This window comes from Carya illinoinensis, chromosome 5, assembly GCF_018687715.1.
Source record: "Carya illinoinensis cultivar Pawnee chromosome 5, C.illinoinensisPawnee_v1, whole genome shotgun sequence".
Classification (NCBI taxonomy): domain Eukaryota; kingdom Viridiplantae; phylum Streptophyta; class Magnoliopsida; order Fagales; family Juglandaceae; genus Carya; species Carya illinoinensis.
Genome location: NC_056756.1, coordinates 33,668,989 through 33,741,077, shown reverse-complemented (window position 1 = coordinate 33,741,077; position 72,089 = coordinate 33,668,989). Strand labels below are relative to the sequence as shown.

Genomic DNA, 72,089 nt, shown 5'->3' with positions numbered 1-72,089 from the left:
ATCATGAACTTGAATTTTTTATTTAAAAGAGTGGGTAGTCAAATGTCCAATAGTGACACTCTCCCAAATTTATTGATATTGCCCTCACTTATGGCGGATAAATACCATAGAAACAAGCAAGGTTTATGGGAAAAATCAACCATGAACCGAAAAGACCAAAAACTAAATAACAAACTAAACAAGCTTATGAACCTACCTTTGCAAACAGAACATCAAGAGACCCTAAAGCAATAAAAACTACAAACACCTTAAAAAGGGAAGCCTAGAGTAGTCCAAATGGATCAAGCCTCTAAGAATCTAAGGCATGTTACAACAGTTATTGTAAATCACATCTGTGCCTGAAGCACCTTCCTTGGCTAACCAATCAACCACTTTATTACATTCTCAAAAAATATGTTGAAAACAGCAATTTATAATATTAGTCAATCTAAGAAGCTCTTCCCAAAAATCCTCCAGGTACCATATGCCACAACGCCCTTTATTCCACCAAGAAATAACCACCATCGAATCAATATCAACTATCACACTTAGAAAGTTTAAGGTTTGGCAAAGTCTCAACCCTTGAAGGAGTGCTAGAAGTTTTACTTTATTATTGGATTCGAGACCAATAGGAGAGGCAAAAGCTTGAACAAGCTGACCTTGATCATTACAAATAACACATCCAATGCCACAAGAGCCCAGATTCCCAATACTACTACCTTCCATGTTCAATTTGAACCACCCAAATGGTGGTTTATGCCATTTAACCACTTTGCAACTTTTTGATTTTGGAACCGTCGGGGTAATTTGCAAAATATCAAGTATCATGTCATCAAAACTAGACAGCTGAATGGGATTTTTAACCGTATGACATAAAGAACCAATCCACACGCATATAGATTGAACAACTTCACGAGTTTCCAATTTTCCTTCCATCCTAGCTACTCCAAAGTCACCAAGTAATAATGATAGGAGTAATCCCAACTATAATAACCACCTGGGAGGATGAATTAGCACGTTGGAACCAAATGGAGCTATTATGTTTCCAACACCTGTCGAGAGGGATTCCAAAAACGTTTCCATAAAAGGACCAAACTTTTTTAGAAAGATCACCCTCAAAGAGAACATGATTAAGATATTCATAATGGCCTGCATTGTAACAATCACATTTGGAAACAAGGGGAATGCCAATACGGTGCAGTCTATCATCTACACTCAATGTCATATGCCATGCCTTCCAAATTTTAATAGACATTTTTAAGGAAGGCTTTTATGCAAAATCCAAGAATACCAATCAAGAGAGAAACCTTCAATTCTAATACAATGCCATGCTAACTTAGTAGAAAATGAACTTGTATCCGTTTGAGTCCAAACCAGTATATCTTTACCGTAATTATGCCAGGATAAAGAAGCCAAAATATCATCAACATTTTCTTGGTCGACTAAGTTCTCAAAAAAGTCCACATCCCAACTATTCGAAAGCGTACACTCTTTAACTTTCAGAAAAGGTTAACCCACTAATTGCATATCATTAATTAATAGGCCATTATCCCTCCATTTATCATACCAAAAAAATATCTCCATCTCTAATCTTCCATTTAGAATTATTCAATAGAGTAGGAATACAATTTACCATAATTTTCCAAAATCTTGACCCCTTTGTATCATCAGTTAACATGAACTTGAATTGAACGTTTAATAACACTGCATGAAACTGAACATGAATCTGAAACTTGAAATTCACTTGACTAACATGAAAATATTGTTTTCAAGACACACTCTATGCTCAAGACATGACATGAAGTGAAAGGACAAATGACCTGACGTAAGGTAACGTGATATGTACGTGAGATGAATGATATGGCATAACATGAAACAGATAAACATTTCATGATATAGCAAAACATATAACAGATAAGGGCTGGTTTGGTTAACAAAAACCAAACTATCTCATCTCATCTCATATAATTATTATAAATTTTTTAAATTTTCACAAAAAATATAATAAACAATTCAACTTTTTCAAATCTCAAAACAAAACATTTTATTCAACTTTCGACTTTCAACAAATTTTAACTTTCAAATCTCAAAAAATTATATTATAACAATATTTTATTCAATTTTCAACAAAACATCTCATCTCATCTCATATGTACTGCGTAACCAAATGAGCTAAATATTTTGTGATATGGCATAACATGCAACAAACAAACATTTCATGACATGACATAATATGTAACAGACAAACATTTCGTGATATGACTTAACATGCAATAGACAAACATTTCGTGACATGACATACGTATAACAAATAACATAACATGACATATATGATATAACGTGTAATAGATAACATTATGTGACATGGCATAACGTGTAACAAAGAAAATTACATGACAAATATATTGTATAACAAATAAATATTGCTTGACAGAATATAATATGCGTAACAAACATACATGATGTAGCATGGCATATAGGATAACATAAGCACATTAATAGTAGTTCCCTTACCAACATACATACATAGTAATCTGATAGTAAATTATAAGCTAACTTACAGTGATTGTTGTGTTTTAAGAGAAAAAACACAAAATATGAGAAGCTGTAAGTAGGAGTTCTAAATGTTAGTAACTTTATCGCTAATAACTTAGTAACATAAAAAATGCTAATTTAGAGTAAAATTATCATTTTATCCCCTACATGTAAAAAAAGACTATATTACCCATAACTTAAGAATTTTACATCATAACTCCATAAATCACTAAAATTTACATTTCTCATGTAAATTTTGTTCTAAACTCAAATAGCAAGTTAGAAAAAATTAAAACCAAACACAACTATGAAAAACACCTTAAGGTTGAAACTTCCAAAGGCCATTTCTCTTTGATTTTTGTTGCAATTTCATCCAACTTCAACACTCATATTTAAATCAAAATATTCCAACATAAATCATCACATCCTATACTTAGAAGTATGCTTAACACAACCTACAAAATCCCACTTCACATAATCACAAAAAATTTTAGTAAAAAGATCCAAACTTTTTGAATTAAAATACAAACTCTTCAAAGTTTTGACATTTTTTAAAACATCTCCAAGAATTTTCAAAAATTCAGATATTTCTTCTAACATGCTCATAACACATTCTAAGAACAAACAAGCTTTGAATCAACATATAAAAGTAATCAAAAATCATAAAATCTCACTTGAAAGTACACGGCTCCAACTTTGATTTGATCAAACATTTGATCTGAGACATACCATAATGAGATCTTTAAACCAAAACATGATATTGTTTAAAAATGTGTCCTGAACTAGATCCAAGAATTAAACTTCAAATCACATGGCTAAAAATAAATCAAGGTATGGATCTAGCCGAAATCATCAAACTGTTTTACCTAACCGAATATTCTCTTGCATAAAAATTTATTCATTTGAAACTAACACAAAAAATATTTAAACTAGCATGCTAACATGTATATCAAAGGTTTAGAATCATCAAATAAAAATATCAAAACCATTATAATAAGACTAAACCACAAAGATCCAAACTTTCTTAAAACAGAAATTGTTTTTCTCCTTCCAATTTCTAAGTTTTTAGATTTGAGAAAATCTTGCATTAGAAGATTTTAACAAGCAACAAATCTTTAAAAAACATTTATATAAACATATTGAAAACACTCCATAAATATTCTAGACTAAGATCTGTCCATTAGCTTGGTCAAAAACTCCAAAATACAACACACTATCCAATTTATCACCCAGATTGGCCTTTCCATGGTTAAAATAAATTTTGACCAATCAAATGAGAATTAAATTAAACAAAAAATGTACCTATGGAAACTAGACTCAAATAAGAAAAACTTTCATGAAGAATCATCGTGCAAAAATACTTACAATAGTTTAAAAACGTCATGCAAAAAGGCTAAAAAAACTACCTGAGAAAAATTCTAATTGTTCTCTTAAAAAACAGAAATAAAAATGGGTGAAATGGTTGAAAGGACTTGCACACCTAATACACTTATAAAAAAATGAAGTATGGACTTGAGTGACATCTTGATAGGTGGTGATTAGGTCGTGAAAGGTACAAATAGTGAGCAATTTTCAGGCAAGAAAACTTCCAAGAGAAGGGTGGTGGTGAGGTGGCTTTTTCCTCTCACATCATCCACGAATTTGGGGCTGTCATGAGTAGTGGATGGTTAGCCTTGAGTGGGTGGAAAATTCCTCAAGAAGCTTTGCCAAGGTGGCCAAAATCTATGGGCCTTAAACCAGTGGGCTTCATTTGAGGTTTAAAAAGGGTTTGAGATGCTATCAAAGCCAAATCTAATTTTTCTTAACCAAATCAAATTTCCAAAGTTTAAAAGATTAGATTATAATGTCATAATATTAATTTTTAGGAATTAGTAGGATATAGAAGTGATTTAATCAAGTGATTAAACGCAATGCTAAAAATCGAATTAAAGAGGGTTTGGAGGCCAACTTTAGAGTTTGGAGAAACCATTTGGGGTTTTGGTTTCAACCCAACTTTTAGGATTTCAATTGGATTCCAAATATTTAGGGTTTCACTAGAGTTGAAACCCTCTTTAGTTTGGCACAAAATGGATGATTGAATGAAATAGGATTTTTGCTTAGGTGCTATGATCTCACACCTTGATTTCCTTCACATTTCCATCTCATGGTTCCTCATAGTGTTAAGAGTCCAATACTATTCACCAAGTGTTTCTAAGATCTTGCCAAGTGTCCAAATAAAACATCTCTATCCTAATTTGTACATTTCACACTTTGATTTTAAAAATACTGTAGTTGGTGCTACTATCGAGTTTACTATTCATTCTGAAAAAATAGTGTGAATACAATTTACATTGTAATATCCTAAATGTACACAATAACCTTTCTTTTTCTACCCAAGCATGATCACTTTGCAACCACTCATGCCTCTCTTCCTCACTTGAAAAAGCCTTCAAATGGTGGTAATAATGCCTTCAAAATAGACCAAGAAGAAGGGACAAGAAGGGAATCAAAATCTGGATAGTTTTGATTCAAAAACGTTGGCCTCCTTTGAGTAGTTCCCTTTTAATTTTATTTATTTATTTATTTATGACACAAATTAAGCCCACTGCACCTATGACCTTATTCTACCTCCTTTCCAAGGTTTAATCATGAAGGTTTAGGTCACTATTTAGCTGAGCAAACCATGACAAATCTGAAAATTTCCTCAAGCACTCCACCACCACACACACCAATTACAACACTTCCCTTCATCCAAAACCAATGTCCCCCTCCCCTATTGAAGCCTATAAATACCTCATCACTTCCTAATTTCTCCACACCTCTCTTCCAAGTCTTCTCTTGAGTTTTGAGAACATTTCTCCCCCTTAGTGACCAATAGAGTGAAATGGAGTGAAGTTCTTAAGAGTTCTTGAGTGTTCTTGAGTAAAGTTGTTTTTGGGAGCTTTAAGGGCAACAATTTCTGTAAGTAATCTTGCCCTATCTTTTCTTAAGTGTTATAATAACTTGTTAGGCTTTAATTTATGATATGGCAATGAGGTTTTGATCGATTTTAATTAAGGTTTAGCATGCTATTGACAAACCGGGTCAGATTTGATATTTTGATTAAATAAATTACTTTGGGTCAAATTTTTAGCCATGGCATGACTTGATATGATTTTATATGATTCACTAATGTCTTGGAATGAACTTTGAAGGTTTAATTTCGAGGTTGGATGCATGCCATAATAGGCTTTAATTCTATCTTGTGCTGATTATCTAGCATGCATCTGTTCTAATTAGTTTATGCTTAACTTATGGAAATTTTGATTATTTTACCTAAGCTTGGATAATGAGCATTTATAAAAGCCTTGTGATTGGGATAAGAATGAAAATGCATGACTTAATATGATTTTATATGATTTACTAATGTCTTGGAATGAACTTTGAAGGTTTAATTTCAAGGTTGGATGCATGTCATAATAGACTTTAATTCTATCTTGTGTATTGATTATCTAGCATGCATCTGTTTTAATTAGTTTATGCTTAACTTATGGAAATTTTGATTATTTTACCTAAGCTTGGATAATGTGCATTTATAAAAGCCTTGTGATTGGGATAAGAATGAAAATGCATGACTTAACTAAGTTTTGAAACATCTTTGGGTAAGGAAAGCTACAAACATCATGCATATACTTAATGAATGGTTTAGTGAGAATTAAGGTCTGAAGCCATACTTAAGTGTTGAGATGAATTTGTATGACCTAATGCTTAAGTTTTAATTATCCTTAAGGTTATAATTACTATTGGCAGTTGATAAATTTGAGTACACATGCATCCATAGAGGTTGAATAGTTGAAATCACATCTAGGCCGAAATGCATGCCAAAAGTTAAGTGTGATTAGCATAGTTTCACTTTGATTCCTAAAATTCTAAGGTCATATATGGATGTAGAACATAGAAAATATGGGTTTTGTAAAGTTTGATAAATTATGGGGCCCAATTGCAAATAGTAAAAGTTTAGGGCCTTAGTGAAATTTTGCTTAGTATAGAGGCAATTTGGAAATATCAATTCTTGAACCCTTTTAATTATGAACATCTTCCTTACTTATGCAATTCCTAACTTAGAACAACTCTTATTACAGCCATACCAATTTTCTAAGCAACCGACAAGTTTGTAAGTTAGCCTCTAACTTACTCTTAGATAATTTATTTATAATTTTTATATAAATGCCACATTCGTATGATAAATGTCATTTTAGCATGAAATATTATATGCTACATTGAGTATTTGATTATTTGTTTACATGACTTGTGAAATTCTCACCATTTTAGAATATTGCATATAAATATCATTTTTACATGAAAGCTGGCTACATACCCACATGTCATGAAGTACATTGTTCAAGCATAATATGAAAATGAATTTTTTCACAACCCTAGAGGCTAGGAGGGGGAATTATCCTAGTAGAACTTTTCTATTCACTCTGGAGTGAGTAAAAATAGAGTAGTAACCCTTGGGTTGACAAAGAATAGTCAATGGACTTCGAATAGATTCCTTTTAAAGAATGCCGGAGCGAAGTCATATATGGCACCTAATGTTGGTGGGTGTATATGTTATGATGAAATGTTATGATACCAATGCATTTAGAATCATGTCTGCAAACAAAAACGTAGTGTCAACATGAGTTGTGCTACGGTTACCGATAGGTACTCACGGTGCATATGAGGAACCGTGTTGCTACCATATGTTATGTTAATGATGGCTTTAATAACGATGAAATGTTATGATTTTCAAAAGTAGTGAGGTATGAAATGTTGTCTTTCAAAATGTCATGTTTTTGAAATGAGAAAGTGAAAATGTTCTCTAAAAGAGAAAGCGCATCAAAGTTTTTTTGAAAATGTTGAGGAATCTTGATGGGAGACAAATACATATTTTTTTTCTATATCATTGCATGCATCTCATGTTTATCATTAATCATGTATATCTTATCTCTATGCATATTATTTGTTGAACTTACTACGATTTCAAGTAAATCTCACCCTTGTGGACCAACTATCATTCTCCCTAAAATGATAGAAGTTGTGTTAGGACCGGTAGAAGAGAACAAGAAGGACTGCTGGATATAGATGGTTGAAGAGGTGCTAGACCTTGAGCGAAGACTAGATATAATTTTGATGCTCATAGGCATTGACTCTTCATACTTCAAAGTGTATGAAAGAGTTGATCTAACCATGGAACTTGGATTAAGTATTTTGTATTAAAGAAATGCTATCCTTAAGTTTGAACTTATGATGGTTATTAATGCTATTGGGGTGTTTTAGTTCATTCTGGCATAAGGTATAACTAATTACCCTTATTTCGCTGTGATTATTGTATACTGCTAGTTTCATTTTAGGATACATTACATATTAACTGTTATGAACGGGGATTTGAAGCCTTGTGTTGCATGTCCCGATGCTCTAAGTCTCTGTTACATCCCTAGTGGGGGTTTGGCGGCAACATATTTTCTCACCATTTTTCTCACAAAACAAACACCATATATGTACCCTTCACCTTCATCCAACCGATCTCACGAGTGAAGAAGGAAGTGCTAAATCTACCAAAGGGGAAGGAACAACCATGGTAAGAACCATATGCCCATCTTTATCCACACACAGACATGGTCACTTTGAGTGCAAATGATGATAAAAGGGTTTGGATTCGTGCTTTCTTCTGCCCATGCACATTTAGGAAAGGCTAGGGTTTCTTCTCAAGGGAAGGATCGATCCACCACTAGCATTATACACATGAAGCATGAGATTTTGAAAGGGAAGAAGGCCACAACCACCATCTTGAATTTGAACTATGATCCTTATTTCTTTCTTTTTTTCTTTCTTTTATTTTTTATTTTTTTAATTTTTTATTGTTTTATAGAATTTGGCCATATGAGTGAAATTCGAATGCATGAGGAACCTATCTAACCATGAAATCGAGTTCATGAGCCACGATGGAGTAAACCCTAGAGAGGACACACCCACACATGCATCCACTCGAATTAGGGTTTTATGTGTCTTCATCTAATATTGTTTAATATATTATCGGCTTGCTATTTGTTAACTCTTTGAATTTTCTGTAAGTAAACTCTCAACCTACCTTAAATAATGTTTGTATATGCCGTGTGAACATTGCATTTCTTATTGCTATTGTATGCACTCATTGATTGATGATATTCTCTTACCATGCTTACTTATTTATGATTTTTTGGATATGCTTGAAAATGGTGGTTTAAAGTAAAAACATTATAAGAATATAATTTTATAATATTATTTTTGTTTGAAAATTTGAATTATTTTTTATTATTTATTTAAAAGTTTGAATACGTTATAATGATTGATTTAAAAAAAAATTTTATTTGAATTATGTTTAAAAATAAGATGGGATGAGATGAAATGATAATTTTGTGTCTTATCTGAAACCCCAAACCTACACTTAATGTTATTTACTTTTGCAGAAGCAAAATCCATGTCATAGAATCTTCGTGATGAAGCACATTCCGCGTCAAATTAAAAAGGTAGTTCAACTATACTGGAGTAGAAAAAATCCACCGAAGTCATATGATTTCGAGCTTATTATCATCGGCTGAGCTGACTGGAACTATTGGAGGCTCCAACGCAGAAGACTCATCAAGGTGGAGTTGTGCAAAGTGATTGACGATCCCTGTCCTTTCCCTGTAAATGATCTCTCTTTTTTCCTCCTCGGCCTTTCCAACCTTTTCCTTGGTCATCATGGTCACATCATCAGCTGCCATTGCAACGGCATTATATGCATTTGAAACCCACGAAGCTCCGGTTAATACATAATGATTGCTCATAATTGCAGATCCTGCACTGATTGCCTTAAGTTCAGCAGTAGAAATGGCAGACTTCGTCTTCTCAGATACGTGGAACCGCTCATCGATCTCTCTCACCTTTCCATTGACTATAGCTGTTCCAATGCTTAGCTTCTCACTCAGGCCCATTTTACGATCAATGGATGCAACTGTGGCGGATGCATTTAATGTCAAGTGATGTTGTTCGTCAAAGGCTTTAGCCTTGCTAATGGCATCCTTTCCCAAGACAAAACCCTTGGCAAGCATGGTGCTCACCACATCCTCAGCCTTCTGAACAACAGAACCAGTGGCAACTGGCCTTTTGTCCTTCAACAAAGAATGCATATGAAGTTCAGGAAGAAGGAAATGCTTTAGAAATGTTTTTGTTTTTAGTTCAATTTCAAGCTCGCACTTTGTTTAAAGTATGTTTATTGTAGAAGCAAGAAATACTAACAGAAAGCAGAAGCATTTTGTGTTCTTGAAGTAAGATATTCTATGAATAGCCATTACACGCATTAAAACATCTGAAAGAACAAGCTCGCACTCTGTTAGCACTATTCCACTACATTCACATATCATGAGTAGCTCTAGAGTGAAGATCTTCCTTGATGATAAACAGATATAAAGATACAACTAAGAACAAGCTATGGGATTTACCAGTCTCAGTGATATAGCTTCAGGGGGTAGATTATAATTCTCAACGAGTGTAATAGACACGGAAAGATCAGCTATTGTAGCTCCCTGAGTCAACAAATGAGAATAATCACATACATATTAAAAGAATAAAGTCCATATCCTATCCTACAAGCATTAGTGTTAAGAAAGACATCCATGGTTGACACATCCAAGCTTTCTTTGCAATGTGGCAACCACATTCACTTAAGATGGGCAAGTTTGGGTACCGAGATGAGATGAGAAATTCTCAAAGCTTCTCACAATTTCCTTCTGAAACATCACTTAAATACAAAACACTTTTCAATTTCAGATCTTCAACTTTATCATCTAATCATTTGATTACCTAATCATTACAACTTTTACAAACTTCAAAACAATACAACTTTGTCAAACTTCAAAACAAAAATTATATTACAAAATTATATTCAAATAATTTTTTTAACTTTATAATATTTTATTCCACATTTTTCTCTCATTTTTCAAAATCCAATAAAACATGTTAACTCAAATCATTTCGTTACTATTCACAGACCATTTCACTACAATTTACAGAATTCTAAGTTACTCCAAGTATCCAAACAAGCCCTAAGTCTCACTCCTGATAAACAGAGAAGTGCCTCTATTACACTTCCTAAGCAGACAAAATAATGTCGGACTGAGAATAACACAGTACTAACACTTAAATTAGCCAATGGTATAATCTTCAGAGTTTTGGTATTTGTACTATTTGGCTTTTAACAGTAAGGGGTTGTTGAGCTCGTTATAAAATATCTCATGCCTTCCCTCACATAATTGCCTTAAAAAAATTTCTGCACAAATATAGAATTAGAAGATCAACTGCCATCATCCTGGATAAACATACCGACAGTAGTGCTGCTGTATCTGCTCCCTGTGAATCCTTGAATGTAACATAAGCAAGCCGGGTCCCATCTGTTTCCCTGGCAAAAGTACAATCAATTTTTTTGAGAAAGTCGTTGCTTGCATATAACTCTAATGTACATATAATTATATTGCACTTACCTTTGCATTTCAACATATTGAATATCACCAGAAAATGAAAAGAATTCTCTGATTTCTCTCTCAGAAACAGCTGGTGAAATGTTGCTGACCTCAACTGTTCTTATCTGTGTATGGAGTAAAGGAAGAAGTAAATTTGGTTACTTTTTCCCCAAAGGCCTACAGCACCAAAATCAAGTTTCGACTATTTACACTGTAAAACACTTGACACACTTGAGAACTGGCTTCAGGATATAACCACATACAGCCTAAGTTCTTAAAAGATAACAGTAAATAAAGGAAACAAATTCCTGAATCATTTATAACCTCAAAAGACCTTGTATGAATTTGAAGCCAATGTTACCATAATTATTCCTACTCTGTTACTGGAACTACTTCTAGCATAAGTACCATTCATGATGTTCCTGAAAATTTCTAAAAGAAAATATTTGCATTCCACAATCCAAAAAGAAAATCAAATCTTCGCTACTCATATCCAGATCAGGAACAGCAGCTCTAATGTCAAAAGCGGTAGCCAGTGCTATGCCTAAGTTTTGTTTCCTCACATCTGAAACATTGATTATCCAGTTTGGTGTCATAGCTGACTGGGGAACTGTTGCAATCCCTTGATCAGTACGGTCTGCAGGGACCTGCATGAAAAAATGATGCATAAGGTGCTTTTCAAGGTTATAGTAAAATAGAAAGCTTTAAAAGCATCAACAGGCAAGAAGCAAATAGAAATTAACACAAAGAAGTCCAAGCTAGGTACTTTGAACATAGCATAGGCATGTAGTTAAGTAAAACTCCAGTATGTGAAGCCATATTATACTGGTGCGTGCTAAAAGGCATCAACAAGCCAGGTAAGACTAAGCTGCAGTGAAGGCCCTCTTTGCTTTTAGAAGTTCAAAAAATTCACATGTTATCAACTTGAATATTTGAATGATGAAACAAAAGAAATTGGACCATACTAGACCATGGCCCAACTCTCAATGTTTAAAAATGTATCACAACTATGAGGCAAGTGTATTTTAATTGGAGCTGCAGTTTGCATGCTAAATCTACTTTGTTCCCTTGAAATGAAAACCATTTGCAAAACAAAAAACTTTTCTTGAGTTGTTTGCACGTTCTTATTAAGTTGAAGCATTTTCTCTCCATATAACTTCCTTTCCGATGGTGGTAGATTAACGACAAGTTTCCAAGCGTTGGATTATTAAGGAGTCACCATAGAGATGATCCTGGGGATATACAAGGTGAAATGGTTCACTAAAATACTGGAAACTGTTTGACGGGTGAGAAGAAGGAATTTTATGCTACTTTACTGGATGATAGTAGAAGTTTTATCGCTCAGAGATGTGCATGCTCATGATCATTACATGGCACTAGTAGAGTATGGAGATGGTGGCATGTAACATACGAACCTAGAATTTAGGTTAAGTCAGTTAGAAATTATTTAGTTATGTTATGATTATATTTATTCTTTTTATTAATTACTTATTTATTAAATTATCTCTATGGTAAGATTTTAAGTAATTAGATTGCTACGACACGTTTTCTAGAAAGATTAGTAACGTCTAGTGCCTCGTATAGGTCACGAGCTACGACGTGAGATTTCTGAAGCAGCGCTAAGAGGTAAATAGTATGATCATATAAATGTACACGTAATGTAAATATTATAATTGGGTATGATAATATGATATGGTTTTGATGGTTATCTACGTTGCGCTAAGAGCCAAGTCAAGGTTAGATTGCTTTCACGAACTTCTATGAATTACGATGATTTACATGAAAGTAAGCCTATATATACGTTATGCTTTTACGGATTGTTGATTGATGGATTGAATGTTACAAAAATCACATGGAAATCATGATATGATCATATAATAATTTAAGATAGGTATTCTATGAATTAAAATAGCCAGATCATGCATGCTTCATTCATGTAGTACTTAGACCATATATGCCATGTATTGTTCATGCAATAACTTAAGTCAAGCATGCCATGTAATAAATAGCCTAATCATGTATGACATGTTCATTAGTTCTAAGATCATGCATGCCATGAAATGTCATAAAATGATTAAATCATGTTAGGCCATGTCATGCTATACTATACCATGTACAAGAATATATCATGTTATGTCATGCCATGTACAAGAATATGCCATGCTAGAAAAGTCTAAGAAGTCCAAGAAAATTATCATGCATCAAGAAAGATAAACATTTTAAGCTAACACGGATCCAAGCGTGTTTACCACAGTTATGCTAAGACGGTACCACGGACTCAAGCGTGGTTACCACAAGTTAAGTGAAACACGGACTCAAGCGTGTTTCACTCCATGTCATGCAAGTTAAGTGAACATGGACCCAAGCATGTTTCACTTCATGTCAAACAAGATAAGTGAAACACAGACCCAAGCGTGTTTCATTCCATGTCAAGCAAGATAAGTGAAACACGGACTCAAGCGTGTTTCACTCCATGTCAAGCAAGATAAGTGAAACACGGACTCAAGCGTGTTTCACTCCATGTCAAGCAAGATAAGTGAAACACGGACCCAAGCGTGTTTCACTCCACGTCAAGCAGGATAAGTGAAATACGGACTCAAGCGTATTTCACTTCATGTTATGCAAGTTAAGTGAAACACGGACTCAAGCGTGTTTCACTACATGACAAGTTATGTGGTGCCATGGACTCAAGCGTGGTTCACCATGAAATAAGTACAATTCAAGATAAACAAGTTACTCATGCATTCACGCTTCATGTTTGCCATGATTATGAGTGTTTCCACCCATGTTAATCCATGAATGTTATATGAAAGTTATGATAAGGCTTTAAAAACCAAATTTATGCTAAGCTAGATAGTATTTTACGGTATGATGTATTATTTACTGAGTATTCGACTCATTTTTGTTGTTTGTCTTTTTGTTTTCTTCTATGTTGATTGCCACAGATGGTGATTATGATGATGCAGAGCTGGATGGCCAGGAGTAGATTTAGTATAAGGACTTAGAGATGAATAAGTGTCATTTACACAAGGATTAAGTTTCTTTTATGTCATTTCAATAATTAGTCTTGTTTAAGATTAGCTCATGTTTTGCTTTATTCAGTTTCAAGTTTCAAGACTATTTATATCCTTTCAGTTAAGTTTCTTTCAATAAATAAGGTATTTCAGAGTAATGAGTCTTTTTACCGGGCATTTTATTATGTTTGTTAGTAACGTCTCTATCCTACGGGAACGGGGTGTTACATGGCACACGAAATTTTATCTTCATACATGAAGAAATGGAGGGAATCGGGTGGAAAAAAATGGCGGTTGGATTGAGAGAAATTCGTGACAGCTCGAAGTTTGGAGGAAAAGCGGGTTATAACAGAGGGAGGTTGGGCTTTGGTTGAATGGAGGAGCCGTCTGGAGGAAGGAGGTTGGTTCTGGGGCCTCCCGTGCATGGAGCTTATATATGGGTTTGAGGAAATGCTATCGGGTTTGGGCTTTTGGGTCTTGAGTTGGGCCGTGTTTTAGTAGGTTTCTCCTTGGGTCCTTATTTGGGTTCTAATTATAGGGTTGGAGCATTTTTAGTGTCCAATTAAATTCTAAGGCTTGCTTAATATTTCAAGGGCTAAATCCCTTAACCACCCTAATGGGCTGAACTTCAATCCAAACTAGCCAAACTTATATACTTTTGAAAAAATTCCTAAAATCCTAGAGGTTCTCCATCATCTTCACAATCCTAAAAGCTTCAGCTGTTTCTTCTATCCAAATACGCCACAACAAACAAGATGGGATCATCTTCTGAAGTTTTCACTTTGAGGACAACTAAACTTCACTTTCCAGCATGTCAAAAGGTTTACCACACAACAAGGCATAACACAAACAAACAAAAGATATAATTACATAAAGCACTAGCCAATTCACAATGCAATAAAAGATGATCAATCATTTTTCAATTTCTAAGAGCCCTTCTTGAGAATTTTGGACTTTCTAGGCCCTTGGTTCCTTTTACACAAGCAAAATCAATCCATCGTTATGGTATTTCTCTTTCTTAAATTTCCAACTAACCCCTAAGGGTTGGCTCAAGCAGTAAAGGCGTTGGGCTTGGGAATATACTCTCCCCAGGTCAGAGGTTCAAATCCCCTTGGATACAAATGTAACACCCCGCTCCCCACAGTTAAATTATAAAGTCACTTTTAAAAATTCTCAGGAGCCGAAGTGCTACTACTGACCGTGACTTAAAAATTTTCTTCTTAAAGCAACGCCAGATACAAAGATTCCATATAACAAATAAAATCATTCTTTAATAAAAATACTGAGATCATAAATGAGAGTATGCGGAAGTATTTATTAAAATTTCTCAAACTTTGTTACTATCAAAATCATGACGTAAAATCTCTATGCATGATCTAGGCCTCTATTACGCCTCTCTAGACCAAGTCTCATCCTGCAGCTCTGTTTTGATAAATATTTTGACCTAGAGTGTTTTAAAAACATAAAAACAATTAAAATGAGTCGATGACTTAGTAAGAAATTCATAATAACGTAAACATACTTAACATAATGTTTTCATAAAATATTTCATGCTAAGAATTAAAATTATGATTGTTCATGTTGATGACATGCATGACTTGAAAATGTTTCTGGTATATTGACTGATCTGAATGATCTAACTTATTTGGATTAATTGACTTATCTAACTGTCCAACACACTTAACCCTGTGTGCAAGGTTATGCACCGGCCTCACATCCCTCGGCCACAAGGGGAGTCGCTGATGGTATTCTGGCATACTATGTCAGATCACACTTGAGTCTGTGTCTTGCACATTCACCCATAAATCGCATTGGTACCATGCATGAAAATGCTCATCTGATTAATTGTTCTAAGCTTATCTTACACTCAATCTTATGAAAGCTTACGCGTTTTATGCAACTTGAGATGCATGAAATACATACTACATACATAACTATAATATGCGGAATGAAATATGATGAATGAAATGCTTGCAAATATCATGACATGCGTGATACATAAACATTGGCTTCCAAAGAATTAGCTTTAATAATGATATATATAACTAGCTTACCTATGCTAATCCTAATTTATGATCAAGCTACTTACCTTGTAGTGTTGCTTCCTACAACTTCTAACACAAAATTGATTACGGTGCAATGGAGGGATGACGGTGGTTGTGATTAGGAGGGAGAAAGAGACAATGGTGGCCTTGCCATGTTTCATGGTGGAGTAAATGAGGCTACGATATGCTGAAGGTAAAAAGAGAGCTAAAAACAAAAGGTCTAGGCTTGAAAAGGTAGGTGCACGTTTAGTACATGAGAGTGACTGAGACTGTGTAGGGAACTTCAATCAGTAGTGATTTTAAATGGAAATAAATTTCTAATGGCCGATCCTTAAATTCTAAAATGAGTCTAACTCCTTCAATAAATAATAAATGAGATTTAACCTAGTTATTAAGCCTAATTAAAACTCCAATATGGCCCATTAAATATAATTTAAGCCTAATAAAAATTATCAATATTCCAACCTGAATTATAGGGCCGGGTCATTACAACAAACAATCTTTGGGGCCATCGGACTAGGAGATTTTCTTCTTAAATTACCCGAGATGCACTTGTAGAAAACTCTTTGTCGAGGACCTGTGCACCCCTGGGATTAGTTAGGACGCTGTTCTCAGACTCCCGTTGCCAATCAAAAAAAAAAAAAAAAAAATTCCAACTTGAGGATCTTTACTAAAGCAAACTATCCAAAAAAAAAGAGCACTATTGTAGGTGCCTTGTTCTACCAAATGTTCCTCCCTGAGAATGAGTCCCTATTGTAGGGGGATAAAACACTGTATAATGATCTAACTTTGAGCATCACGCCCTTTGAAGGGCCCAGCTTACCTATAGTTAGTAGCTTGTTTACTCTTGGTTTGATGTATCATCAAAACGCTTGGTTTATTTATTGAATTAGTGCATGACATGAAATGGGAATTGGCATGGTTATCCACCCTCTAAAATGGCAGAACATCTTCAAGAAACAAACACATCCCACATAAGAACACATATCCATGACTGTCTGGGATATCTCATGTTACACACGCTGGATATCTCATGTTACACACGCTTCAATTAGAAAGGTAAACTAATTCCATGGGTATGCCTGTTTGTATCTAAGTTGCTACTTAACAAGGAAAACATAATCGAAATGACAGTCTTCTTGTAAGATAAAATCTCATCATCTTGAACCCATAAAAACAGAATGTATGCCACCTTGTGTGAGAAAAGAAACAAAAACAACAACTCCGAAAAGAAAATATCACTTTCGAGGAAATATGACTTTGATGAGTCTAGCTTTGCTTGAGTAGAGGAAATTTTTCTTGAGATATAGATAAATGCACCACATTTTTTTTCTAAGCTGATCCATACACCTGTATGGAACCATACCAGAAGACGCAGAGGTTCTACACCCTCAGATAGAAATCAACACAGCCTCTCAAACACCTCTAGATCACAAACATTTTCTCAGAACCATGCAATGGAATGGAAAATTACCTCACTTCACCTTGCCGACCACCTACCTAGTTAACTATTCCCATCAAAATGGCACAAAATGTCCACCCGGATATCTGTCACTTCGGCCCCATGTTTCGAGTCTAAAGCTGATGTCGCTCAATTTATGTTCAAAATGAAAATGCAACAACTAAGCGATAGAAATCTGTATGCAGTAGGTGATAAACAAACCTCGTGAGCAGAATCTTTTAGGATTAGAAGAAAAAAAAATGAAATTGTGGTGTCTGTGCTCAATGTAGATCGAAAAGAAGCGATTTAAATAGTCAAATGGATCGGTTGAATCATTCATATTTTCCAAAACACAGAGATCTCTAACATCCAGTCATTGGCGTCGATTGAATCTATACTCGGCCATGGTAATGAGCTACGAACCGCGACGGCTCTAAGGCCCCCAAATAATTGAAAAATAATAGACAAATATATTAGTATACGTACAAATAAATAAACTCACCGACATTTCCAGATTGCCGAGGAGTTTCGAAGTAGCAACTGCGATACAGTAGACTTCCTTCAAAGGGACACAGGCAGAGAGAAAAATTTAAGAAACGTATCGGAGAGACAGAAGTGAGGGATCTGATAATCTTGCGGACATAATGGAATCAACGTAGAAAACGAACGATTGGGTGTTTTTTTTAGTTCTTCTCAGCGAGAAGTTCGCGCGCCCTCACAAAAGACTTGCTCATTGGCTGTATGGGCGTTGGTTTTGAGTCTGATCGATTCAGTTCAATTCGGTTTTCAAGAAATTTTGATACTGGACTTGCATGTACCGATTTTATATTTTTAAAAATTATTTTTGAACCGATTATTCTTCTAAATCCATCTTTCTGATTTTATAGTTGAAGTCTACTTTGGTTTTATTTTTCGATTTTAATAAAGTGTTAATATAATTATATATATTATATATTATACATAAAAATTATATATATAAAATAATTTATATAATATTAAAAATTAATTTTTTATATATATGTTTTATCAATCGATCTGGTCCAATTCGGTGTCAAAAAGTCAAGAATCGAAACTGGATTAGGTTTTTTTGATTTTTAAAATGTAAGAACTGGTCTCGGATCGGGTCGATTGGTCTGAGACCAGTTCAAAAGTGGACCAAATTGTCTGATCTGATTTGGTTCGAATCGGTTCTCCGATTTTCCGGTTCAAATTTTTACTCCTACTCATTTTCTTAATTATTTAAGAAAAATTTTATTAATCATCTCCACATACCACACACTATACTTTTTTATTTTTATTTTATTTTTTTCTCTTACCAAATGTGTGGTATATGGATTATGAGTAGAAGAATTCAATTAGTTTAAAAATAATAAAAGCAAAAATAATTTTTAAAAAAATATAAAAAAAGTGTTAGTTTGTGGTATGTGAGGATGATGAGTAGCAAAACTTGTTGTAAATATCAATTTTTTGACCCTTTTCATTATAAACACATTCCTTAGAAGCTCAAATCCTAACTTAGTATAATCTTGTTTACAGTTGCCACGATTTTCCAAACTTGGACAGTTTGTAATATAGCCCCTAACTTATACTTTTATAGTTTATTGATAATTTATTGATAAATGAAGTATTCATAATATAAATGTCATTCGAGTATGAAACATCATTTTATATGATATATTGAGTACATGACTACTTGCACACATTACATGTGCAATTTTTCATCATTTGAGCCATTTTATAGAAAATCGTCATTTTCACATAAAACATACTTATAAACGCATGTTATGAAAAATATTCTCAAGTATAGTATGAAAACTTAATTTTTTTCACATCTATAAAGGCTAGGATGATGATTTATCCTAGTGAAACTCTTCTATCGACTCTAAAGTGAATAAGAATTGAGCGGTAACCCCTGGGTTGATGAAGAAATGTCAACGAGTTTTTAATGAGTTCTTTTTAAAAAATGCTAAAGCGAAGTCAAAATTTAATAATACCTAAGGCTAGTGGTGTATATGTTATACTATTATGATGTTATGATAATGTTATATTATGTTACTAATGCATTGAGAACGAGTCTGTAGTCAACTTAATTTCAACATGAGTTGTACTACGGTCACTAGCAGGTACTCACAGTGCATATGGAGAATTGATCAAGGGAAGCAAAATGGCTTGTGATAAAAGGGAAAGGAACCCCAAGGGATCCAATGCTCGTAGAGAACAAGAATGCCTGTTGGATGAAGGACATGACTTGGTGGATGCAATTCGCCAGATGACAAAGACGATGAAACAGCAGCAATATTTTATCCTAAGGCAGAACCAGCAACAACCTATCCCAGAAAGTCAATAGAGGATGGAAAACCAATGCTACTCATATGGGAAGTTTCTAATATACAAATACCCTAGTTTCATGGGTATCGAAGGATCCATGAAAGCCGACAAGTGGCTACTCGATCTCAAAAGGACCTTTTAGATCAGCAGCTATATTGAGGAGCAGAGGGTGTAGTACAAGGGACATTTGTTGCAAGAAGAAGCTAGTATCTAGTGGGATACCAAGAGACAACTGTTGATAAGGGAATTTGGCAACATTACTGCTTTGACTTGGGATAGGTTCAAAGAAGAGTTTGATAATCGATTCTTCCCCAAATCAATGAAGTAGCAGCAGGCTCAAGTATTTGACATACACTGCAAGGAAACTATATTGTCGAACAATACACTGCAAAATTTATGGAGTTAGGAAGGTTTGCTCCACATCTGATCGCTAATGAGAAGATGCAACGTAGAAATTTGAAGGAGGACTACAACCCCAAATCCACAGTTATGTGGCCAGTTTCATCATTTAACAACTTCTAGGAATTAGTTCATGCGTTCACAATAATAGAAGTTAAGCAATGAAGCGTTGCAGCTCAGATTAGCTTGGAAAAGAAAAAGGCTTCTTCCTTCACGGTAGGAGGGAATAATGTCAAAAGAAGGATAATACAAGGAGCTTTCAAGGGCAAAGGCATCATGCTAGCCCCAACTACTACTTGCAAGAAATGCAGAAAAATGCACAGCGATGAATGTAAGTAAGTTTAGGGGTGTGCTTTCGATGCAGCCAACTAGAGCACATGATTCAGGAGTGCCCTAGAATGCACAAGGCAGGAGGAATGCTCCTAACAATCAGCCAAATCAAAGGCCGCTTGTCCAAGCTTGTGTGTACGCTATCACTCCTAGAGAGATAGACAAGGAAATTCCTAAAGATGAAGAAACAAGAGTTATCACTGGTATTCCAACCCAAACACTACCTCAAGCTGTAATAGTGTCAATTCCTGATGGAAGTATGACCCCCTCTACCCAAGTACTTAGAAACTGCTTGTTAAGCCTAAAAGGAAGAATAACGGAAGCCGATCTAATCGTATTCAGTTTATTAGGGTTCAATATTATATTAGAGATGGACTGGTTATCCAAGCACTTTGCTAGAATAGATTGCTGAAACAAGGAAATTATGTTCAATCCACTAGAAGTTGGATGGATCCGTTACACAAGAGGGACTGTCAAGGCTACCTAGGGGAGAGTATCGACCGGTCCGGACTGGCAAAACCGACTGGACCTGCCATTTTTGGATCGGACCGGATCCAATTGGATCCGGTCCGGTCCGGTCCTCATTTGGGAGGACCGAATGAGTGTGGTCCGGTCTCGGACCGAACTGGACCGGACCAAATGAAAAAATATATATATATATAATTTATATAAATAATTTTATAAATTAATTATGTAATCTAATATGGTATTAAAAAAATAATACTAATAGTCTAGTACTATAATATACTATAGTTATACTTATACTAATATAGACTATATAGTTATATTAAATACTATAAGTAATACTAATACTAATATAGTTATAGCTAAATCACTATAAGTATAACTATATATATTTAGTATGAATGTATTATTATATTCTTTAATGTATAACTATAATATATAATACTACTATATATTAATATATTAACATATTATAAGAGTTAAGTATAAATTATAATAAAGCAATTATAATATACTAAATCACTATAACAGTATAACTAATACTAATATATAGTTATACTATTAGTCTACTATTAATACTATTATATAGTTATATTTTTCACTATAATTAGTATTAATATATAGCTATACAATACTTATACAGTTGTACTAATACTGTTAGTCTATTATATAGTCTAAGGCTCTCAAGTCTAATATAGATTATATGACTATAACTAATACTAATATTATTAATACTAATAATGTAGAAAATAGTTATACTAACTGATTTATTTAACATAACTAATATTACTAATATAATATAGCTATACTAAATTACTAATAGTCTAATACAAATACTATTATATATATAGTTATACTAATCGTAAATTCATAGTAATTAAATCATTATAAGTCTATAATTATATATATTTATTATCAATGTATTATTATACTATTTAATGTATAACTATTAACTATAATATATAGTACTAGTATATATTAATATATTAACATATTATAATAGTTATAGTATAAATTATAATATATCATATATGTATAATTTATAAATTTATAATGTATTAGTATAGTTAACTTAATATGTAATATGTTAGTATTAAATCACTATAACTGCATAGATTATTAGTAATATAGTACTTAATATAACTACATAGAGTATTAATAATAAGAGTATTACTATTATTTAATATAGTATTATATAGAGTACTAATCAATGTGTGGTGTTTGAAGAGACATAGTAGTACTAGTATATTACATATAGTATTACTATTATTACATATAGTTATTAGTTATAGTATTAGTACTAGTGTATTATTAGTTATAGTAAATAAGTTAATAACTATTACTAATTTACTATATACTAATGGACTGATAGTATTAGCATATTACTAATATATATATAATAGTATACTATATATATTAAATATATCACAATATAATTACATAAGTATTAAATAAAATGTCATAAGATTAAAAAAAAAAAAAAAAGTCAATCATGGACTGAATGGACCGATCGGACAGACCGTCCCGACCCTTAGGGAGTTCGGTCCAGTCCAGGGTGGGAAAACCCTGGACCGGACCAGATCTGACCGAACTCACCCCTGAGGCTACCCACTCTCTAATATCAGCTTTGCAGGTAAGGAAGTGCATCACTAGTGCTACTACGGCTTATCTAGCATTCATAATAGAAGATTCTGATATTAATAAGTAGATTCAAGGAATACCCATAGTTAAAGAATATCTTGAGATTTTCACTAATGATCTACCAGGATTACCTCCCGATAGAGAAATGAAATTCGTTATAGAGCTGGAACTAGCTACAACTCCTATCCATAGAGCACCTTATCGCATGGCCCCATTAGAGCTAAAGGAATTGAAGGAGCAGATCAAGGAGCTACTGAAGAAGGGATTCATTCGACTTAGTTCATCACCTTGGGGTGTGCTAGTTTTGTTTGTAAAGAAGAAGTATGGATTGTTAAGGATGTACATTAATTATAGGGAATTGAACAATGTAACAATAAAGAACAAGTATCTATTACAGCATATTGATAACCTATTAGATCAATTGCAAGGAGTGTTAGTGTTATCAAAGATAGACTTGAGGTCAGGATATCATCAATTCAAGATTAGAGAATAGGATATCCTTAAGACTACATTTTGAACCAGATATAGGCACTACAAATTCCTAGTAATACCCTTTAGTTTAACTAATGCCCTTGCCCCATTGATGGATATGATCAATAGAGTATTCAGATCCTACCTGGATAGCTTTGTTGTCGTATTCATTGACAACATACTAATTTACTTTAGGAGTGAGGAGGAGCACAAGTAGGGCTGTAAATGAACTAGTCTGTTTGATAGTATGCTCAGTATTCACCCAATTAAACTTGAATCAAACTCGACTATGAAAAAAAAAAAAAGCTTGCCCTTGAAAGCGGATACCCGTTCAATTAGTAAATGACACATACTCGACAAAACTCAACTCAACTTGGCTAAGGCTTGTTAAGGCCCGCTTGTTTATGCTTGAGTTAACTTGTTAGCTCGACTTGATTAAAACTCACTCATACATTGATAAACATATAAATACACCAATGTACACACACACACACACACACACACACACACACATATATATGTATTAGCTAATAATATAAGCCTAGCACTTTTATAATTAAATATATAATATATAACCTAATTACTTATGCCTATATATTGAATATATTTCACAGTTATATTTTATAATTTATACAATAATTAGTCGATAATATTTAATAATTTTATATACTAATATGTTGGAACCATATATGAAATAGATATATCCTATCATATTATGTGTATATATTAATAATTTATTTAGGCATATAATATATTATTATTATGGATAAATATCAACTAGTTAGATATTAATTATTTATAAATTTTTAAAATCTTATAATTCAATAGAAGTTCTACTTGTTAATTATACAAACTCAATATTAAGTTTGTTATTTTTTTATTTATCTAATTTATTAATAATTAAATCTTATTCAAAAAATTTTAAAAAATAAACAACTCGACCCGAGCTCGGGCTAGGAGTTTAGCTTACCGAATCGAGCTCAAATGATTAAATAAAAACATAAAAATCTCGAGTTTGAGTTTTTTGAGTCGAGTCAAGTTCAACAAGCCAAAGACTGGCTCAATTCGGCTCAATTATAGCCTTAAGTAAAAGCAACATCTCTGTTTGGCATTAGAAAGGTTAAAAGAGCAGAAGTTATATGCCAAATTTAGCAAGTGAGAATTTTGGCTTAAGGAAGTGAAATTCTTAAGGCATGTGATCTCGAGCCAAGGAGTGGTGGTTGATCCAAACAAGATCAAAGCTATGGTAAATTGGAAGCTTCCAACTACTGTGCACGAGATCTGGAGTTTTCGGGAATTAGTTGGTTACTATTGAAGGTTCGTCGAAGGATTCTCCAAGCTATCAACCCCTCTCATTGCTCTAACCAAGAAAAATGTCAAGTATGTCTAGACAAAGAAGTGTAAGCAGACTTTCTTGGAGCTCAAGAAGAGGCTCACAATCGCACCAGTGTTAGCACTACCTGAACCACATAAGCCTTATGTCGTATATAGCAATGCATCTAAATCAAGACTTGGATGCATACTCATTCAAGAAGAATGGTTTGTTGCCTACGCTTCTCATCAATTGAAGAACCATGAGCCAAACTACCTCACCCATGACTTAGAACTAGCAGCTATAGTTTTCGCCTTGAAGATTTGGAGGTACTACTTGTATGGTGCAACTTGCAAAATCTATACTAACTACAAAAGCCTCAAGTACTTATTCAGTCAGAAGAATTGCAATATGAGTTAGATGCACTACCAATGAGAAATCAAGTATCACCTTGGGAAAGCTAACGTCGTAGCAGCTGCCCTAAGTTTTAAAATGCAAAAGGATGATCCTTTAGATTCTTCCCTAGAAATGGAGTCACTACTGCACAGTAGGAGGAGTTTATTTATTAAGGATCTCCATCCTGGTGCATCTCTTGCTATAGTACAAGAATTTATACCAAGAGAATGGAAGGAAGCAAAGAAGTGATAGATGAAAGATCCCAAATGGTTAGAAGTTAGGCAAAAGGTTGAAAAGAAGAAAGGGCCAGAAGGTTTCACCCTCGAAGAGAATGGGCTATTATACTATCAAGACTGAAAGGTGATCCCAACTGATTTAGAAATCAAAGATAAAATATTAAGAGAAGCACATTAGACAACATAAATGGCTCATCCAGGAAGTACATGGATGTGTAAAGATATGCATCAACATTTCTAGTAGGAAGGCATGAAGGAGGACGTGGCAGATATTGTAAATAAATGTTTTGTATGTAGAGCGATCAAGACAAAGCATCAGAGACCAGCTGGTGAGTTGCATCCACTTCCAATCCTAGAATGGAAATGGGAAGATATCTCAATGGACTTTATGGTCAGATTACCAAGGACCTCAAAGGGTAATAACTCTATTTGGGTTGTGGTCGATCGCTTAACAAAAAGTGCTCACATTTTGGTGGTGAAAAATACCAACCCTATCGAGAAATTAACGTAATTGTTTGTATCAGAAATAGTGCAACTACTTGGAGTTCCAAGGATGATTGTATCATATAGGGATGCATGTTTTACCTCTCATTTATGGCAAGACCTTCAGGACACAATGGGCACCAAGTTGAAATTCAGTAATGCTTATCATTCTCAAATTGGTGGGCAAACTAAACAGAATATCCAAACACTAGAAGACAGCTTGAGAGTCTATATCCTACAAGAAAAAGGTGATTGGGAAAAGCAACTGCCATTAATTGAGTTTGTTTACAATAATAGCTTCAAGGCCACCATTTAGATGGCGCCCTACGAAGCTTTGTACATAAGAAAATGCAGATCTCCCTTATACTAGGATGAAGTAGGGGAAGGAAAAATCTATAGTACAGAAATTTTACAAGAGATGAAGCAACAAATTCAATTGATAAGAGAAAGGATGATGGCTACTCAAGACAGATAGAAGAGCTACGCCGAACGTTGGAGAAGGAGCATCGAGTTCGGAGTTGGCGACTGGGTCTACCTCAAAGTATCACCAATGAAAGGAGTAGTTCGGTTTGGGAAAAAGGGGAAACTAAGCCCAAGGTATGTGGGGCCTTACGAAATATTGAAAAGAGTAGTATCAGTCGCTTATAGACTAGATCTTGCAACTGAATTTTAAGGAATTCATGAAGTATTCGATGTATCTTCCCTTAAGAAGATTTTGGAAGACAAACGCCAACAATTGTTGATGCAAAGGGTATATCATTACAACCTAACCTAACCTATGAGGAAATTCCTATTCAGGTTACTAACTAGAGGAAGAAGGAACTCAAGATTCACAAAACTCCTCTAGTTAAGGTTCTTTGGCAAAATCACGACATTGATGAAGCCACATGGGAGAAAGAAGCTGACATGAAGACCAAATGCCCATATTTGTTTGGATTGTGACTTGTGTGACATCACAACGCATCATGGAATTTGCATCCATTCATGCATGCATGGCATACATTTCTTTACACCATGTGACTTGTATTTCCCTCGTTATTTACAGCATCGCCATGGCCGATAATGGAAGAGCCACTCAACAATTCTATATGACCCCCAGTCGATTATGGAGGCTTAGAACCAAGCAATGACATAGAAGGTAGAACCGTATGGTAGACTCTTACTGGACTTAGTAGGAGATATTAGAGTGCCACTGAACACATATTCTTGATCATGACAGGAGGAGTAACATCAAGACACAGAGAGCCCTACCTCATGAGGAGTGACAACCATATGACCCCATTAGGTGGATGGGTGAGACTAGGACTTGTTGGCTTAGACACCAAACTAGCTCGATTAGTCCCATTGCACCCAATCAACCTGCATCTAGCCAAGCAGTAGAGCAACGACAGGCAATGTAGGAACAACTATACCCTACTCCTTCTTCCATCGATATGTTAGAGATATCTGACTCTTTATTGAGCCATATACACTTTCACAAGGAAAGAGATCTAGAGATTGAGAGTGATGAGATTAGGCAATGGAGGACAATTGAGGAGCGAGTCAATGCATATTATGACTCCGGAAAGGTTGCTTACTACTATAACATGCAGGACGAGTTAATAGAAGACGACACTAAAGGCCCCTCTTCAAGCCTTAAGCCTTATAGCCATTGGTAAGCTTATGATTAGCAATTGTATCTTGTGTGTTTTATTTAAGGCCCAACAAGGCCTTAGGACTTTGGCCAACCCACTAGATTGAAGTACAAAACCCTAGAAGGTTTAGGGTACATGCCCAACCCACCCAAAACCCAAGGCCTTTTGTCATACATTCAAGGCCTAATGAACCTGAACCAAATAGTGGGAAGTAGGGTGAGAGAATTAGGGTTTGGTGTAGCATAAAAGCCTTAGCACACCATCCATGACAAGAACATCAAATTTTTTTACACTTGTAATTCATGTAGAGGGAAAGGAGGATTCTTCTAGAGGAAGTAATCACAAGGCGCCTAAGGAAGACAAGGGATACTTGGCCATTGCACCCACACACGCCAACCACCCATTTTTCCTTGCCATTTGTCAAAATCATGTGAGTTCCAAGGAAAATTGCATGGGAAAAGGCGAATAGGGGAGCTCAAAGGACAAAAACCACAAACCACCAAGAGTTAGGTTTCGGCCAAGGTGAGATTCATGCCCAACCTAGAAGATCCAATAATTTCTTTGCCAAGTATCATAAATGCATTGAAGAGGGGATCTTCTAGAAAGAAGAAATAATTAGGAGTGTAAGAGGCACATTGGGACAAGGCAAAAACCTAGTTCCTAGGTTTGGCCACACACACATGCCACTCTACCACACCTACACGCCACATGTCACTCACCTAAGAAATTGTCACTACATGCCACCCAAAGATGGTAGGGAAGATAAAGAGACCTAGTGGGATAAATGAGAAGGGTGGCCAAACCACACACATATACACACAACTAGCCAAGTGGCAAGCATGCACACGCTCATCCTCCCAAGAATGATCAAGATTTTGTGTATTGACCTTTTAACCATTAAATTCATTGAACCTAGATGAGTGAAGAGGGGCACTCCTAGAAACTAGGGTTTCGGATGAAGGGTCTCACACCCCACTTGTCAATGGACTCTTAACTTTCTCAAAACAACACAATGATAAAGAAGATGAAGGGCATTTTGGCCATTGTGCCACATGGCATCCGTACATGAGTCTCTTACATTTTCAAAGTTAGAGTGTGAGAGAAGGGAAAATGTCTATAAAAGGGGAGGGGCCAACGAGTGAAGGGTCTTTTTGGAAAAATTTTGAATTCTTAAACACTTCACACTCTTGATTCTCTTCTCCTCCCACATGCCTAAGCCTTTCCTCACCATTTTCTCACCACTTTCTTGCCACCCAAACATACGTCTCCCTCACCTCTCAACTCCTCCAACCTTCAGACAAGGAAGGAAACTAAGGGTCTCACTTTGTAAGGAAGAGGGTGCACAATACAACCACACAACTTTTTTTTTCTCTCTCTCTCTCTCTCTTGAAGTTTGAGAGAAAACTAGAATCTCTTAGAGTTGGGAGGCTGAAACATTAAAGGATGATCTTCACCCCATGTCAAAGTTTTCTCGGCCATAACACATCACAAGCACCTTACATCGAGCTAAGCACACACATACCACACGTCCAAGACCTAGCTTAGGTCAAGGAAAAGGGACACGAGCATCACAACACCAAAAGCCTCTAGGCCAAGCGCTTAAAGTACCTCTATGAACAAGAAAATCCTAACACCTTCACAAGGGTACATTAGGGTTGTGTTTATTCAAATTCTAAATATTGAATAAACCATTTTTACAGCTTGGTCATGTGTATTTGTCGTGTGAACTTGCACTCACATGTTATTTCATGATCTAGTTGAATGGATGAAATCTCTTATGACACCATGCTTTGTATTCGGATCTATATGATTATGTTGCCATGTTAATTGATGATGTTACATCGAACATGTTAGAAGTTATAAGCTCATGTTAATTTTGTAAAATTGTCCTTACAAATGCTTATGTGTTTTGGTCAAGCATAGTGAATAATATTTATGAAACTATTTTACTATTTGATAACTGTTGAATACCATTGTTTATATGTGTAAAACCTAGTATTCGCATGTTTTAATATTTCCAAGCTGTAATGTGAGATGCATATTGCTTGGTGTGTGATTGTATGAATCTCGACATACATGATTACATGGTTCATGAAAAAAAGAAGCATCATAAGTCTATGTCACATGCATTTGGGTTTGTGCACTATTTTTAAAGAAAGGAGTCAATAAATGTTTTCTCAAAACTTACCTTTGGCTCTCACAAAAGCCATCTGTCCTCAGCCACGATTTTCCAATTCACAAAACCAAACCGTCACTGATTGTCCAAAGTTACTTGTTCTCACTACACGACAACTGCCCTCTACACAATTTATATAGAAAATGAAAGGGCTATTAAATTCTCAACATGAAGAGGTTACCTACTTACCTTAAAGATCACCACAGTATTCATACGCAGTTTGCTTGATCTGTTCTTTCTGAGAAATACAAATATGGAATTAGAATCAAAGCCTCATGTTAAGTTTGCGCTCCCGATCGACTCAGAAAACAAGGCCACCGAATTCAGCTTATTCTCAGTTTCAGCACCTCACATGCGAGCATTTCATCTGTCTTGGATATCCTTCTTTGCTTGTTTTGTTTCTTCTTTTGCCGCTCCACCGCTACTCCCAATCATTCGAGATAACCTCAACCTCACATCCACTGATATTGGCAATGCAGGAATTGCATCAGTCTTTGGTGCAGTCTTTGCCAGGGTTGCCATGGGGACTGCCTGCGACTTGTTTGGACCCCGCCTCGCCTCTGCATCACTCATCCTCCTCACTGCACCAGCAGTTTACTTTACTTCCCTTGCCTCCTCTCCTATATCTTTCCTCCTCGTACGCTTCTTCACGGGCTTCTCCCTTGCCACTTTTGTCTCGACTCAATTCTGGATGAGCTCTATGTTCTCTGCTCCAGTAGTTGGAACCGCCAATGGCGTTGCAGCTGGATGGGGAAACGGGAGGGATGGAACAGGAGGGAGGGAGGAGATATGAAATTAGTATTAAGGTTTCTAATTTGGAGATATGAAATTAGTATTAAGGTTTCTAATTTGGGAGGGAGGGTGAAGACGTGGACAGGAGGGAGGGAGGGAGGGAGATTTACAAAAGGATTTCATTTTTTATTTTTACTCTCAGCTAGGTCTTTTCATAATTAAAGGAACAACCACATTAGTCACGATGGAAGCCATTGGAGATTTAATTGGTGGACTTAGTATTTCTGATTATTTTTTATGTTTTGTCTAGAAGTTTGAGAGAATTGTAATAATTAAATAATGATTAGATGAAAAAATAAAAAATTTGAAATTAAAAAATATTTATATTTATAATGTTTAAATATTAATATAAAATAAAATAAGATGAGATAACATCTACTGAGATAAAATAGAATACTTTTACTAAGCCTGGTTTAAAACTCCCTTATGGAAGTTGAAATAGGTTTTTCAAAGAAAGAGTCAATTTTCTGTGCCAACAAAAGTGAATAAATTCAGCAGCAGTGCTACGTACAACAAAAGGTGCGTAACCATTGCGCACCCAATGCTGAGGTTGCGTTGTTAGATGGTCAGTGTATTAAAAAATAAAAAATAAAAAAGAGGGAGGGGGGAAATCAAAATAGAAATACACTGTACTGCTTTTCGTCTCTGGTTTCTTCTTCTGGACGCCAAACCCATTTTGCTGGTTTTTCTGGTTTCTTGTCGACGCAGAACCCATTTTACAAGTGCTGAAAGGAGCATATATATGCAAACGGATCTCGATAAAAATGTAAAATATGCAGTCCACTGATCGTTTATGGTCTGCAAGCGAAACTAGAATTCAAAATGACATAGAGAAATTATTCTAAACAGATGGGTCTGACAGAAACTGCAAAAAAAAAAAAAATTTGAAGCGTTGCATCTTCTTCCTTCCCCTTCCTCCACCCTTCCCTTTCTCCTTCTCGTTCTCCTCCCTTCTCCTTCCCCTTTCCCTTCCCTTTCATATATTTTCTTTAGATTTCTCTTCTCCTTCATCCATTCCCACACCCTTCACCTTCACCTTCATCCTTCACCTTCTCCTTCATCCATTCCGCACCATTCTCCCAAATCCCCTTCGTTGTCCAGAAGCCCCATTGGATGGTAGCTTTGCTTGCTGCATCCGAACCCAGCGCTAGATTTCATGCATTTCGTAAGTTGTTGATTTCATGGTCCATAAGGAAGGAAGAAGATGCAACGCTTCAGTTTTGATGTTTATTAAACGCACAGTTTTGATGATTAATGAATAGGTAATTTGGAGATGCTGCTTACCGCTTAGCTCAAACCGCACCGTTTCATTAAAAAAGTCAAGACTGACTTTTGACTTGCCACATCATATTGGTGCGCTGTGGTTGCGTGGGGATGGTTACAAACAGAATTTTCCTAAATTCAGTCATTTTGAAAGGAAAATGCTTGGTCATCAAGAGGCAGTCCCGAGGTAATTTTCTGATTCAATTATTTTTATTTAATAATTAAAAAAATGTTTTTTAATAATACTATAAATTTTTTTAAAATATTTAAAGTTATAAAAAAAAATATATGAAAAAAGACATACATTAATCAGGAATCGTCAGCTAAAGCTGCAGTGCTACCCAAAATAAAAAGTTGGGTCTGAAAGAAAAGTTTTGAATATGATTTGCCGTCGGTTCATGAAGTATGTCCGTCAGTGGCAGGCTCAAAGGCGATTCAGTTGGCTAACCTTGTGGGATTTGCCAAGATCGTGGGCAACTTGACAGTTCAGTTGACAACTTGACAGATTGTATGATTTTCCAAGATTGCGGGCTCTTTTCTGATCTTTATATTTGTGTTGACTGGATTATATCTTTTAACAAAAGCATCACCAACCACTCCTACAGTACATACTTTTTCGTTTTAGCATTATATATATATAGTAATGTTATATAATTGTACAATTTGCATATATTTTATAAGAAGAATAAGATTTATTATTAAAAAATTAATGTTTAATATGAATATTATATTTATTTATTTTTTTAAATAATTACATGTTATTTGTACTCCAAATATCCTTATATATATAACATTTTAGATAAAAATAAATTTAATAACTAATGTGATTTAATGTGGTATGTTAAGTAGATTTAACGAATTTCATGAAATTATATCAGTTTATAAATTTACTTTTACATAATTTTTTTGTGTCGATAATAATTATATATATACACGTATGTATATACTCAATATTTAATTATACAAATACTTTTTTATCGTATATTAATTTTGTAATTCTTAGTACACAATTAATGTGCCATTTTTAATTGTGACATCGATCATATGATTAAAATTAAGGATGAAGTAGTTAAAGTAGAATATATAAAGACGGAGTGAAGTACCCCTTATAGCTCACACCCAATAAAAATCTTGTAAACGAGAGATAGAAGTAGAAGCAATAAACGAGAGATAGATGCAGAGAGTGGTACACTGCTAAACTCAATCTGGCTGAACTCATGTGGTACGTGATGGTGATTTACCAATTACTTAATTTTTTTTTTATACGTAGTGGAATCAACAAATGTTTTAAAAATAAATAGGTTATGGTATAGTTATTTTTGTATATTATTTATAAGTTTAATTGATATTGATTGATCAAAATAATTAAAATATTAAAAAAATGGCTATTTTTAAAAACAAAACGTCTTATCATTTCTACATGCATTACAACTTTGAAAAAGAGTACAAAACAGATTCATCTTGTCTTTTTTCTCGGAAAAAGAATATTCAAAGATCTCTTACCAAGTCATATATATACAAAGCCGTACAAGAAGTCAATGCTTACAGCCTGTCCGGTAGCGATCATGGATTCATTTTCCACGGAAAGCATTGGAGTTTACTACGCTATCCACCATCCAATCAAAACAAGCCGGAGCCCACTTGTAGCCGACATCTCACTTTCTGGCTTTCACGTCTTTGAATTCTAATCCCGCTCTCTCCCCTCCAAATGATAACTATTTTAATTTTTATATTTTATGTTTAAATAGGAGTGACAATTCATGTTATAGCGTGCAATTGGGATCATGTCAAACTACATTAATAAGTTAATTTTACTCATCCTTGCTCTTGGGCAGCATCAGAACGCCAATAGAAGAATGAGACTATGCCGATATTCGCGGTGCACTTGCCTTGTCACCCTCAGAAAAGGCCATTTTCCAACCAAAACTAAATAAACGATAAAATTAGATTTTGTGTCTTTAGCAACTAATCCATCTGCCGTCAATTATACGAAATCCATATTCTCACTATACGTCAATGGCGTATCCCAGTTTTGTTAAGGGGCACCTCTACCAGTTAGTTTCCATCTTCTGTCTCTTCATCTTCTGTTCTCCAAACTGAAGAGGCAGCAGATGTAGAAAAGTTTAACCATCTTATTGATTTCTCTCCAAACTCATATAGAGACATACCTCACTTAGTAGATAAGATATGGAAGAAGAATCCCAGCCTCCTAAATTCGCCCTTCCGGTGGATTCAGAACACAAGGCCACTGAATTCCGGTTATTCTCGGTGGCAGCACCTCACATGCGAGCATTTCATCTGTCTTGGATCTCCTTCTTCGCTTGTTTTGTGTCTTCTTTTGCGGCTGCACCGCTCCTCCCAATCATCCGAGATAACCTCAACCTCACATCCACTGATATTGGCAACGCCGGGATTGCATCAGTCTCCGGAGCAGTCTTTGCCCGGATTGCCATGGGGACTGCCTGCGATTTGTTTGGACCCCGCCTTGCCTCTTCCTCGCTCATCCTCCTCACTGCACCAGCAATTTACTTCAGTTCCATTGCCTCATCTCCTACATCTTTCCTCCTCGTACGCTTTTTCACAGGCTTCTCCCTTGCTACTTTTGTCTCAACTCAATTCTGGATGAGCTCTATGTTCTCTGCTCCAGTAGTTGGTGCCGCCAATGGTTTTGCAGGTGGCTGGGGCAACCTGGGTGGTGGAGCGACGCAACTCCTCATGCCACTTGTGTTTAGTGTCATCCAAAACATAGGCGCGGTCAAATTTACAGCCTGGAGAATTGCTTTTTTCATTCCTGCTCTGTTTCAAACATTGTCCGCATTCGCGGTTTTGATCTTTGGACAGGACATGCCGGACGGGAACTTCCATCGACTGCAGAAATCAGGGGAGAAGCCAAAAGATAAATTTTCGTGGGTTTTCTACTATGGGATCACAAACTATAGAGGGTGGATTCTGGCATTGACTTACGGTTATTGCTTTGGGGTAGAACTGACTGTGGACAATATTATAGCAGAGTACTTTTATGACAGATTCAATCTAAAACTCCATACTGCAGGAATGATAGCAGCAAGTTCTGGGTTAGCAAATCTATTCTCTCGGCCAGGAGGAGGGCTTCTCTCTGATGTAATGGCAAAGAGGTATGGAATGAGAGGAAGGCTTTGGGCCTTGTGGGTAGTGCAAACCTTGGGAGGTGTTTTCTGTGTAATTCTTGGGCAGGTTGGGACTTTAAGTGCATCCATTGTTGTGCTGATTGCTTTCTCTTTGTTTGTCCAAGCTGCATGTGGGCTTACATTTGGGGTGGTTCCTTTTGTCTCTCGTAGGTATGTTTTCCAATTACTTCTTATTTTCAAAGTCCTTTGTTTTGCCTAAACAAATAGCTGTTACTCAATTCACATATGATACTGAGGGATTCTTCAGGTCACTGGGGGTCGTATCCGGCATGACTGGCGGTGGTGGAAATGTTGGGGCAGTTTTGACGCAGCTGATTTTCTTTAGAGGATCCAGATATTCAAAAGAAACAGGGATAACTCTAATGGGAATCATGATGATATGCTGCAGCCTTCCATTATTCTTAATATACTTCCCGCAGTGGGGTGGGATGTTTTGTGGCCCATCAACAAAAGCACACGCCACAGAAGAGGAGTACTACATGTCTGAATGGAAATCAAATGAGAAGGAGAATGGTTTTCATCTAGCAAGCTTGAAATTTGCCGAGAATAGCGTGAGCGAAAGAGGCGTAAAAGCAGACTCTGTAACCAGGCCCTCTGATCAAACTTCACCAGATCATGTTTAGCCACACCTCATTCATGCCTGTCTATAAAGAATTCCCTGTTCTGCCGGAAATAAGGCCCAAAGCTATGCAAGTAACATGCGTTTAGATTCTTCTTCTTCTTCTTCTTCTTTTTTTTTTTTTTTTTAATTTATTTTCAAGTCAACTTCTAAAAGCTTTTATACTTCTAGCCTACCCACCATCAATTTGTTCTTCTGGAGTTGGGATTTGGGTTTGCTGTGTAAGTTTGTTGGTTTCTTTGTTCTTGCTCGTTACTTGGATCATTGGGCGGGTGGGCCTTTTCCTATTGGACGTTCTTTGGGAACTGTACCCGGAGTAATTCTTTTTTTTTTTTTTTTACCGTTCATGCGACCATTTTCACACTCCATGAGATGGTCCGTGACCCATGTCCCTCACTCTGTGTTAGAAAACAAGACCCAGAACAATAATTGAATAGACTTGTGGGTGCCTAGTAATTGCTAGCCCATTAGGCTAACTATTTCTCAATCGGCTCACTTTCTTCTGTTTTCTTTCTTTTCCGTATTCTAGCCTAATTTCTACCCGTTTGGGCTCACGAGGGGGCACCATGCACTGACAGACAAATAAAGAACCGTATAGCCGAGAGGGGAAAAAGAAGAGGATAAATAAGCATCTATATAAACAAATTGTTTTGAATAATTGGGAAAAGGCTGCAAGCGAGGTTGTTAGTGACAGTGTGACACAGAAAGAGATCAAGTGCAACTGATTACAGGTAGACCGTAGGGAATCATAAATTAGCTTTGTCACTTTCAAGAAATTTTTAAGCCCATGCGCGTGCTGTGAAGTTGGGCGGTGCGCGCACTACTGCCTCCACCACCCCTCGTAAATAGTAAATACCTTCCACCAAACTAACTCAAAAAGCAATTGTCCAACTGAAAAAATAAAAAATATAAGGGTGAGGCTAGTATGCTGCCTCACTCTTACCGCTGGGCTAACCGTCCAGTATTAAGGTTTTTTGTTTTTTTTTTTTATTTTTTTTTTTAATTTCACATTTTTTTAATCACTTTTTTAATCATTAAGTGAAAAAAAAATTACACCAATACATTTAAAATTACTTTCTTAATTACTAAATAAAAAAAAAAAATTTTTTGCCCAACAATCAACCCGAGCGCTCGGTCAACCTCAGGCAGCAAAATAGCTTTTTCCAAAATATAAAGAGCAGGACCAACCAACGAAAAAGCCACGTTCATTTCTGAGAAATTTCAGTTTCTTTAATTTCTTGGGGCCAATGCTGCTACTGCTGCTTCTTCTTCTTTTTTAAAATGAAAAATCATTAAAGTTGCATTAGAATAAATCATACATACGAGATGAGGAGGGAGTTGATATTAAAGTCCAAATCATTGATCTAAAAGCTAGGCGGTAAGACTGTTAATATTAATTTGATTAAAATTTTAATTTTTAAAATCGTAATATTCCACCACGCTTTCGAATCTCACGTCCACGGCATGCACACTGTCAACATTGTCCACATTTTAACTCTCAAGATCGTATCAGTTGATACGTACCCAACAAATTAAAAGCCAGGCCATTAAAACGCTAGTTGTAGCGTTGAGAACGATGTACCAATAGTCTGCTGATCCCATGTTACTTGACAAAATAAAGAAGGGAGCCGCCATGTTGACAATGTGATATAGTCCAATTAAAGGATTGATCAATGATTAAGGTTGGGGAGCCCTATTATTAAAGGAACATTAATATTGCAAGTAATTACTTTATAAATACTTTTGTCAGAGATTTTCGGCGCCTCTGTTACTTTTTATGTCCTAGGGAAAAGTAAGAACATTACATAATCGCTAGATACAAATGAACACACATCTATTACACAGAGTAAAATGAATATTTGTGACCAATTATTTAGGAAGAGAATGACTATTTGTAGTGAGAATAAAGTCATGTATGCCAACGAGTGGCCGGCTAGCTCAACATGCCTGCGGAATAGGGGTACCGTGGAGTAGTGGAGGGTCAAGATCACACGCTCGGCTTGGGCGGATTCTAAACCCATATACGCTAGTCTGATGGTGATAAATAATGCTAGTGTCTTCTTGAAAACAAGTGGCTCTATATAGAGTTTAGTCGTGTGAATTCTGGATGGAGATTTTTCCTTTTTTAAATGATTTTAACAATTAATAATTTTGTCTCTTCAAGGAAAAAATAGGAACCTATGATTGCAATTTTTTGTTTATAATATAATTGAATGCAGAATAATTGTCAATTAAGTTGATCATCATCATGAGCTTGAAAAGGATAAGGATCATTATGTTCAAACTGGATAGATTGCAGAAGACGTGTTGCGGCTTGGCGTAATCTTCCTGGCTGATGTTTGGCAGTTAACATTCAAACTTGTATTTTAAATCTCTTGTAAATCTTACCTCTTGTAACAAACACACAGATCTTTCTCTTATGATCTCTTGTAACAACTTTGGTTATACATGAATGATTGAGAATACACGTACACGTCTCTGGTAAGCAAATCCAGAGTTGTTTTAATTCTTTCAGAGCTGTGCGTGATTATAAATTAATTAGTCATATATGATACTTGGAATTAGAAAGTAATTTTTGTATTTTTCTCGTATTCTTGAATCGGGATAGAGGGCATATACATATATATATATATATGCATGCAGCATGCGCGCCCTACGTACGTACCAAATTAAGTCCATTGCAAGTTATGTGGTTAAATTGTTCCATTAGTTGACCCTACAGACTACATATATGCTTGCATGCCTCATCATCTTAATTATCTCTACTGATAAACTTTTTGGCCTTGTGCGATCTCATGGAATGGAAGGAAAGGCAAAAAGCTGCAAGCCTGCATGCATGTGCTTCCCACAACCCTACGGCCTATATATAATTCCATCGGTCTCTCCACTAACCTTTAACCGGAAAATTATAAAAAAGATCAAAGATTCAAAAGAAATATTTCTTTTGTTCTTGTTTATTTTTTTCCCGTTAAGGTAAGGAATGCCCCATCCAGTACTACTGCTACTTATTTCACGAGAATAAACTCCAAAGAATTATATATATACTTAGTAAGCACACAAGCTAGAATGGCTGCCATATTAATCCCTCCTCTCAGCCTTTAGTTAGCGAAAGTAAGATCTCTAGTACTGATCTCATTATTGTGAAAACGATGGCAAGAAATAGTAAAAGTAAACAATTAATCGCACAATACAAATTTACATAGTTTGACATGTTATGAAAAACAATGACAATAAAGTAAACAAGAAATAATCAAATAATCAATCACATGACACAAATCTATTTGTTTCGGCAACATACTTAATCCACGGAACTACAGAGGATTTTATATATTATGTTGAGGAATTATAAGGTACATTTTTTGAACGATTTTCACTATACAAAATAATCATTTTTATTGGGTCACATGGCGGAAACCCTAATTTCTACTTTTCTGCAATATTTGCTCGAGTGGTGGAGTAGCTTGTCCAGTATACATCAAGCGAACTCTTTGTCTGGCCTTTGCTCGAGCCCAATGTCGAGCAATGATCTAGTGAACTCTCTGTTTAGTCTTCACTTGAGCCCACTATCGAGCGAGACTCGAACAAACTCTCTGTCTGATCTTCGCTAGAGTTGAAAATCGAGTAACTGTCGAGCAAACTCTTTATCTAAGCACTTCTTGAGTCAAAAATAGTTCCAAAAATTTTCTCACAAAAAATCCACTCAAAAACTATAACGAATCATTGTCTAGTTGGATCATCAAATCGAGCTGCCAAAAAAATAAACTAGGCTCCACAAATTCAACACAGCAACATCTACAAATTTAAACTTTCAAACTCAAACTCAATCAGACACTTAATGTATGATTAAATTTTCATGTTTTAGATCAGGCTAGAAGGGAGGACTCTTTTGTTTTTTAAATTTTTGCACTTTTTTCAATTTAATTAATTGCCTTGCAGCAATGCTTTTTTAATGTATAGGTTGTATATATCAATGTGTTGTAATTAAAAAGGAGGATCTTCTTTTTTTTTATTATTATTATTTTTTTTTTATATCTCTCTAAATAACAATCTGGAGCTACCATGTATAATGATTCATGGTGAAATTTAAAAAATGATCTCAAAATTAGTGACCCTAATAATTTCTTAGTGGGGCGGTGCAGTAACCAAAACTGCAGAAAAAGAAGCATTAACGTTTTTTTTCCTAATTTAAGCCGTCAACGTACTGATCAATTACATGATAAAATAAAAAAAATAAAAAAATAAAAAAAGGAAGCAGTAATTATAAGACAGTACCATCGCCTTATCACAGTCAAAAACCTTGAAGAAGGGAAGCAAACAACTTAAAGATCATCAGAAAAATACTTTGAAAAAAGTTACAATAACGATCACTTTAATCGATTTATGTTCACTAACATACATAATCATGTGATCTTGATATTCTTCTGACTGCATCTCCGCCACTTCCTAAGCAATAATCTATGCTCGAAGGAACAAGAGGGGCTCTTGATTTCCCATAAGAATTATTACACAAACCCTTCTGGAAACCTTGATGGCTTGGCGAGGGGTTCAGCTGAATATCAGTCAGACCGATGTCTGTGCAGGGAACGCCATTGCTGCATGCAAGATGAAATGGTTTCACTGAATATGTCCCAATTATCTGATCGTATTTAACACCAGATATTTCCACTGCCTTTGTTTGATTCTTGCAGAAACTCTTGTCACAATAAAACTGGTCTATAATTATTGGGACCTTAACATCGGAAACTCGAGCGTTTCTAAACGTTACGTTCTTGACCGATCCTCTTCCTCCCTGTAGTAGATGATAGGAATCAAATAATGACAAAAATAAACAATTAATGATGTTATTACTTGTAGCAGCTCTATAGGTTATACAATAATATATATACATATATATATACTAGTAGTTGGGCAACGTCCAAGGGACGTTCGTCCAGTGTATAGAAATATTATTTTTATTAAAGAAAAAATTTTGAATAATAATGTAATATTTTTAGAAAAAAATATATAAATTCTAACATCAAATAGTAAAATAGACTTAAATCAGTTTTAAAGCATTTAGAATTTATAAAAAAAAAAAGAATCTTGAAACAAACATGTGCAGCACAGGAGATAAACTGTTAACAGTAAAGGAACGTGCATAGCACGTTTTCTTAATTTAATAAAGCGATTATTTTTAAAAAGTAACATAATTTTTATAAAGAAATAAAATACTAAGGTTTTTATAAGATATTATTATTTGATTTTAATGTTTCATAATGAATTTAAATTGATAAATAAATAATATTTTATTAGGATAATTGTATTCATAAATGTAGTTGGTAAATATATTTAAACTTAATTATTTTACATTTCTCTTTGTTTATATAAGGAATGAATAAAAATTTTAAATCACATAAATAAATTGATATATAAATTATAATTTATATAAAAGATCATATATATATAATAGAATATAGAATATATATTTATATAATTTATATAGATATATATAATAGAATATATATATATATATATAGATATCTAATATACCTCATAAATAAATGATCATCAATGCATAGGTTACAGGATTATGCATGCTGCATGAATTTTAATAATTATGAATTTATTCATAAGTGATTGGGGAGAGAGAGATTAAAAAATTAAGAACTTTTAAGAAGAGAGAGTCACTTTAATTTATTCATGTAACTAACGGCGTTAATTTTAACGGTAAAACAACAAAAACCGTTAAACCAATAAAATTCCGTTAGATAGCCACTTTATATATATAAAGATATATATTATTATGGTACCTGCCAGGTTTTGATCCTCACTCCTGACAGGGTGTTTTGAACTGAGATATTCTCGACTACAATATTGGAGACGCATGCAATAGTCTCGTCCTTTCCAAGTCCTCCTAAACTGCAATTGCGGGAACAAAATTAATGTTCTTTGATATCTTTCGTGACAGATGCAGTATTCAGTTAATATAGTACTATATATTTACCTTATGCCATGTCCAGGACCACAATTAATATGATGAACATGGACATTGGTGCAACCAGCTTGTATGGATATACAATCATCCCCTGCGAAAAGAGAATGGCCCAGAATTAGAATTATAATTATTGGATATAGTAATGTGCTAATGCGCGCTGTATTTATTACTTAATTATACTGATCAGTGGCCCATAGGATAGTAAAAGTTAAAGTTAGTTGTGTCAGTTGTTTTTGTTCCTGCATATTTCAAAAGTTAGTTTGGTGCATGGCAGTTTACCGTTGTAAGAGTCGCCCGACCAATCGTTCTTTCTCAAGATAGATACCTACCTAATTTGTAGATCGAATATGCTTCTAAGATTAACTAATATTGGAGAGTGAGTCGACGACTAAAGGAAGAATAAAATTAATAAATAAATAAAAAGAGCACCTTTGGGTTGTACACTTCTGAAAAACCATAGTGCAAGATTTAGGTAATGTCCAAACATACTGCCTCGTCTGAATTTCAAAAGTAAGATACAGGGTGTTGTGGGGGCTTTACTATATATATATATGGGTGTGTGTGTGTGTATTTTATTGAGAGAGAAAAAATCAAGTTCAAATTTGTGAATCTTACCGCACCCAATATTAGAGTGCTGAATTTGTACGTCTTGGGTGTTTTGCAGGTGAATCCCGTCGGTGTTTGGGCTATCCGCAGGCGAAGAAATGGTTATATTGCTAATTTTGACACCACCAGAGCTGTCAAATTTTAGGTGGCACTGCGGGCTGTCTATGATTTTGATGTCGCGAACATTGACATCATAGCTTGAATAGAATCTCAAAGCCTGTACTTATCCGAGCAACATAATTGGTCAAGGAGAACAACGTGAGAGTCTGCTACAATGTTGTACAAAGAGGAGATCGAGTTTTGGGGTTGAAACTTGAAAGTATATATATTTGGCCCTAATATATATTAAGAAATTAAGTGAATCTTACTGTGGGTTTGATATCTGGAATGTGCTTTGATTTCTTTTGCCAAGCGTACATACATCACAGAGAGGTTAGCTGCAACATATGCTTCTGTAATATTTTGATGAAAAAGTTCTAAATAAATTAGAATGATGTATGCTGACCTTAATATGCTTGCTTTGAGAAGCAGCAGAAGTACTACTCCACCAGTTAGAGCCTTGGCCGTCAACAGTACCAGAGCCTTGAATGGTAAAGTTATGGAGCCATTTGAAATTTATCCACTGAAAAAGGCTGGATTTTGGCCACGAACCAACTTTTGAAGGAGCTAAGACAGTTCCATCTATCTGTACTTGGAATTTCCTGCTCGCGTTAATTAGCTTTCTATTCTATGCGAAGCATGCGATCGTTGAGAATATAAAATGTCACAACTTGAAAAAAGGAAATATACTTGTCGGTTTTTTTTTAAATATTAATTACTAATGCTAGCTGCTTGAGAGTCGGTAAAAGAAGAGAAAGTTGAGACCTGAAGAACAAGGTGAGGCATGCAAGGACCCTGAAGAGTTATGGGATTGATCAGGAACTTGAATTCTGAGGGGATTTCTACTGTAGCCCCAGGAATCTTGCAGGCAGCTTTCCATGCTGCTAGGAGTGCCTGCTTGGTTAACATGCTCAACAAGATTAGAACATTAGCTAGTAGCCGTTAATATATACTCTCTCTGTCTCTCTTTCTCACGCAGAGGAACAAAACAATTTCCCTTATCTTTTACCTTAGAATCATCTGAAACTCCGTCACCCTTGGCTCCAAAGAACAAAACATCGAAAATGCTGGACTGGGTGGGAACAGGACCATAATCTGCAGGAGGGGCAGGTGCAGGACCAGGAAAACTTGAGCCGCCATTCTCACCCTTATCTTTCGGATGCTTATGAGGTTTGGTTTTCTTACTGTGATGCTTTCTTGCATCAACTGAAACAGTACTGGAGGACGCGATGAAGAGGATGGACAGCAAGAGTACAAGGGAAACAATAGATAGATTCTTGTTTCTCTTCATTTCCTGCACCTCTTCTTTTATCGGAAAGATCTTACAAGAGAGGGGAGAACTCTAGCGTGAAGAGCTTATGATATGTGCAGTATGCTATACCAGAAAGAAGGATCGAAGAGGCGAGCGACGTAGTTATATAGACAGTTTATCAGTGCGGCGTCATTTACTAGGTTGTCCTTCGTTTACTGGATAAATTTCAGAAAAGTAAACTGATTTGCGCAAGTGCAAATCTTTCCGAAAAGAAAAAGGCAGAAGTACCCACCTAAAAATTATTTTTTTATAGTAAGTTTGACATTTTTTTTAAGAATTTATTGGAGGCTTAAGCATCATAAATTTATGAGTAGGGTTACACGGATGCATAATTATACTTACAATATTATATATACTATATATACCATAGAGTGAGTTAATTTGTCACTGTTATGCAATGCAATGGTCGGTCCTCAAGAAGAATTTGTGCCCTTTGTAGTAAGGCCTTCAAGGGTGGGCTTCTGTTAAGTTTGTTTGTAAGAACATTTATGTGATAATTGAGTGTACTGATGATTGTATGTGACTAATAGTGAGGTGCACATATTTCTATGCTCAGTGATCTTTTTGGTTTTTGGTGGCATCAGTAGATTTTGCCTCACTGCAATTTTTTGTTGGTGGTTTTTTGTTTTGATGTGTAGATGTAAGAGTTTGTTTGTAGTAACATGCACTTAAGTGGTGAGAGTGCCCATCAACACCCTGGATCCATCTTAGGAGGTTGCCGAGCCTGTCAACTCATTCCCAAATGACACCCACACAAGGCAGTTGTAGAGCTTAGAGGCTCCTTCTAGAAGATAACCTGCTGGCAATGTTGTAGCAAGTGGAGACACTTGACTTGTACTTGGCGGGAGGATGCCTTGATCGCGTAACTCTGACGATGTGAATGTAGCAGGAGGATACCTCGACCACATAATTCTGGTGATGCGAGTATAGCGAGAGGATGTCTAGACCACATAACTCTGGCGATGCGAATATGGCTGGAGGATGCCTCGACCGCGTGACTCTGGCAATGCAAGTGTAGCAAGAGGATGCCTTGACTGTGTAACTCTTTGTAGTCAGAGATACAGTGCAACTGCACTTTGTGGTGGGAGCTAGAGCTCGATCTTACCAACAAAAACAAACATGTTAGATTAAATAATCTAAATCACAAGTTTGAGGTTTGCAAACCTGGGCCATCTCGCTTGAGAGTGATGAAGGCTGGTGACACATAGGCAATACTCATTGGTAACCATGCTTTGGCGATGACAAGGACACATGATGCCTGTGATACCAAACGCTCTGTTCTAATGACAATAGATTAAGATAGCAAGTAATGCTTGAGAGGGGCTTTGTAGTCGGTGCTCCGTGCCACACAAGTGATTCCCAGTTAAGTACATACTCAGGGCGTATGGCCGCTAGGTTTCTCGTGGAACCTCAAGGATCTTTGTTGGGAAAATATTCCAAAAATCAAATTCATTAGTAAAAATAAAATTAAAATAGCAAGTTTGAGAAACCAGAGCAATTTAGCTATTGCTTTCGATTCTTCGTTGACTAAGATTTTTTAAGGTCTTTTTTTTTCTTGAATCGAGACTCATGGTTAACATGTGACCGAGGTGCACTGTTCATCTATTCCTCTATCTTCAATCGAATTATTTCATTTTGTACAAACGAGTTGCTCATGGTGGAGTTGAGTGTGGGGGTTTAAGTTGTGTGCTTCCTGGTGGTAATTTTGTCTTCACTAGTTGTGACTTAGGGTAGAGTTTGTTTACTTAAAGTATAGCTCGGTGGAGAGGTGCTCGCCAAGGGACATTGCCTTAAGTTGTTACTTGCCATGTGAATTGATTGATGTTGTCTCCATGGGCGAGGGAGCTTCCGTGGCTAGCATTGGCGAGGAACTGGAACTTCGGTGGCGAGGGAATTTCGATGGAGAGCACTGGTGGCAAGGAACTTCAGTGGCGACCACTGGTGGCGAGGAACTTCAATGGCAACCACTGGTAGCGAGGAACTTAGTAGCAAGCACTGAAACTTTAGTGTCGAGCACTAGTGGCGAGGAACTTCAGTGGCGAGCATTGGAACTTTGGTGGCGAGCACTAGAACTTTGGTGGCTGTCATCCGGTGACGAGAAACTGGCCGCCAACTCTTTTGTGGTCAAGGATCTCCTTTGCTGGCAATAGAAAATGCCAGCAAGGCAGGTGTTGGCTATTGGTGGTCTTGCCAGAGCACAAAACCTCACTTCTAGGCCTTAATTAGCGTGCATGGTATAATTGAGCTCGCTGACTGCTTGTGGAATGCTACGGCAGGCGAAGTTACGGGATAGAGGACCTATGCTTTGGCGATAGAGGTTGGTGGTGGTTGCTGGCTAGTGAGTTGCTAGCAGGTGAAGCCCCCCGCATTGTGCATCACACATGAATCCTTTGCCCACCTCCGTTCGTCAGATCTGGACATGCCAACAGAAAGGAAACAGCTTGACGACGACAGACAATGCTGGCAAGCCTAGTCGTGGTTGTCGGTAGCCTTAACAACCCTTGGGCAGCTAATGGGTGATCTCCTGTTAGTTGCTGGGCTCCTGGCGGTGAGATATCAGTGGGGAAACCCCCTCGGCTCTATCCTAGTTCTCGGCCTAGTGGCCGGGACTGTGCCACACCACACAATGAGGTGTTGGGCACCAAGTCCGCCATGCATAGTGGTCCTTGAAGGGGCCATACACAAGCATGTAATGTGCATGGCATACATCACCCAGTGTTTGGTGCACATTCACTGTCCACACCCTTTTCATGGGTCCCTCCTTATATATGACATATATATATATATTGATCTATTCTAACAGTACTGACGAAATAAAATAATAAGTGCATGATTGAGGAACTTATCTGATAGTTTGGTGACAATCCCACAGGTCGAGTAATCATCCTTGTCCCATTTCCAATGCAAATAATATGTTGATCCCACATATGGGAATGAATGAAAGAATTATCCCCGCCCCACAATGGTGATTTGGGCTTTGATACGATACTCTTCATGTTCATCTACAAAATAATAATAAATAAGCATATAGAAAAAAAAATAAAGAGAGACAAAGATTTACATGGTTCATCATAAAAGCTTATGTCCATGAGTTGTTTAGGGGTAAAATCTACTATGATTGGTGATTTTACAATCTCACAGACCTCACATATCACTCAATACAATGGAAGAATTTAGTCTAGGCATTGAGAAGTTGTCTAGGGCCTGTGGAGAGTCCCCTCCCTATATAAAGGTTTATTTCCTTGAAGTGATTGAGTCCAATTTGTTTTGTAAAACCTTTTCTTTTTAGAAGTATAAACCAACTTCTTTTGGTTTATCTCTTTTTTGTTGTATCTCTTCCCTGTCTTATCTCTTCCATGCCTTATTTCTTGACTTTATCTCTTCTCTTATTATTAGTGATAGGTTTTCAAAGGGCTGAACCTAGTCAATTTAGTCCCTAACATCATTAGAATACAACAAACAATAAACTTGAGTAAAAAACAAACTTACAAACTTCTTAGGGATGCGATAGAAAGATCTTGAGCCTGCATGGTAATAAATGTTCAAGTTTGATCTTTTTTTTTTTTTTTAATAGAACTTTGCTCCTGCATAAAAGTTGTAAATATTAGCAAGAAAAATTATAAACCATGACATGTAAAACAAGTTATTTATTTACTTTAAATGCAGAATCCTAAAACATATCACAAATTTTCTCTCAATCTGAAAGTTGGACATCTTGAAAAGGATTTTTCACATGCGTTGTCCTTATTCTGAAACTTATTATAATTCTCATGACATCTATCCTTATATGTTCGACACAGCCCATAGTTCTTCAAATATGCATGTTTGGTTAAGTGCATCGATAGATAACACGTCGATGCACTAACAACTCAACTACACATCTGGTGAACAACATGGGATGACTCTACTAAAATCACAATGTTGGATGTGAACAAATATAGTTGATAAGTTTGTGACAATGTTTTTACAATTTCAAACTGTCCACTTTGGACAATTCAAGAGTTATCAATCAACCGATGTGGATTGATAACTCTTGAATAGGTCTAAAGTTTATTTACATACAACATACATATATATATATATATACAAGACATGAAAATAATACACCATAACAATACAAGACCCAAGAATATATCAAACACAAGATATAAATATATGTTTAGTATTATTTTCAAATCAATGTATATATGATTTCCTTACATTTTACATCATTTTTTTAAAGTATATATTCTTAGTAAATAATTGAGGTGTTAATTATTTTACATGTTTCTTACAATTTATTATTAGGTGTTTCAAGTATTAAATCATAGATGCTAGCTAATTAATTATGATGTCCAATTGTGTATATGATTTACTTAAATCTAATTGGGTTGTTTCTTGATTTTATTATTCTTGTTTATATCAATTATACATCATTTTTTAAAAGTATATCTTTTTCTATATATGTTTCTAGGTTTTAAATTTATTTTTCTAAATTTATTAATGTAAATTTTGTTTTTTCAGCTAGGATTAGGATCCTAATTCATTATCATTTCTGATGTATGTGAAAAGTTTTATAGTTTTTAGATCTGTGCATTTCAAGATATGGCAATGGATTAATAGTTATTAATCAACGTATACAATATTGTTAGTTATTTTAAATTTAAGAAATATATCTGTTTCTAAGTTTAAAATTAATTTTTCTAAATCTATTAATGTAAATTTTGTTTTTTAGCCAATAGATGGAATGTTAATTATTATTTCTTATATATGTAGAAAGTTTTATAGTTTTTAGATCTTTGCTCATTTCATGATATGGAAATGGATTAAGAGTTAGTCATTAACGTATTGTTAAATTGTTAGTTATTTTTAATTTAATAAATATATATGTTTCTAAGTTTTAAATTTATTTTCTAAATTTATGAATACTGATTTTTGTTCAAACATATGTTCGTTGTTCGAACGGTAACAAATTCGTACCATTCAAACTTTACTATATAGCCTTCGAATGGTATATGCCCAGTTTCTAGAATTCAACACAGGTTCATGTTTTCCACCAAAAACCATTTTGGGAGCATGCAAATGTGATAGATTTTTCATAATACACATCACAAATCCAAACAACAATATATATTTCCATATTTTCACATCAAACAAAACAATAATTCACAAATAACAATAAAAAAAAAATAGGCATAGAGAGAGTACTGAAATATTTACCTTAATAGAAAATATATCTAAACAACATATTCACCACAACTCACCTACACCACAATTAGTACTAAATACTATAAAATTAATTGGATGACAAACAAAATATTACAAGAACAAATAATCAAGTGGAAGAGAACACTTCAAAAATATTACCAAACAGAAGAGAAGAAAATATTTCAAGAACCCTTTCAATAGCACCCTCTCTTTTGCTCACCTTTTGTCCCTCTATGGCTCTCACTCTCTCTTTCTCTTGCTGTCACTGTCTCTCTCAATTTTTCTCACAAGATTTTTGAAATTGCATCGCGTGAGAGAGGTATGTGTGGTTTTAGTTGTCTTATTTCTCATTTTCACATTTAAACGTGTTTAAATAACTGTTCGAAAGCGAAAATAATGTAGGCGGGGAAATTTCTCCCGCTTGGAACAATTCAGCACACAACCATTCGAACTCCACTTACAGACCATTTAAACATATATGTTTATATGTACCTCACTTGGGGGAAAATAATCCCACCCGCCACTACTTCTCAATGGGGCCAACATAATTTGAGGGGTTCGACCAATATATATGTCTATTCGAACACTAGTTGTCATTCAAACATATCATTATACTATTCAAACACTTAATTATACCGTTTGAACACCCAAGTATACTGTTCGAGCAGATGTAATCTTTATAATTTCTTATATATAGTAATCTTTATACTATATACTTATATATAGTATATATTATATTTATAGTATATAGTATTTATATATAACAGCATCATAAGTATATATAAAGTATAATCTATATAATAAGTATATATATAATACCCAATTTATGGTATACTTCTATAAGTATAGTATATAATAATATAATTATTATTAATATATAAGTATATATAAGTAGTATTAGTATTAGTATTAGTATTAGTATACTATATACTATATTAGTATAGTATAGTATTAGTATTATCATTAGCTTTAGTATTATTATTAGTATTATAAGTATATTAGTATTGTATAGTATTAGTATTTGTGTTAGTATATACACTAAGTATAGTACAGTATTATTATAGTATTAGTATAGTGTTAGTATATACACTGAGTATAGTATAGCATTAGTGTTAGTATTAGTATTAGTATAGTATATAGTATATTAAACTACTATATAGTAGTATATATGTATAGAATTATATATACTATTTATATATAGTATAGTACATGGTATATACTATATAGTATGTATATAATATATAAGTATTTATAGTATATAAATAGGTATGTATACAAATATAAATGTTTATGTACATAGTATATGTAAGTTTATATATACTATATAGTATTTAATATAATATATAGGTATATATAATATTTATATATATATAAAGATATATATTTCGTTAGTATATATATTATATATATTTTTACCTATAACTAATTAAATATTTTTGACCTATTCCAACGTGAGAAATGTACGTTCAAATAGGTAAATTATTTTGAGAAGACATTCGAAGGTAAATACATGTTCGAATGCTATTGAGGGTATAATAGGTTACAGGGTTCAAACTTGGCGCCGTTGAACATTTCCAATTTCCTCTCCATCACACCCAACAAAAGAGCTACCACACGCCACCATCAACACTAGGCCTGTACAATAGTAAGCCAAAATTGAATTTGGGTCCAACCCGACCCGCAGGAAGGATCATGCCAACGCAATCTAGCCTGACCAATAAATTTCTGATCAGGTTGAACCCGTTCCTTTCAATCCTTCACCGTTTGTGGATGCGGCATGTGACGCCCCCAAATTTCGTTTGGAATCGAGCGGACATTTGAAGCGTCGAGACATGCAATACAAGGTTACCTGCCCCCGTTCATGACATATAAGATGCAATGTTCCTAACATGCATCTAACATTATGCAATATTCGCAGCGGATAATTTTTTTCTTTAGCAATACTATACACCAAATTGAAAATATCACAAATACTTAAAACATATTTCATATATAAAGATCCATTGAATAACTAAGATCACAGCACTAGTCCAAAATAGTTATGATCCAAAAGTACTGGAGATGCAACTCCATCGTACAAGTAGTAATTTAACTACTATATTAATATTAACGACGCACCGTCGTTCAGTCGACTGTGTCTAGTTGGTCAGCTTCTGAACCTCTTTCAGGTCCTGTAACAAGATCTACCATTCAGGGGGAATGGTAATTGGGACTACCACAGTGAGATTTGATTACAAATCTCAGTAAGTTAACAAAAAACTTCCACACAAGCTAATGATGCATGGATGACAGTAAAGGTATAAATGTATAATCAAATTCATAAGTAATTAAAGCATAACTTGGCGTGCAACATAGCATAATTGACATAACTTAAATTGAAACATGAACTGAACTTGACTTGACATGAACTTGATCTGAAACTTGACTTAGCATAAACTTACTTTGAAACTTGAATTAACAGGAACATGATATGAAACTTAACTTATCATGAACTTGTTCTGAAACTTGACTTAACATGAACGTGACATGAAACTTGACTTATCATGAACTTGTTCTGAAACTTGACTTAACATGAAAAATACATACTCCACAGTTGTTGTGGCCCATGTATTCTACGTGTAAATACATACTTCACAGTTGTTGTGGCCCCATGTATTCTACACAAACTTGACTCACCACAAAGAATATGCCCTGTTCCAGCTCTTGAATCCTTCGAAATTAACTCTATAAAACGCAGCATCTGGCTTGTACTAACAATTCTAGGTTCGTCACACCTTGGACGACTTAGTTTCGTTGCAACTGCTGGAACTCAACTGATGTCCTGATTCGTTGGTTCAGCAGATGTTTTCCATCGTTTTTTACTGATGGGAAAAACAGAGGAGAGCCGCTACAACTGCCGTTAGGAGAACCGATTGTAATCGCTGCAGCTAATTGATTGGGTCGATTTACAACGTCGCAGTCCCTGCATGATGCCGCTGCAATTTATCAGGTGCATCCTCGACTGAATCTGCAATTCGCTGTAACTTGGAACGTTACGTCGGCAACCCATCCACCACAAATACTAGTTAATTCGCTGATGTTGTCTTTTCTCAACGAGTTAGAAAACTAACAGGTTTCTTCTGTACCGCCAGCAGAACATTAGTTGAACCGGCTTTGGAATATCGCTGCCATGCCTTCCTTCTCAACGGAAAGAGTTCTGACGCAACATGGAAGCTTGATTTTGTTATATATATATATATATCCTGTCTTTTTGCCCAACTAGCGTCCATATTTAATTTGCCGCCCTTATCTTGTAGCGATAGTCTCACCGATGCTATATTGGAAGTTGCCATCTGTCCTACTTAATTAATTACCTTTAATTCATCCCAGCTGTTGCATCGATTTATTTTACAACATATTAAAGGCTTTTCCAGCAGAAATATATATATGTTGCATCGATTTATTTTACAAGATATTAATGTGAATATATCTGAAATTGGGCATTTCCTGTCATTGATCTAATAAACCAATTCACCACTATTTTGTGTTTGATTGATACATTTTGTGTACTACTTTTCTCCCCACAGTTGATACAATATTACTGGTAACATGCATTTACACGTTTTTTCCTGCTACTACTTTAATTAATAAGTAGATCATAATATTAGAGTATATCATATTCATTGGCAGTAGACCATTGCATTACAAGATAATATTAGTCATTATGTTGGTAACATTTTCGATATGATCATATAAGTTTATCCAAATATTATCATAAATATACATAAAAAAGACACAGGAATCTGAACATTTTGTTCTTCATCAGGATTTATAGAACTCACAGCTTAACTTATTTATCATTGCCAATATGTCAGTAACACTGTGGTCTGGAAAAATTACATGGAAAATTAAGATCACAACAATCTTAATTTTCCCATATTTCCATAAAATAAATTTGTGCAAATGTTATTTTCACAAATAAACAAGTAGATTCATAAATTCCTAGCTAATTGCATATATAGACCACCTAAACACCCCTGTTAATGCATTCACTATGAAATTGCTATGTGGGTCTCATCCTCCTGCAATTTATAGACCAAAAATACACTTGTCTAGAATGCAGTTGTCATATATGAAATCTATAACATTGCATAACGAGAGAGCAATTGAAGGTGCATAAGAACCATCTCAAAATAAAACTGTTGCAACCCAAACATCATACAACCATACAAAATCACAGCTTCATTGATCATCAAGCTCTGAAACTAGTGACATTGTACAAACAAAAATCCCCTCTGTTGCATATCACATATTTCTTACTTCCTTACAACTGCCCAGCCCCTACTAACTAGTCCAATCCCCACATTTGCCACATGTATTTAAACTTTCAGTATCCATATATATATACACTAGTGCATTCATGTAATTCACACATAGAAAGAGAGGAGAGACTGATTTCTTACACATTATATAGTTCCTAACTGATATATTGTAATTGCATGGTACTCAATGAACCTTGTAGCTACATGCCCTCTGAACTGTCATCACACATTGCAGCATAGCCCTACACATGACAGAATCGGAGTGGGTGGAACTTCTTAATTAACATATATAGCCCTCCAACAAAACTATGAAAGTGGCTGCCCATTAATATCAAAATGATGTCACATTACGTCCAACCACCTGCATTCCAATAACCCTTTTACGTTCAATGGCTGTATACATTTCAATAAATGGCAAGTTAAGGTAAATTATTGAATGAACCTGCAAAAATCATCTATCACTTTTAATTTAACATGAATTATTACATATTCAGCAACCTGCCTAGTTGCAGTTGCTTCTGGTACTCAAAATCTACAGGGCATTAAAATCTATATAACACAATAGTTTAGGACCATTTTGATATCACTGGCCAGCAAAAAAGAATCCCATTACTACCCGCAACCTCTATTGTGTTTCTGTGTAGCCCACCCCGTATATTGATATATTGTTAGTTAAAATTTTTCCTAAGTTCAAGTGTTGTCCCATATCTATAGCTGATCAACATGCATCAGTCTGAACCCAATTCAGCATATTATTGCATATATTCATGCTAAGGATTGATAAACGGGAAAGGCAGGACTTTGACCAGTTTTGCCATCTTATATCTCTTTGGCATTTTCAAATATAGATCAAACTACAATGCAAAGCAAAATTTACCACCATTTTTTTCAAAATAAACAATTATGACATGCACAGGCCAATTTTATCAAATCCTAGCTCATAACTTTAATTATCATAATATATTGAAGCAGACATGGGATTAAGCATGAATCAACAAATCATGCTTTTGACTTATAGCAGATCCACTACAACACAGTCATCCCTCTGAACTTCATTAAATTTTGTAATTTTTCTAACCTTGTATTGTATATACCATATGGTAGCCCAAAATACTGAAGCTTTAACATACCTTGAAGTGGTCACTTCCCCATCGGCCACATAGCTTAACCCATACCAAGGGCGAGACCAAGCTTGTCCCACCGGCCAATGCTTCCTCATGGCTCGCATATGCCAAATACTTCTTGTAAAGCTCATGGTGGAAGGCGTTAAATCTCTTACGCAGCTGCTTCCAAACTGCTAACTGATGGTTCTTAAGTTCCCAATCTAATTCAAAGTCACCCTACACATATAAAAAAACTGCGGTCATCAAACCCATTGTTAAGTGGCCTTCCTTACAATTGCATTACAACTGTGTATATTGTCTTACCCTGACCCTGTCAATCAACTCATCCTTAACGGACTTGGGTACATCCGTCCACCTCGCGAAGCTCATGTCCGCATGATGTTTTAAAATCCACGTTACTCGTGTTGTAAAGAATGAGGCATTCTCACAGCAAGGTGCTGTTTCCCCATCATTTATTTTCAAGGGTACTTTCCCATGCCTCCTCAATTTATCGAACTCGGTACACTTAGCGGGCCCACGTCCACGTTTCTGCTGACCAACGTTTGTGTCGGGAACCATTGCTTCCTCCTCTATGTCCATAACACCAGAAAATTATGCAGCAATTATTTACTGAGAACAAACTAACAATTAGTAAAACATATCAATAAAGTTGTATTGCAAGTCAAATCAGAAAATTCAGGTACATGAATAACTAAACTTATGGCTTACCAATATTATCTCTAGTTGAAATGGCTCCCAGAATCGGATTGGTTCTTGGAATATTTATTTGAACGATCGGTGGCTGTGTTGACTCATCATAGCTCTCACCTTGACCCTCTCGTTGACTCCATCGCCAAATATTGTCTCTATTAGTGTCTGATGTCGGAATTGGAGGGGTGTAGACAGGATATCTTTCTATGGATGGTGGCTGTGTTGACTCATCATGCATTTCCCCATTAACCTCTCGCATTAACCATCGCCAAATTGGGTCTCTATTAGTGTCCGCTGTTGGTATTGGATTGGTGTTCACATTATTTATGAATACGGATGGTAGCTGTGTTGCCTCATCATAGCTCTCGCCTTGACCCTTTCGTTGACTCCATCGCCAAATATTGTCTCTATTGGTGTCAGTTGTTGGAATTGGATTGGCATTGACATCATTTCTTTCTACGGAGGGTGGTTGTGTTGACTCATCTAATCTCTCGTGTTGACCCTCTCGCTGACTCCAACTTGAAATATTGTCTCTATTTGTGTCCGCTGTTGGTATTGGATTGGCGTTGACAGTATTTCTTTCTACGGAGGGTGGTTGTGTTGACTCATCGGAGCTCTCACCTTGACTCTCTCGCTGACTCCATCAGCAAATAAGTGGAGGCCGCGGTCGGCCTCTTGAATAAGGTCCACGTCGTCTTTTAAAGTGTCGAACTCCTCTACCCCTTCCTCTCCCACTTTGTTCCATCTAGTAAGCCAACTTTATCTTCATATTAGGTGACAACCAAATCATAAAATTATCTACAGCCTAAAGGGCTGTATTACATTACCTCCCTTTAGGTGACTAAGTCAGTTCATGTATCAAAATATCAAGCAATAAATATAAATAACCCTACTGTGCAAATTCTGTCCCACATTGATGTTATACAGAAAGTTTACTTTTCTGTAATATTAAGGACATCAAAAACACTGCATGCAAGTGCAGGATTAATATATATTAGGCAAGAAGAAAAGATAAACCCAAAACTTGAATTTTGTAATATGTCTAAATCGGCTACTCATGTCATTTAGATAGCTCTACACAAAACATATTTTAAATTGTTCCATATAACAGTTCACCCCTTGAATATCATTCCACCTAGATGAGTGGCCAATGTCAAAAATCTTAATCAAAATCTAATTTATTGGGAGTAAAACACTGCCAATCAAACACCATGCTGTCCAATTTATCAACCTATGCAAATAATAGTAGAGCAAAAGCAACTAAAGCTTTAGATTTTTTAGAAAACAAAAAACAAGTCCTAACCATTGTTTCCCTGTCTTAATATAATTACTTAAGACAACTCTTCAGACAAACCAACAGCCTTTAATGTTACACCATGTATGGGGTCATTTTCCAAAGACCCCATACAGCAGAATACGTGAGTATTATAACAAAACTAATACTCTTAACAACTTCCCTCGAAATTAATTTTCTAACATGTTATTTTGCAGTTTGGAGTTAGGCATGCAATATTATTGGTCCTCCATCTGCACTTTCTCACTTACCATGCAGTTTAATAATCTCAACCTAACATACGGAAATTAGTTTACCTCCTATTTTTTCTTGTACTGGACCAATGCTGCTGTTGGTAACACCCCACCTTACGAGGATTGATCACCCAATGGATAGAGAACTTCTGAACTAGCTGTTTGTATTGAATGGCTGGTTAACAACATGCAGCATGACCTGCCCAATATAGTAACCATCATCAATTCAACGAAGGATAAGGTTCAAGATATTTAATGTACCATAATTATCAGGATTTCAATTCTCTGGTATTCTTACTTGACTATGAAACAGATTTGGTTAAGATATATGGAGTGCAATGCAGTCTCCAAAATCTCAGCATGCAGATTTTCCTTTAGGTTTGGTTAAGTCACACCATGTAGTCAATTTTTTGAACCTTTTTCAAAACTCTGTACTCAAGCATTTCACTCTCCATTTAATGGACAACTCTTTATTTCCTTATCCCACATAACTCAGCAGGAAAAAATTTCTGAATATATGCTTTCTTCCCGAATACATCCCAGCTAACAGAAATCACTACTCCCCTCTCAATCCCCAACTTCCCACCCATTAGAAAATCTCAGCATGAATCTTATAAAACAAGAAAAAGAAGAAAGCCAACGGGAAACCAGTAATAAGAAGGACAACAATACAAAAATGTTGTCCAGAAAAATGAAAGGCTAGAGACAAGTCTATAGAAGAACAAACCAACACACCAGTCTTCAAGAATAGCGTTAATGAAGAAAGTTAATAAGAAATACCTTCTGAACTTACCTTGAACCTTTTAACTTCAAAGCAGAAATTTGTGTACTCTTACCAAGTGGCTGTTGGCAGTGTTGCTACAAAAAGTCCAACCGCGTAGGGAAGACAAGAGCAACTGAGTTCAAGTGCAGAAACAGAGTGGGAAGTTCTTCAGCTTCGTCTATATGTACTGAGCAACAACCGTGTACTTCATCAGCTAATATCTTACAAGTTTAAATGTGCATAACTTCCACATTTACCCCTGTTATTCCAGCTTTCAGTAAACATTCTCCCGCCCATTAAAATCTAGCGCCAAAACTTTCCCCCCACCCCACTGATAATGAACTGTACGGTTGCCAGCTGTTTTTGGTTAATTATAACTAGTTATTTAAGTTACCAATTAACTTAAATAAGCTTTTAAGTAAATCTATCATTTATTTAGAAACGGCTCTTGATCCTGCTCTCTAGTGTATAAATTCAACCATGTATAATTTGCAGTAACATTAATTAATTCTTAGTGTTGATGAGAATACCAGTATTACAGCCACAACTGATAGGAAGAAAGCTGGCAATATAGTGATATCAATTAAACATAACCTTTTGTGCATTGATGTTTATCTGGGGGTCATGTTCAGCATGGCTGTGTTGAGATTCAGTTGCTTCCTTATCCCCACTTTCGTCAGTGGAAGGACATTTAGTAATTATTTAAAAACTCATTTATATTGGCATTACAAGAAGTCCAATATTTTGCCTCTATGCTTTTCTCTCCTTCCATCCAGATATAGTAATTATATCAATCTATAATTTAACTATTTACCTGTCATTTGTCTAGTGTCTGCCAAATGGAAAGTGCAATGCATAATTTCTGAATATATATAACATGCATTTTGTCCCCATCATTGATCCTCACAAGAGTTCACCCTTTGACTCTGTCAACTCGATTCTAGTCATTATATGGAGCAGATAATCTCTAGTACTTCCATAATAGCCATACCATGCATTAAAATGTCATCTCATTTATGGTTACTTTATCAACAAAATCTTCCAATACAAGTTTGATTACCTAGGCCAGCTTTGTTGGGATAATTCAATTGGAATGCACTGCCCATGTAAAATACTCAGTTGCATTTCAGTTATGTGTATGGCACTACAAAATCATTAATATGTTAATTTCAACTTGTGCTTGTTGTCTATATGGACTGCATTTTAATCTAATATTAATATACCAAACAGTCAATTTATAAGGGGGGCTGATGATTGCATTTTCTCCATTCTCCTACTGCATCTCCACATGTCAGTAATGGTTGCTACAAACTTTCCACATTTTCAATCTACTTATTACTTCATGCATGCCCAAATTTTGTGGTAATTATGGATGCAGTAACAAATACGATTTTGACTCTTCAGACGCAGCTCATTCAAGTTGCACATGGTTAGTTTAATATAGTACATCACATGCACTATGGCATTGATTTAGTAGTCAAGCTCTACCAGCTAACATTTAGCTACAACAACACGCTGTCATGTTACAGCTTAGGTCATTTTAGCACCTGCAGTAACAGCACACACATCCATAACCATGGTTAGTACATGCGTTACGATGTTTGTCTAGAATCAACACAAAGACTCCAGTAAAACAACTTAGCATTAAATAACGGGGATTTTTTCACTTACTACCCAAGGGACCCCAAGTACCAGCAGAATAATCCTGCACAAGAAAATTTACATCACACTCCAGCCATCAAAAAATCTGTTGGTATTGAAATGCTATCACTAATAAGTAGAGCAATGACATCTTAATTGGTCCTCAATATAGATGAAGGTTATGGCCATTCAAGTCCAGTAGTAGAATAATTGGTGTTTACCTTTTATATAAAGCACAAATAGGTGGTCTAATTCGACATTGAATCTTCATCTGACGAGAAATATTCCTCGTCTGAATATTCCCCATCGCCATAACCATCTTCTGAACCGTAAGCAACCACCTCATCGGTGATGATATCTCTGGTATTCTCATCATGACGCCCCAATTGCATACCTTCTGGGGCATCAATACTTACAGGTTCTATATCAGTCCTACTTAGTGGAGTTGAGACTGGATCATCATCACAATGCATGGGAGCATACTCATATGATGGTACATCTTCTTGATAGGCATCATCGTCACTTGATTCGACATCATTATCATCTAAGGCACTCGGTCTTGGTGGAATGTCGTAAACATTTCTATTTGTGAACTTCTGAACAACATACCAATTCCCTTTCATCCGTAAATCTTTTACATAACAACATTGGGAAGCTTGGCATGCCAACACAAATGGCTCGTCCTTATACCAAGTGCGTGACATGTTGACACTAGTCATATGGACGTCCACTCGGACCCCTCGTCTTTGATCACCAACATCAAACCAATCACAGCTGAACAAGTAAACGTGACGCCCTCCCATATAGCATAACTCCAGGATTTCATTTATAACCCCATAGAAGTCTACATTATTAGGCAAATTTTCACCCGTTACAACAACACCAGAATTTTGTGTCCGTCACCATGGTTCACATTGTTTTGAATGGAACCTTTTCCCATTTATAATGCAAGCAGAATATGTTGCAACCCAAAGGTCAGGACCGCAAGCTAATGCATATAGATCTGCAGAAACATCAAGCGGGTTGACCAAACGTTGGTCTTGAACCTGCTAGAATGAAATGCACCGCCACAATGTGTTATGAGTTCGGTATTAGTGGGGGAACTATGTAAGTAGAATGAGATTTTGGACTTACATGTTTCTTGAACCAAGTTGGAAACTCATTCTTGTGCTCGCGATCAACAGAATTTGGCGTATGCAACTTACACTTCTGGTAGTGCTCACTGCACAACCAACCCAAGTCCATGTATGTAAAAACTATGGGGACATAACACATAATAGGTACGGTCTGATTGGAAAACAAAAGTAACTGAATTAAATGAAGTTTGGATGCATACTCTATGTAGGGTTGGATCTCGATGCAGTTGTTAAGAATGTACCATCGAGCTGAACTAAGGAGTTTATCATCTAATTTCACATTAGATGATATACCCAATGGACGAACATGTTGATTGAAAATTGAGAAACCATCTATGGTGTCCTCTCCTCCGCCATCAATGTTGCGATCAACTCGGTTGAACTTCGTCTCAACATCTTGGAGGTACATTGAGCAAAAGGTCAAGCATTCGATATGAATATATGCTTCAGCTATTGAACCTTCTGGTCGCGCTTTATTCTTGACATACCGCTTGAATTTGCCGAGATATCTCTCAAATGGATACATCCATCTATATTGCACTGGACCCCCAAGTATCGCCTCACGAGGTAGATGAATAGCTAGGTGGACCATGACATCAAAAAATGATGGAGGGAATATCATCTCCAACTTACATAGGATGATGACAATATCACTTTGAAGCTGGGATAGGTGAGTTATATCAACTGTTCGTGAACACAACTTTTTGAAGAAACTACTGAGCTCTGTCAATGCCAACGCAATGTCAGGTCGTAATAACCCTGAAACTGCAATAGGAAGTAGGCGTTGCAAAAAAAATGACAATCATGGCTTTTAAACCCGGATATTTTGCAATCACGTACGGAAACACAACGGGCAATATTGGAAGCAAACCCATCAGGGAACTTAACCTCTGCAAACCATTCACAAAATTTATTCCGTTCTTCTCCGTGTAATGTGTACATTGCAGGCGGCAGTGTAAACCGTTCACCTGCACGCCTCAAATGTAATTCCTTCTGCATACCCAAATTCTCCAGGTCACGTCGTGCATTGATGTTATCTTTGCTTTTCCCAGGAATGTTCATTAAAGTACCGAAGATGTTATCACAAATGTTCTTTTCAATATGCATAACATCCAAATTATGCCGAATCAAAAGGGTTGACCAATAAGGTAACTTGAAGAATATGCTAATCTTTGTCCAATTCAACTCTTCCGAAGTGCGTTTTCTCTTCCTACGGGATTTACCAAATTGCACATCCCCAAGCATATGTAGTTGACTGACAACGTCTGATCCATTTAACAGCCTTGGTGGGTTACGGTGATCTTCTTTACCATTGAACAACCCTTTCCGCGATCTCCATATGTGGTCTGGCGGCAAGAATCGACGGTGTCCCATATAACACTGTTTCCTTCCAAACTTCAACCAATTTGACTCTGTATTGGCATTACAAGAAGGACATGCCAATTTTCCTTTAGTTGACCAGCCAGAGAGATTACCGTAGGCAGGAAAATCATGGATTGTCCACATCAAGGCAGCATCCAACGTAAACGTTGCCTTAGTGGAGGCATCATATGTAGGCACCCCATGCTCCCAAAGTTCAACCAATTCATCAACCAATGGCTGCAAGTAAACGTCAATGTCATTACCTGGTGATTTAGGACCAGGAATAAGTAGGGATGTCATGAAGAATTGGTCTTTCATGCATGACCAGGGAGGCAAGTTATACGGCACTAGGATAACTGGCCAAATGCTATAAGGTTTTGCTAAATTGTTGAAGGGATTGAAACCGTCACTGGCCAAACCGAGCCTAACATTGCGAGCGTCACTAGCAAACCAACTATGGTCTTTATCAAATGTCTTCCAAAACTCAGAGTCTGCAGGATGCCTCATAATGGTATCAGTTGTGGCTCGTTGGTCTTTATGCCATCGCATATCAGTGGATATCTTTGTAGACATATATAACCGCTGCAGTCTTGGCACCAACGGGAAATGACGCAACACCTTTTGAGGAATAACTCGGATGCCATGTGTATTTGACATCCACCTTGAAGCTTTACAAACAGGACATTCGTTCAAATCAGAATTTTCTTTCCAGAATAATATACAGTCGTTTGGACATGCATGAATTTTGTTGTACTTGAACCCCAACCCTCTCTCCAATGATCATGCCTCTGCATATGACGATGGGAATGCAGCATCAGGAAAGGCAGCCCGCAACAAGTTAACCAACTGGTCAAATGACTTAATTGACCAACCACCAAGGGTTTTTATGTGTAGCAGCTTGACAACGAATGAGAGTTTGCTAAATTTTATACACCCCGTAAAAAGTGGACGTCGGGCATCCTCTAGTAGCTGATCAAAAGAAGGTTTACATGAAGTTTCTGGTACGGAGGGGCGTGAAGGTGTCAGAATAGCGTCGCCTTGGCTACCTTCAGGGACATTATGGAATGTCCCTGCCCATATGTCATCTAACATATGGTCCATGTCATCTATGTATTCATCCTCATCACTGAGATCGAGATCGGAATCGACGTCAACCAAAGGGCGAGTTTCCTCCTCCCCATGAAATATCCATTGGGTGTAAGTAGGATTGAACCCTTTAATGAAGAGGTGAGTCTCCACCTCTCTAAAAGGCAAGAATAAATTATTACAGCATAGCCGACAAGGACACCGGATTCAGTCACTTCCCATAGCATGGCTTCGTGTTAGTGTGAGGAAGTGGTTAACCCCTTCGGCATATGCAGGTGCTCGAAGTCTATCAGGCAAATTCATCCAACTCTTATCCATCTAAATCATACATATACGACAACATTAGTTTATGTCAAAGATTTCAACGTACTAAATAGGGAAACGAATCAAACCATGCGATGAGTACCAAATGACTGAAAAATGAAAGGCAAATAATATATAGTACAACTGTGATTGCTAGTTACAAAGCGTCTCATAACGAAGCATGCATGCAGTAATTGTAATTGCAAAGTAAAACCCAACAACCATGTTTTAGTATGCATATTTCTCATTAAACAAACAACCAATTCATATAATATTGTCAAACATAAGCTTAAAACAAGTAGTACTGTTGGAAACATGGCAGTTTTATAAATAACTGAACGAAGGAACAATTCACAGCAGACTTACCACAGTACGACCAGCTTGATCATGCTATGCAGGTCATAATATAAGGTAAGGATTGATATATTGATGCACCTGAAATTGTTTAGATAAACGATTAGATCTAGCTGTAAAACTCGTGAAGTTAAAATCGGGATCATGCACGTATCTTAGCTAGAAGAAATGGGAAAAGAATAAAAAAAAGCTGTGAAAATAATAATGGTTGCACCGTAATATCGATAGTAAGGAGTGACCTCATCCCAATTTTTAGTTAATTTTCACAAAGAAAGAGTCTTACACATTTTATTTTACATTTTGATAAATGAGTCTCCCATTTCATTTCCAACTCGAGTAAGTGATACAGTTTCAATACAGGTAACAATTACCTATCCAACTAGCTTACAGTATTATGAAAGATCATTAAGGCTAAGGTATATGATATTACTACAATTTCCCCCAGCCATCAGATATGTACTTTCCCATGCCTCATCGACACAAAGTTAGAAAATCTATAAGAACTTCATATACAGGTTTACTCTTGATCATTGATGAAGAATGGCAAAGGTACGTAAATTTCGATATGACAATGCTTTAACATTCAAAACCCCAAGAAAATATGTGAATCTGTCTAAGTTCATTTTAGCAAGGATTACAAATTACTAGATGCAAAATAAACTGATATTCAACAAATGGGAAGTGAGTTGTTTTATGCATTGTTAACTTTAAGCACATAAAGATAAATTTTGTGCCCCTCTACTGAAATTTTACAATGGTTTCCAAATATCAAAATGATGGAAAGGCATTAAATGAACATGCATATTGCATATAATCTTTAAGAAATTATTTAAAAAGGAATGATCAAAGCAGGGCAAAAATAGAAAGAGTACTGCATGGTGCGGATGTTGCTTAAACCTTTTAAGGCAAAAGGTAATAAAAGTAACTTTGCACAACCCTTTAAGGTATGGATCATGCAACCTTTATTTTGCATTCCCAACGCTTTTAACTTCAAATAATTATAAGGGGTATTATGGAAGCCCACAAGCTGCAGTAAAGTGGGTTTGGACTCATGTTTAATGAATAATCCAGTTGCATAAAATATTCAAGATTTACAACGGAGGGTGAAAATATGCAGTGAAGGCCATGTTCACCACACTAATAATTACACCAAGTAGGATGGCTTGAAGCATATGTATAAATGTCATTATTAGTGTGACCAAGTTTTGGGCAATAAAATCTTTGTTTCTGCAAATACAGCAGATTACAGGTGTAAGTCACCTACTGTCGTTAATGCCGGGTCCACTAAAATTCACGAGTCTCTACATGGAAATACATTTTCACGATAGAGCTAGTGAGTGGCTTCCATTCATTAAATTATATACTATAAGTTAATGCTTATTATACAGTGGAATATATATCACGCCTATTGGCAAAGACTAAATACACTGGAGGATTTTTTAGGCAAAATCCTGTGTAAGTGTATCAATCGAACCATGATACATTTCTTAACACTTGTATTTGAAACAAGGAATATCAAAATAAATCATGGCTATTTAGAATATTTACAAAAGCACAACAAGAGTCATAAGAATAAATATTTTTAAATGATCAATGTGAAAGAGATACAATACTATTCCAATAAGAGTATGTTTTCAAAGCGAGAGTTAATTCCCACACATGCATATAGATGAAATCATATACTTACAGAAAATTTATATGTCATTGTATAAGCCTTGAGTCTTGATAAGTTGGTCACATGGGCATGCTTTTGACGAAGTCACTAGGAATATATACTGGCCTGTACGAACTTGGCTTCGATTTGGAAACAATTCTGCATTGGTTTGAACGGTCAGAGATTTTGTATCAAAATCTCACATTTGGAATATCCTGGGACATAAAAACCAGTTATTTGGATAATTATAGCTACAAAATACTAATGTGACTGTTATATGTTATCTTACATATAAGGACATCAAATTTACTCTCCATGGAAAATATTTAACAGGAAAATGGTAGACAATAGTTTTATGCTATTTTGTAGCATACACACGATGGATTGGAATTTCCAAAAAAAAGGAGAAAAAAATTGTCAGTTGTCAGCTATTACACAACACAGCAGATTGGTCACCATTTTTGGACCTCATTATGCATATCTGGCCTTTCCGAGGAAATGGCATACGTGTTTAGTATTTCGAGTTGAAATGGGGTTTACATAAATAATCAATAAGTCTTATTTATAACACTTTCTATCCCATATTTGGAGGTACAGAAAAGTGGCTCTAGTTTTGCTAATAGTTGAGGTGTGATACTCAATCCCAAATTTCTATATAAGGTCTTTGTTGTGGACCTTTAGACTCTAGTAAATAAATTAAGGTTTTTATTTTTCCTTTTCCTTAGTAACTTGTATAAGTGGACCAGTAACATACCCAAGCAATTCATGAGGACACCCATGACATTGTACAGGACAATTTTTCATATAAATTGTCACACGGCTTCTTTTACTTTGGCTTTCATTAAAATCCACACTTCAACACTATGTTTAATGACCACATATTTTGAGCAACATAACAGAACCTAAAAAACATCATCAAGGTGGTTTGCATATTGGAGGGCAGATCATAAATTCGGAATTCTTGCAAATTTGTGCAAGGACATCCCAAATTGGCCCAGTTACATGGAAAATGGCAGCACTTTCATGATCTCAATTAACGGAATTTACAAGATAATACAAAAGGATTGATAAACTGGGTCGTAAGTACTAGAATTAGGGGCTTCTAATTCAGCATATATATATATATATATCTATAATTTAAATAGATATATTTAAATTATCTAATACACTCAAATATCTCAAAAAAACATATATATATATATATATAACCATCTAATACACTCTGAGTGAGCAGCTCTTACACGAGATTGTAGCACAACATTTAACTGCAAAACAGAGGAACTAGATTCATGTATTTTTGGGTCACAATTAATCAAACTACCTGCCTGAAAAAAGGCACCATGCTGTTTGTAATGCAACAAACTCATGAAGGGGGGGAAGATTTAACACAATCTGATCTATTTAATTACCTGTTGCCTCAGGATGCCATACAAATCTGCCCAAAATCTGAGAAATTTTCCGAAATCCAGGGACGGAGCTTCAATTTGTAAGGGATTCTAAAAATGGAGGGTACCGATACGTGGAGATTTCAAGTAGAGAGCCAGCTGTGTGACCACTAGGGTTGCCGAGAGAGAAGGCCAAAAATTGGGAATCAGAAAATGGGACGGTTGCAAGGACGACGGAGTTGGCACCGTGAGAGAACACTGGGAACGGAAAGTTGCTTGCATGCAATTAAGGTGGCCGGAGTCTGTTGGTGAAATGGGTACTGGAATAGCAGATGGGTCCTCGCGCGTCCAAACATGGGAAAAATAATAGGTTATCTTGCTTGGCGCCCTTACTTGATCCCGACGAAAGTAACACTGTGGTTTTTATTTTTGTTGTGCAGCGAGGCACAAAGTCGTCATAACAAACGCAATATTGCGACGCAACACTCCTATTAATGAAATTGGTTGGTTTCAAATTTAGAAGGCCGCTGCGAATTTTGGGTCGATGTAAAAAATGCACACTTGCGTCAAATTCATTTCTATCAATTTTATGATAGCTGGTAAAGGGCCATTTTGTTGTAGTGACTTAACATGAAAAAATATATACTCCATAGTTGTTGTGGCCCCATGTATTCTACGTGTAAATACATACTCCACAGTTGTTGTGGCCCCATGTATTCTACGGAAACTTGTTCTTTAACTGTTTAAATACATACTCCACAGTTGTTGTGGCCCTATGTATTCTACGTGTCACAATTGTTGTGTCTCACGTAGTGTATGCATCACAATTGCTGTGACCCCATACATAAGTAATCAAGATGAAACGTGACTAGAATACGAAATGACTGAAGCCCTGACGTAATATAACGTGACTTGAACATAACTTGAAATATATGATCAACTTGAGATAAAAACATTTCGTAACATGACATAACATATAATAGACAACATATTTAACATGACATAATTGCAACAGTAAATATTACATGACTTGACATACATGTAATAGATGATATACTTAGCATTATGTACTTGTAATGTACAGCAATACATGACAGAATATATTATGTAACAAATAAAAACTGATGACAGAATAAATTCTGTATAACAGACAATTACGTGATGACTTGGCATAGCATGACATATATGATAACACACATACATACACTGTAGTTCCTTTACTTAGCACACATACACAGTAGACTGCTAGTAAGTTAAAAGCTAACTTACCTCGATCACCGCGTTTCTTATAAAACCTCAAGCGCGATCACGAGGAACTGTAATTAGTGATTCTAAAAATTAGTATTGAATCACTAATAACTGGAAATATGAAAAATACTAACTTAAAGAGTAAAATTTCTATTTTACTCTCTACATGTAGGAAAATGATCGTTTTACCCATAACTTAAGGATTTTGCATACTAACTCCAAAAGTCACCAAAATTTACATCCCTCATGTAAATTTTATCCTTAACTCAAATATCAATTTAGAAAAATTTAAAACTAATCACAACTATTTAAAACTCCATAGGGCCGAAATTCCCATATGCTATTTCCATTGATTTTTATTTCTAACTTGTTTTGATTAACCTTTTTATCTATGACTTATAAAGATGTGATCTTCAAACCAAACCATCACATGGTTTAAAAAGATATCCTAAAATATATATATAAGCTTCTAATTCAAGATCACATGGTTAAAAATTAACCAAAACATAAATTTAGTCAAGAACATCCACACTTTGGCTTATCTGAATATCTCTTTGCATAAAATTTCATATCTTTGAAACTAACATGAAATATCTTCAAAATAATAATATAACATGTATATAAGATGCTTATAATCCTCCAATAAAATTATCAAAGTCATTGGAATAGATTTAGACCACCAAAGAGTTAAACTTTCTCAAAATAGAAACTGTTTTTCCTCTTCCAGTTTCTAAGTTTCTAAATCTAAGAAAATATTTTATCAAAACCTTTAATCATGCAAAACTCCTCAACCAATAGTCATATATACATGTTAACAATACTCCATAAAACTTTCGGACCAATATCTATCCATTAACTTGGTCAAAAACTCCAAACTATAACATATTCTCCAGTTTATCTTTCAGAATGACCTTTCTATATTTTACATAATATTTGACTGACCAAATGATCTTCAAATGAGACAAATAAGATATCCACCTAAACTAGACTAAAAAAGGAACAACTTATATGAATGAGACTTTATGATAAAACACTTACAAAAGATTCGAAATGGGCATGCAAAAGAACTCCTAAAAGCTGTCCGAGAGAGAGTGTTGGATATTCTTTTAATGGAAAGTATAAATTAAGATAATTTCATGGGGAGGGGTGGCTAAAGATACTTATGGATGAGATATGGAAGAGATGAGGCTGGAGTGAGAGTTAAGTGTAGGACTCTCTTACCCGAAGTGAGAGTTAAGTGTAGGACTCTTTTACCCGGAGTGAGAGTGGAGTGTAGGACTCTCTTACCTAATAATATCTATAAAAATAAATTCAATATATTTTTACCCAATAATATCCATGAAATTAGCTTAAAATATTTTTATCCAATAAAATCCACAAAATTAGCTTAAGATATTTTTATCCAATAATATCTATAGTTTTGAACAGACGTTTTGTCCGAAAATATGAAAAAATATTATTGCGCCATAAGACCTTAAATAACCCTCCGAGTCTAATGGCACAAACCATAATACATTTTGACACTTCTAACTATCTCCAATAATCAAAAACATACTTCTGATACTATAGTAAATAATAACACTAACTATGTAGTTAGACAAAAACCTATACGATTAATGGATTCGTGAAAACTTATGGGATCTTCATGAGCTTCCTAAAGTTAATAGAAATTTCACAATTGAATTTCTAGCGGGCTGTTACAATCTCCCCTCCTAAAAAAAAGATTTCGTTCTCGAAATCGAAGTAAGAAATAGCAAGTTAAGGAATAAATATTGCTTACCAACTTGCTGTCTATCTCGTATATATTTGCCTTTGAGATTATGTCATTCCTTAACTCTCTTACTTTAATCAACAATTATTTATACTTCTTTCCACAAGGTTGGCCAAGTTGTATCGACACACTCTCCAAACCTAAAACTTCAAGTAAATAATCTTCCGAAACTCTTCTTTAGAAAAATATAGGCGATATACTTTAAGTGTTCTTGTAAATACCATAATTAGTAGAGAATTCATCAAAATTAAGCCGTTAACCTCTCTCTCTCTCTCTCTCTCTCTCTCTCTCTCTCTCTCTCTCTCTCTCTCTCTCTCTCTCTCTCTCTTTGTTTTTTGTTTTTTTAACAAAATCGGTGGCCCTCTGTTTTAGACCAGACAACTCTGATTCGCATGATTTTTATAGGTCTTTTGTAACTGTCAGGCACCGCATAGCTATGACACTACTTTGTTCTTCTGTAGTTGTCAGGCGCCGCAGCTATGATACTATATTGCTCTTCTGTAGTTGTCAAGCGCCGCATAGCTATGACACTACTTTGTTCTTTTGTAGTTGTCAGGCACCGCAGCTATGATACTACATTGCTCTTGTCTCTTATAGAGAAATGTTTCACGAGAGATGATTCGTCATAATTTTCTCTATAAAAGAATTATTCAGTTCATCTTCTTTCGCATCTCATCTTCTTCACTTTTTTGAAATTAGTCTGCATTCTTACTCTGCAATCTCTTTCTACTTACTCACTTTGGAATGGCTCAGCAATTTTCTCATTACCAATACATGAGGTATTCTGCACCTCGTTCACCAGTTGTTTATGCTTCTTCCGTAGGTGCTATAATGCAATCCAATAATGATCTGACTAATAAGTCAGATAATGAACTTATCTACGAGCTTGTGAGTCTCGGTACCCGATACTCATCAGCCATTGTCGCATATTCTCAGTGACTGCAATTCAGGACTGGTGGGGTTGACAACTCCACGAGAATATTTCTATCCTTCAGAGGCTTCTTATGGAATCCAACATGAAGATAGAAGCACTAAAGCGAGAGAACAGAGATTTAAAATCTTTGCTTAACTCTTCTTTTCGAGTGGCTACTCTTTTAGATAGGAAAGGCATGCAGATTTTTGAAGAATACGAGCGTTTAAAGATTGAGGCAAAGAGCCTCAAATTTCTGTAATTTTTCTTTATGATAATAAAATAATATTTCACAAATATTCATATTTGTGTTTCTATCTTCTGGTAGATGTTTTATGTGCTCCATTTTATTTCTTTCAAGGATTTTCATATATATGACATGATCCAATGACTCATATAAATATGCATTTAATCATGCATATCCAAACTCTCAGTAATCTTCAAGTTAATAAAAACCTCAAGGAGTTCTACTGGTCTAAGACTAACTTATTTCTTTATAATCGTAACAATCAGTCCTCTTCCTAAGTGGTATTTCGATAACTGACCAATTAATAACTTAAACTTGAGACTTTCTCTCTTATGATTGTCATAACTCTTCTATCAATCATGAGTTATCAATTATTCTAACTCTAAATGATTTATTCCTAATGTTCACATAAATCCTCAAGACCAAGATTTTACTCCTCATATTCTAGTCTTTAAAAGAAGATCGATCTATGTATCCATAAAGATAGTGCTTTGCCAGAAATCATTTACTGGCGGCGTGGTAATACTATTATCATAAATGAATCCTACTAAGGCTAAAGCTTCTCCTAATCAAATTACTCTTCCAAACACAATTTCTATCATATTCTCATAATCAAAACAATTCTCCAAATATGTAGAATACCATTCATTAATCCTAAATATCATTTCTCATATTACTAAAAGGTATTCTATATCTACATTGGTATGAACAATAATACTTCTAATGAAAATTATTACTCTTACCACTAGGGTAACAATTCAGCTTCCAAGCTGAATTCTCAAGCACTACCACAATTAATAGAAACAATGACTCGTTTGAATCAAACAATGTACAATTTACCAACCCCAATGACTTGACCTACTCCAAAATAACAATAATGCAATACTACTATCAATTGCAATCAGATCAACGTTAACTATATTTAACCATATATTGGTCCTAGTAAAATACCAGTGATGATACCAGCTCCTGCAGTTCCTGGGGCGCCAGCATCTACGTCTCTCTGAGTGACAACATATACTCTAATGGGTATGTGCACTTCTCGTAGTTGTGGATGTCTAAACACATTGGTCAGCAAACTTACTACCTCAACTAATCCTTCATTCATCGGGAAATTCTGATCCTCTTGATTGTTATCTTCCTTAGGATTCCGAGGTATTCTATCACGAGTCATGTGTCCCTTCTTGAAACACATGAGTATATGTATTAAAACCACATACTACCTTTCATACATTAAGAAATTCAAGCCTACTGACGACTAAAATTTCAAGTCTAATGTTTGGTACATTTCCTAAGGACATGTGGATTTACTGCCCAGAGACGTATTGCTCTGATACCACCTATGATGCCCCCAAATTCCGTTTGGGATCGGACGGACATTTGAAGCGTCGAGACATGCAACACAAGGTTACCTGCCCCCATTCATGACATATAAGATACAATGTTCCTAACATGCATCTAACATTATGCAATATTTGCAGCGGATAATTTTTTTTCTTTAGCAATACTATGCACCAAATTGAAAATATCCCAAATACTTAAAACATACTTCATATATAAAGATCCATTGAATAACTAAGATCACAGCACTAGTCCAAAATAGTTATGATCTAAAAGTACTGGAGATGCAACTCCATCGTACAAGTAGTAATTTAACTACTATATTAACATTAACGACGCACCGTCGTTCAATCGACTGTGCCTAGTTGGTCAGCTCCTGATCCTCTTTCAGGTCCTGTAACAAGATCTACCATTCGGGGGGAATGGTAGTTGGGACTACCACAGTGAGATTTGATTACAAATCTCAGTAAGTTAACAAAAAACTTCCACACAAGCTAATGGTGCATGGATGACAATAAAAGCATAAATGTATAATCAAATTCATAAGTAATTAAAGCATAACTTGGCGTACAACATAGCATAATTGACATAACTTAAATTGAAACACGAACTGAACTTGACTTGACATGAACTTAATCTGAAACTTGACTTACCATGAACTTACTCTGAAACTTGAATTAACATGAACATGATATGAAACTTAACTTATCATGAACTTGTTCTGAAACTTGACTTAACATGAACGTGATATGAAACTTGATTTATCATGAACTTGTTCTGAAACTTGACTTAACATGAAAAATACATACTCCACAGTTGTTGTGGCCCCATGTATTCTACGTGTAAATACATACTCCACAGT

At 35.5% G+C, this 72,089-nt stretch overlaps 5 protein-coding genes across 9 annotated transcripts; 1 reads left to right on the top strand and 4 right to left on the bottom strand.

The window, feature by feature from the left end:
• Nucleotides 1-8,894: 8,894 nt before the first annotated feature.
• Nucleotides 8,895-18,310, bottom strand: LOC122308909 (binding partner of ACD11 1). Of its 5 annotated transcripts, XM_043122186.1 has the most exons (7): nucleotides 17,997-18,310; nucleotides 17,528-17,690; nucleotides 11,558-11,641; nucleotides 11,016-11,119; nucleotides 10,858-10,933; nucleotides 9,978-10,061; nucleotides 8,895-9,647 (listed from the first exon to the last, which is right to left on the bottom strand). In XM_043122186.1, the coding sequence occupies exons 3-7, from the start codon at nucleotides 11,588-11,590 to the stop codon at nucleotides 9,063-9,065; spliced, it is 882 nt and encodes a 293-aa protein (XP_042978120.1). In that variant the 5' UTR covers nucleotides 11,591-11,641; nucleotides 17,528-17,690; nucleotides 17,997-18,310; the 3' UTR covers nucleotides 8,895-9,062. The 5 variants fall into 5 exon arrangements, with proteins under 5 accessions (XP_042978120.1, XP_042978122.1, XP_042978118.1 ...); XM_043122188.1 differs by lacking the exon at nucleotides 17,528-17,690 and having other exon boundaries at nucleotides 17,981-18,310; XM_043122184.1 differs by lacking the exon at nucleotides 17,528-17,690.
• A 14,902-nt stretch (nucleotides 18,311-33,212) lies between these two features.
• LOC122309171 (high affinity nitrate transporter 2.5) lies at nucleotides 33,213-35,715 on the top strand. Its single transcript, XM_043122543.1, has 2 exons — nucleotides 33,213-34,737; nucleotides 34,835-35,715. The coding sequence occupies exons 1-2, from the start codon at nucleotides 33,608-33,610 to the stop codon at nucleotides 35,208-35,210; spliced, it is 1,506 nt and encodes a 501-aa protein (XP_042978477.1). The 5' UTR covers nucleotides 33,213-33,607; the 3' UTR covers nucleotides 35,211-35,715.
• Nucleotides 35,716-39,593: 3,878 nt separating this feature from the next.
• On the bottom strand, nucleotides 39,594-43,176 carry LOC122308811 (polygalacturonase At1g48100). Its single transcript, XM_043122045.1, has 8 exons — nucleotides 42,895-43,176; nucleotides 42,651-42,779; nucleotides 42,292-42,471; nucleotides 42,155-42,178; nucleotides 41,796-42,003; nucleotides 41,190-41,271; nucleotides 40,996-41,104; nucleotides 39,594-39,995 (listed from the first exon to the last, which is right to left on the bottom strand). The coding sequence occupies exons 1-8, from the start codon at nucleotides 43,174-43,176 to the stop codon at nucleotides 39,594-39,596; spliced, it is 1,416 nt and encodes a 471-aa protein (XP_042977979.1).
• Nucleotides 43,177-52,415: 9,239 nt separating this feature from the next.
• Nucleotides 52,416-66,138, bottom strand: LOC122310280. The gene is made up of 8 exons (XM_043124165.1): nucleotides 65,735-66,138; nucleotides 64,359-64,540; nucleotides 62,684-62,752; nucleotides 54,518-56,976; nucleotides 54,113-54,378; nucleotides 53,816-54,025; nucleotides 53,047-53,127; nucleotides 52,416-52,445 (listed from the first exon to the last, which is right to left on the bottom strand). The coding sequence occupies exons 4-8, from the start codon at nucleotides 54,756-54,758 to the stop codon at nucleotides 52,416-52,418; spliced, it is 828 nt and encodes a 275-aa protein (XP_042980099.1). The 5' UTR covers nucleotides 54,759-56,976; nucleotides 62,684-62,752; nucleotides 64,359-64,540; nucleotides 65,735-66,138.
• LOC122310279 lies at nucleotides 58,679-61,585 on the bottom strand. Its single transcript, XM_043124163.1, has 5 exons — nucleotides 60,418-61,585; nucleotides 59,809-60,331; nucleotides 59,565-59,652; nucleotides 59,361-59,476; nucleotides 58,679-59,204 (listed from the first exon to the last, which is right to left on the bottom strand). The coding sequence occupies exons 1-5, from the start codon at nucleotides 61,583-61,585 to the stop codon at nucleotides 58,679-58,681; spliced, it is 2,421 nt and encodes an 806-aa protein (XP_042980097.1).
• Nucleotides 66,139-72,089: the final 5,951 nt, after the last annotated feature.

Coding starts and splice junctions, on each gene's coding strand:
- LOC122308909 (XM_043122184.1), bottom strand. Junction 11,120..11,557: donor GGATAATCAATGTTTCAGAT/GTGAGGAAACAA, acceptor CTCCATACACAG/ATAAGAACAGTTGAGGTCAG. Junction 10,934..11,015: donor CAATATGTTGAAATGCAAAG/GTAAGTGCAATA, acceptor TACTTTTGCCAG/GGAAACAGATGGGACCCGGC.
- LOC122309171 (XM_043122543.1), top strand. CDS start 33,608: ATGGAAGAAGAATCCCAGCCTCCTAAATTCGCCCTTCCGGTGGATTCA. Junction 34,738..34,834: donor GTTCCTTTTGTCTCTCGTAG/GTATGTTTTCCA, acceptor GGGATTCTTCAG/GTCACTGGGGGTCGTATCCG.
- LOC122308811 (XM_043122045.1), bottom strand. CDS start 43,176: ATGAAGAGAAACAAGAATCTATCTATTGTTTCCCTTGTACTCTTGCTG. Junction 42,004..42,154: donor TTCCAGATATCAAACCCACA/GTAAGATTCACT, acceptor GGATAAGTACAG/GCTTTGAGATTCTATTCAAG. Junction 41,272..41,795: donor GCACTCTAATATTGGGTGCG/GTAAGATTCACA, acceptor CTCTTTTCGCAG/GGGATGATTGTATATCCATA.
- LOC122310280 (XM_043124165.1), bottom strand. CDS start 54,758: ATGCGAGAGGTTAATGGGGAAATGCATGATGAGTCAACACAGCCACCA. Junction 53,128..53,815: donor GGGGAAGTGACCACTTCAAG/GTATGTTAAAGC, acceptor TGATTTTTGCAG/GTTCATTCAATAATTTACCT. Junction 52,446..53,046: donor AAAGGGTTATTGGAATGCAG/GTGGTTGGACGT, acceptor TATAAATTGCAG/GAGGATGAGACCCACATAGC.
- LOC122310279 (XM_043124163.1), bottom strand. CDS start 61,585: ATGTCAAATACACATGGCATCCGAGTTATTCCTCAAAAGGTGTTGCGT. Junction 60,332..60,417: donor GTTTGCTTCCAATATTGCCC/GTTGTGTTTCCG, acceptor TTCCTATTGCAG/TTTCAGGGTTATTACGACCT. Junction 59,653..59,808: donor CTCCTTAGTTCAGCTCGATG/GTACATTCTTAA, acceptor TTGGTTGTGCAG/TGAGCACTACCAGAAGTGTA.